The sequence below is a fragment of the Copidosoma floridanum genome, unplaced genomic scaffold (assembly GCF_036245765.1).
Source record: "Copidosoma floridanum isolate Cflo_tuat_1 unplaced genomic scaffold, Cflo_Japanese_pri ptg000004l, whole genome shotgun sequence".
In the NCBI taxonomy this organism is placed as follows: domain Eukaryota; kingdom Metazoa; phylum Arthropoda; class Insecta; order Hymenoptera; family Encyrtidae; genus Copidosoma; species Copidosoma floridanum.
The window spans coordinates 41,088,146-41,160,234 of record NW_028321881.1 but is presented as its reverse complement, the minus strand read 5'-3'; the positions used below and the strand labels follow the sequence as shown (position 1 = coordinate 41,160,234).

Sequence of the window (72,089 nt, the reverse complement as noted above, 5' to 3'; positions counted from 1 at the left end):
CTTATTGAATTCTTAGAGTCGAAAGGGTAATATAGGGTCATCGGTCACCGGGTTTTCCAGCCTTGCGAAGAACAACTCCGCAGGTGACGTCTGCTAGTGAATGGCTGACTTGGTTTAATAGTGCCCGTCTTTAGTTAATATAGTCTTTTAATTGACGAATCGCTTTCGGAAATGGTAATAAAAATGTATTTGTTGGCAAGGTAGTTTACACTTAGGTGGATGCTAAAAAGAACCGATGAAATTGATGGTTAAGTAGGGAACGTAAATACTTATAATGGCCCTAAAAAGCGCCAGTGGTGAAACTTCCAGGCTATTTTTTATTATTATTCCTGATGATGAAGAGCTGGCTACGATTGCTTGATTCTTACCCTGGGAGTCTCGATATACGGAGACTGTGATAGAGGGAGGTACGCTGCTGACCAAAGAATATCTCGTCTCGGGTCGTTCCCCGGATAATCAACCACTCATCGTTAGACGGGAACATATGGGTAAGCGCATTGGGGACGGAACGACCAAGAAGGTAGCCGTTGTGGCTGCCCATGCCCCTCAGAGCTCAGAGCTGTTTTTATCCCTTGCTGACATTTGTAGCCACAAATTCTCTAACTGCACCAGGTGGGATGGTGGGACTACTCTCTCACAACTCTGATGAGTTGAACCAGATTGTGCTCTGGCTAGATATGTCTCCTGGTATTGTGGCAGAGATGGCATCGGTTGAAATTATTTTTTTTTTTTTTGATCGCACTCGTCGAGATTCAGGGTAAATGAACACTTAGGTCCCTTTCCCCTTAGAGAAGAGTGTCGTCCGTAACTGGGATACCCTGCAAGACTCTTATCAGCATTCTCAATACAGCTCGTTGAGTGGCCGAAGCTCGACTACAACACTATGGAGACACTCCAGCCTATTCTAACCACATTTATTTAATTATGTTGCAGGTAGCTTCGATTTTATGTTGACGCCACCTAGCGGATTTTACTGAACTAAAGTGAAAATCTAGCATATTTTTACAAAACTTTGAGCTCATTTATTGCTATTGTTATTAAATTTTTTAAGATAAAAACAATACTAAAACCATCTAGGAAGTATCATGAATCGGTGTGCAAAATTTCAGCAAAATCGGTTCAGTAGTTTTCGCGGTTAGCGATTACAACGGTTTTAGCACTTCTGCTTTATATATTAGTAAGATGGCTAGATTTCGGAAAATTAATTATTAAAAATTTAGATAAAGTTCTAACAGGAAAATTTCTTTTGTGTAATTTTATCAACCCACGTATTATGCTCTGGCTAATGTAGAATGATCAACTTCAGAGGATAAACTATTTTGCATTTTTTGTAATTCAAAAAATCCCCATCTTTCCCATTCACTAACTTATTCCTCACCCATTTTTAAAAACATGGTAATGGATCACGTTTAAAAGATTGGTGATAAATAGGGTCATACACCACATTCTCAACCTTTTTGTGGTATTGAGATGCAGGGATGACAATTACAGAAAAGCCCTTATCTGACTAACAAGCCATTAACTTATTGTAACTTAAAAAAAATAGTGTTTTGACACCTAGATCCATCTTATTTTTTTGTTAATATGACTAAGTTTTGTCGTAATTTAAGTGTATGTATAACAAAGTCAGATAAGAGTATACCTGAAAGATTCTTCATAACAGTATCATTTGAAGCTGAAATAAATATATTAAGACATTTATTTTCGTTATTTGTTATCCATGTGAATCTATTGTTAGTTTTATACTTATTTGTTGCAATCGAGTTTTTAGTAAAAAAGTTAATCTTATCAAATTCTTTTCCAACCTAATTCGATTCTTAAAATAAAACTGTTTTAATTGTCTGTAGGTATAGATTATAAATTTATCAGTTAAATTTTTGGATACAAACAAATTTGTGAAATATTTGTTAAAAAACTTATAATCATTGCGTAACGGACAGGTTTAAGTTTGCACGCCTTTGATTATTTAAGAATTAGCAAATAAAACTTTTACATTTAACTAACACACATCCGTACAAATACATGTTTCTTGAGAAACAAGTTTTTCACCAATACATTATTTTCTGGTACTTTCACATTTTTTTCTACCTGTTATATGGTTATCAATTGCTTTTTGTGTCAACGAATTAGCTGTAAATAGAGGATGAAAAATCTTGAGTAAAGTAATAACTATGTGGAATGAAGTGGCAATATTATTTTAGTTAAAGAAGCCAAGTCAAGTATTTTAAATTTCAAATACACTTTTTAAAATCATGGGGCTATGTAGTGTTGGCACCATTGCTCTAATGTTAAAAGAGTGATTTTTTGACGAGGATATTTCAGTAATGACGTGGTGAATAGGTCTAAAATTTTTTACACATATTTTTCGACGCGTATATTAGTTTTTCTGAAAATTCCGTACCCTATTAGATACTTTTTATTTAGAAAACAACTACCGTAAGTGGTAAAAACAAATTAAAAAAAAAAAAAATCAACATGCGTAAAGAAAGAAAAAACGCACAATTGACGTAAAAAACATTATTATTTTTTTTTTTACTTTTCCTACGTAATGACAACAAATTGGTTTCTACTCATTAAAATTTATATGTTATGTAATTATTAACGCTAAGTCGTGAAGTCGTGACTTGCGGTTTATTTAGACCACATTTATAAGTTTTCAAAATAATTTCTGGAATCTAAATAAAACACAAAATCCTGAGTTCGAAGCAAGAGACGATCGTCGTCATCATTGTTTTCCTAATAATCATCCATATGACATATTACTAATTCCTTTAGCATACAATCGTATCGGTATATTATTTATTTTTTACATAATACGAGATTTCTAACAACAATTTCATACAAATTTAAATAATGCCACAGCAGATCAATGAATAAATAAACAGCAAAGAAATGATGATGCATTGCTGAATAATCAGCTGCCATTATGACAAGACTTCTTGATTAGCCTAATCTGATGAGAAAGAAGTGGACAAACCACGAAGAGTAGGAAGACAACGAAACAATTGAAATAGAGGTCAAGTGATTGCAGCAGCTCCAATCAATGGACATCTTGAATAAATCCAGAGAATGTAGATGCACCAGTTCCATCCATAGCACCTGTTGTTCATATACAAAACAATGTACAAGTTCCTGCGGCTCCTGATGGTATACAAAGAGTGGAAGCAAACATACCCTGACAAGAGCAACGTGAGCCTGGTCATAACAGTTATATATTTCTCTTAATTCTATACCAAGTAATAACTAAATACGAACTTAATATTTACAGCATCTGCATACGGATCTTCTTCTTACAGTTATCAACAGATCGAGATTTATCATTTGTCATTTGTTCTGCCATATATATATATATACTCTATGGTAGCATTTTTAGACCCTTTAATCACGTACGCTGCTATCAGCCTTGTACCAAAGAAGCATTTAAAGAAAGTGACCACACATGCTTATAATTGTAGTGGTCAGACTGTATTTTATTTGCAGAATTTATTTTTAATATCAAAAAATTGACTAGTATTACTAGTATTTTAAAATACAAATACGCGTATTAAATGATTGGCTGTATTTGTTGTGTAAATTATCTCTCCGTTTTACAAATAAGTAATAGTAATGTTGTATAAATTATTATATTATTTACGTATATTATACATTTTAACAGTTACCTGTGTTCCTTCAATAATATTATCATCTAAAATCAATGTGGACCTAAATTTCCGATACCTGTGCCTCCTCGATCATCATTTAAATTACTTTAAAACGTTACTTTAGAAAATTATTAATAATAAACAATGAACAGATCCATCTAACACTTTTTTCCTGCATCGAGTACTGAATCATTAATATTTTCGCTTCGCTTTAATTTTACAGCATTTGTTTAAAACGTCGTTATGATGAACAATTAATCTAGTGAGTGCTGTATTAGATGGTCGATAATATATATAACGCCTGCTCAAAGACGCGATGTACCTTATTATGAGGGTTGAGCTAAGGGATATTTTTTACATAATCGTAAAAATAAACAGGAGAAAAGTTTTTATGTATAAAGAATCAGTGCCTACTGGATTTTTTCTTTTGAGTGTAACGATATGCTTAAGTTCAATAATACTAAATTTTGTTTAATAATACACATAACGATGTCTCAGTACGATACATAAGGAACTGCATTTTTTAAACTAGGTATTTGAATCTCGATAAAAATTATCAGACATCGCCCTCACTTTTTTTTTATTTACATTAAAACTGTAGAGAAGATTTTATATAGAGAACTGTATGAGCTTCGTAAGTGTTCTTAGTTATAAGGTTCGTCAACTAACAAGTATACTTATGAGAGTCCGTTTGATAAAAAGGACTTGTATGAGTTTGATCTACACTTATTTTTGCATATGTAAATATCTATTACATAAAAACTAATTATGGTCCAAACAAGGTAGATATTAATATAATGAATACTTTAAAAATAATGAATGATAATTGAGTATTAAGAAGTGAATCCATCTACTCATGTTGTGAGTCTAATAAATTTAATCTATAGTTATTTTTACAAAAAAAAAAAATTTAAGTGTTTTTAAAACGAAATCTACTGATCGTCAAGTTTCTTTAAATCAATTCAAAATGCAAGGTGACTGTATAATTTTTGCACGTGACAGTTAAATATAGAAATATATCTTATACTTAAAAACTAAATTTAAAATTAAAAAAAATAATTCCCTTTTATCCATAGTATTTTTTTTTACACCTGATAATCCTGTTTATCTGCTTATACAATACTTATGCTCGCCGACTCCTGTAAAAATGAAGTAATACACCGTTTATTAGATTTGTCAGAAATATTTACACTTGTTCGATCAACTTCATGTTACAAAATTTTAAAACCTAATCAAACTAAGTGGAAAAGTATTATTTGTAAATAGTAAAATATCTTTGCTATCTGATTTACATGAAAAAAAATTGTATTGATCTAATATATATAAATGTATAAACCATTTATACAACTGTACGTGTAATGTACAAAAAAATTAAATTTTTCAACCTATTTTAAATTTTAACGTCACAAATTTTTTTTGTAGAACTCTGACTATATACAAAGCAACGCTTTCATAGGATCATTCATAGTAATTCTTTTTTCATGATTATTAATAATGTTTAAAAAAATAAGCGTTTCACAAGGAATAAAAAAGCTATAGTAAGAACGATTTTAACTTCTGCTTATCGGACTCCACTATTCTTATTTACTGACTTACACGAAACTGAATAATATACACCTGATAACAGAACCAAAAGCTAATATATTTTTCGAAACATAATTATTATAATTACTTTGTTTATGTATGCTATTGCGACATAGCACATTGTAGCCAACGGTTTTTCTCTTTTGCCTCAAGAAAAAGTAATATCTAATATGTTATCACACGTACCCCCCAAAAGTTGCTTAATGCAATTGAAGATTTACGTTATTTCAAGGTTTATCTGTAAGTAAAGTAAAGAAAATCTGATTTAACATGCATGGCTGAACAACACAAAAACATATTACATTATACACCGTAGCTTCATTTACTGCAAATCCGATAGTTATTCATAACTTAACGTAAAAATTAGCTTTATATGGTAACAAACGCAAAAAAACTAGCCGACGGTACAAAACATGAATGGACAGTTTATTAATTTTACTAGATATAAACAAAGTGCACAAGATATTTTTACACAAGATTCTAATGCTTGAGATTAAAACTACTACAGTATTTGAAATCATTAGCCTCAGTCTCAAACGCAAGCACCTCGTACAATTAAAGGATGCAATACTTATGCACTTCGTTTATACTATTTGGTACAACTGACGTATTGCACATACTATATATATGGATTAACTGATGTTTTTTTATTAACAGTTTGTTTCCTATCTTGGCTTTGATAAAGTGCCAAAGACCAAGTTAGGATGTGGGAATCTGTATAAAAGTCGCCGGAAGACTCGTACAACTTAAAGTACTTTATATTTCCAAAGCCTTTTTAAAAATGACATGTTAAGTGACACACAGCCTCATTTACATCATAGCTTACATGGTATCAATGACCGTAAGTTGACAAACTGTTCCAACAATTATAAAGTATCATAAGTGTACATCGTATAGACGAATAAGCATAAATTATTTGTGTTGAACTGCAAAAGTTTATTTGACTTTAGTATTTATTACTTGTGTTACTTATACATTGATAATAATTGTAAAGTATTATCATCATCATTTTGATAACTTTTGTAATTATTGTCATTATTATAATTATTATAATCGACACTATAATTAGTCACTCTACTCATCCCTCCCAAGTCTCCTAGTGAGTACGTTTTCATGTGTCGTGCGCAGAGCCAATCGTACAATCAGTAATTAGTACATTTCTCCGAAACCATATTACTAAACTCACGGTATAATGAGCCCACACTATCTTTTTCCAAATTTCTAAATACAAAAGAGTAGCTACTTTTGTGCGCTTTCTCGCACTCGTACACATTCTTGCTCGCTCTTCTTCATAGTCGTGTTATCCACAGTCCAAGAGCCACGCGCTACCGGATCATTTATTTTCTAGCTCACCAGTCACTGTTCCTCCAACCGCATATGATTAGACTTTACACTTGTGTTCAATAAGTTTTAAGTCATTATTGACAAGTCACTCGTTCTAGCGTACCTGTATCGGTTATCAGTGCTAAGGAGTCTGTATTAGTGTATCACTCATTTAGATTGATCCATCGCAGGCATACCAGGTCTGATTTTACCATCGCAGCATCACCAGGACACGAGGAGCATTACCAAAAAATCTAATTCAGAATATCATTGGTTATACAGTCCTCTCTACGGCCATTACATCCTCTTTTACTTTTATTTCTACTCTCGATCATTAGACAGTAGAGCCGTTATCAGTAAGTTTGTAGTTTGTTTATTTAATACAAATATAACATTTATCGTAGCACAGGTTTTACATTTTTTAAGAGATTTAAATCAATATTCTGAAAATTGTCGTATGTGTCCTATTTAAAATTTTCAAACTCGTCATTGTACGAACTTACACAATACGTATTCTATAGTGAATATGAAATATTCCATAATCAGGTTTTTTTTATGTTTAATTTCAAGTTAAAATATCCTTTCTACGTATTATTGCAAATTATTCACACATTCACAGTGAAATATATTTTTGTTAAATGATTTTATATAAACTATTTCCATGAGTTGTAGTACACAAAATAGAAGTTGCAATTTTCTAGTCTATTAAGACGCCCTTCAAATAAAATTGCTTTGAAAAAATTCTGTAACCAACTTAAAGTAGAACCTTCTGCTGAAATAATAATAGGAATAATTTTTTGTAAGCGGTAGTAAAACAAAATTACTCAAGCAGTACTCCTCATTACTATTCACTACTTATATTTTATTGCTTGTTATGTAATAGTTTATTTAATATTGTGAATAAGGTGTCTATAAAAGTACAATTTACTAATTTGCAGGAACAATCTGTAATTTATTTACTATAGGGACTTTTTTTGCTTGTATTTTTAATATGATTAGTTATTCTGTTAGATTTTTTGTGGGAGTTTATAAAGATTTATATTTTTTCAAGTTCTGGTGTCGTAAGTCTAGTTGTTATGATCTGATATTACAATTTTTCTCTGATTTCTTACATCACACCATTTTTGTTGATTTTTATAATTACATTACGCAGAAGTCTAAAAACTTTAAAAAAAACGGTGGCTAATAAACTAATTTTAACACCAAAGACACTTTTGTATATTCTCTAATAATTGAGTAAACTATGCAGTCTTTCTTTGACTAAGAGAATGTATTTATTTAAATTATGTAGAGAAGTAGCACACGTTTCTTGATACGTATTTCTATTTCGAATAAAAACCAAAAACTGTATAACTACTAGGACTTTAACTTAGCCATTTACGCACCTGTGTAAAGAATAAGCATAGCTTTAGGAGAAAAGTTGTACATATTTATCCCATTCAGGCATTTCTATCAATCTTCATAAAGATTAAGGAAGTTGCCTAGTATTTGAAAAAATAAGAGTAGTTGATAAACATTGGGGTTGTCAACGCTTAGACTGTCTTGAATCGATACTAACTAATCCAATAGTTATATAAATTGATAGAAAAATCAAACAAATCTAATTATTCTGAGTGTTAAACGCCGATTTTGGAAACGTACATATTGAAAAAATTGATATCAGGCTGGTCAAATAAACATATAGTACCAAAAACTAGTGCATATGATATCTGATTATACCTACAGCGTATTTGTTTACGTTTTGCATAAATAACACGACGTTGCTGACTTTCAAATTGGTATCGGTAATAAAAAATTTTGTACAATCTTGTGTCCATTTCTATAAAAAAAAAAATTTTTTTAAATTAAAAATAAAAAAATTGATTAACTAGATAACTGTAGCTGTGTTTCGTTTTTGTAAAAGCTTACTCTCCTTGTTTAGGAAATATGTTGATGAATAGTGCTGATATTTAAATTTGAATCACAATGGTGAACCTTTATTAGGTATGCACTATTGGAAATATTTAACATAATACATAATTTTTTGAAAAAACCTGTTTTATAGATGTTGCTGTTCAATTATTTACTAGTTTTTGATTTTTACTATTTACACAATATACAACATGAGTTACATAATCTAACACTTATACAAATTTTTTCTACGCACATTTTGATAGTACAATAAAATACTGGTGCATTTGTTGATGATACCAAAATCTGCACAGTTTTGGAAACATATGTACTTTAATAGTCTTGTTCTTTCCAAACGTAAAGTAGTTGGCCTTTATACATTATCATTACTCACCAATTAATAAGTATGTTATTTTTCCTAAAACTTTTGTATACTTTAGTATTTTTATCTAATTTTTTTATTTTTTATTTTTTTGGAGCTGAGGGGCATTTTCAAACTTTGCAATAAATTTGTTAAAATAAATACATATTTCTATTAATAAAAGGGAGTTCATGTGAAAAAATTTTTATCATTTAAGGATATCTCAAAGTGTTGTGGGCATACAAATAATGACAATTGTTGAAACTCAAAACATCAATTTGCAAGCAAATTTTTTTTCGTTTTTGGTGATTTAACTATGTTTCCACAATGTACAAATATAAGAACACAATGGTGTGTAGAGTTGTCGCGAGTAAGCTTCGATCCTTTCTCGATTTTGTTGAGGAGTTTAATAATCATACTTATTAACGAACCACAATCAATAGTCACTATTATTCTACAGAACTAAAACTAGTGGACAGTGGGTGCTTCGGTACCCAAGTAAGAAGTTACACTTCTATAAAATTAGATGGCTGATAATAAAACTATAAATATATCTGCCATAAAACGATACTGTGTACAAAGGTGGTGCAATTATCGTTAGAATAAGTATACCTACGTTAGTTGGGTTATTGGGTTATTCTTTTACATGTTTAATTTTAAAAATTTAACATGTATCCTTACGGAAAAATCAATTAAAATTGCATTTATAAGGTCTATATAAACCTCCCAATTTTTTTGCATGAAAGATTACTGTTCCATAAACCTGTTTCATTTTCAAATAGATCTGTAAATTGTTTGATGTTAAATACTTCTGTATACCCATTCTGCCCCACAGAGTAAATGAACGATTCCAGATTGGTGACCTTGAGAAAAAGTGTAACAGAAATGATTTTTGCTTACTTTACTTTATTTGGTTTGATTACACATTAAATAAATAGATAATTTAATTCATAAAATATATTTTTTAGGCACATGTTTCAAAAATTTCGAAATTAGTATAAACCATTAAAATACTTTTTAACAAAATAAAAAGGTTAGGTAAGTTTGATGTGTTGTTGAGTTAGTATGTCAATGAAAGGAATTGCTGAAGCCTTAATACGCTGGCAATGAATAGTATTTTTCATAGTCAATTTGTCACCTTAAAAAGTTCTGAAATCTAAGATTAAAAACGGTAGAGCTTTTTTTCGCGCAACATAAATTTTGTATAATACTCGTATTATAATACTGTTTAGTACTCGTACTTTAACACAATCAAACTAAATAATATTGACTTTTCACTGGTTCTTCATGCAAATGTTACATTAAATACAATAATGCCTTGCTATGTCGAAAGAAAATGAAAACATATAGGGCATAATTTTCATCCACGTTAAAGAGGTTTATATATACAGTACTAAGCAATAGTCAGTATTATTTAGTTTGATTTTGTTTAAGTACGAGTACTCAACAGTATTATAATACAAGTGTTATACAAAATGTATCTTGGGTGATAAAAAACTCTACCGTTTTTATGTTAAGATTTCAGAGTTTTTCAAGGCTACAAATTCATTATGAAGAATACTATTTATTGCTAGCGTATTGAGGCTTCAACGATTCCTTACATTAAAATGTTAACTCAACAACACATCAAACTAACCTTACCTTTTATTTTGTTAAAAGATATTTTTATGAAGATATCATAACTTTTCAGGAAAGTAATATTTTTAATGTTTGAATGAAAACTTAATTACATTAGATATCGTTCATACTAGGAAGTACTGGCTAGAAACAAAGTCTGTACAACAAAGCTTCGGCGATCTACAATGGTCTTACTAAATCTCTACTTAAAGTAGCTTATATAAAGATGTTTTCAATATATGAATGAATGCAAATCTGTACAAATAATTTATGAATTTACTAAACGAAAAAAAAAAGAATTCTTAAAAATACTGTCTTAGAATTTTTACCTCTAACGTTTTTTCCTTTTTCTATCTGTTATTTAACTACTTTATCATATGAATAGCGGCCCCCCGTCTTGGCTTCGCCCGAGACTGACAAAATGGAACACCGTAATGTGTTGACTTGTGATGGAGAACGTTTTCAGTTAGAAATTTTATATATATTCCTGACACTTCTCAGAACAAAAATCTTCTTATTTAAAACATATTTGTTCGGAATCCATACAGTTTATTTGGTCAAATAATAAACTGTGAAAATTAAAAAAATATAATTTTGCTGAAAAGTACGGTGCGTTTCTTACGCCATAAAATAATCGTTGGCCATACGGGGCGGTTGATTTGCAGTTTCTCCCGTATAGTTTACGAAAAGGGCTATTTTTAAAGCTGTTAAGATTAAAACTTCCAAAAAAAATGTACTAAAAAAAATTCTCTTACCTCACAACTTTATTACCAGAGCAACAGAGTCTTGAAACCTAATCTCTACATTTTTAATCTTCACAAAAATACAAATACATTTTCTACTTATTTAATAATCTGAAAGATTTAAGCGATTACTGTGAGGGTACAATGAAAAGCTGATCTAACTTGTGGTTGATTCTTTATTTGTTGATTTTAACGCTGCTGTTCCAATCTCGATAAATTTTCTGCGTCAGTTTCTTGATGCTTAAAATTGTATTCATTAGATACATTTTTTTTTTTTTTTTACATTATAGTGCTTTGCGTCCAGCTCCTATAAAGGACACTACACAGGGCACTTAGCACTTGGGAGAAGGACAAGGAAAGGGATGGAAGGCCTCCCATTACTGGGAGGGGGGTAAGGGGAATTAGGCAATTTTGCTGCGAGAAGGTCGCCTAAAACCCTCCGTGGGGAGCATTGCGTGGTGAAAAAGTACTTGTAAAAATACACAGAGGTACTTGCCCAAAAATGTCGCACTGGCCGGGAATCGAACCACGGTCTCCCGCGTGCCAATCCACGACCTAGCCGACTTAGCCACCGCGCGCTCATTAGAAATATTTAGAGATTCCGTTCCAATTAACCCTCTTGCAACTTTTGATATGGTTAAGACTTTTTTGACCCATAAGAGCTGTTTCTTGTCAACTTTGTTGAGTTCTAATATATTTTTTGGCAAGGTAGTTTAACGTCCGACAGCTCTAAAAAAGACCGGTGATTTTCTCAAGTGATCTCTGTCTTCACTGAAATTTACAGCATGCGTGACTGCCTGGATACTTCAGGGTGATCGTCTCTGGCCTGCAGTGAAAGTCCCAGACTGATTGGGAGAAAAATAACAAAGTCTAAAGCTTAGGAGCTAGTTGTAGAGATCTTTCCCAACGTCTCCTGGTATAACGTCAAAGACGTTCATGTCTAAAGCACCTTCTTTTTTTGCAGACTCAGTTGTTTTGGTTATCTAAGATAGGAAGATTGGTTTGTGTTGCTTGCCTGTTGGAGACTTCCGTTGGCTCAAGTTTATTTTTCCTTCATGTTCATCATTCCTGTTGGGTTCGCCCAGAGCAGACCTTAGAGAGGATCGATGATTCCTGGTTGAATGCTGAGAGTCGAGAGGGTAATATAGGGTCGTCGGTCTTTAGTTAACATAGTCTTTTAGTCGACGAATCGCGTCCGGAAATAGTAGTCAAAATGTATTAGTTAGCAAGGTAATTTAAACTTAGGTGGCCTTTAAAAGAATCGATAAGATTGATGGTTAAGTACGAAATGTAAATACTTATAATGGCCCTTAAAAGGGCCAGTGGTGATACTTCCAGCTCTTTTTTATTAATATTCTTGATGATGAAGAGAAGGCTGCAGGTTGCTTGACTCTTACCCTCGAAGTCTTTGTGTACGGAGACCGTGATGAAAAAAGGTACGATGCTGACTAAAGAATATCTCGTCTTTGGGTCGTTCTCCGGATGACCAACTGCTCATTGTCAGTCGGGAAAGTGAGTGTAGAGAATACCTTCTCTACGTGGGTATGCCATTGGAACGACCATTGAGAAGAAGGCCGTTGTGGCTGCCCGTACCCTTCAGGACTATCTTCCCTGGCTTGCATTTGTAGTAAAAAATTCTCTGACAGACCAGACTGGTGATGAAATGGCCACATAACTCTGAAGTGTTGGAGAAGTTTGTGCTTTGGCTAGACACGTCTCCTGATATGCCGCTGGAGATGTTATCGGTTTAAATAACTTTTTATTCGTGGCACTCGTCAATCCTGGAGGTTCAGGGTGGGAGTAGACCAAGGTCACTTGCCCATTGAAAAAGCGTGTCTTTGGTAACCGGGGAACCCAGCTGCACGACTATCAGCTGCATTTACGATGCAGCTCAATGTACGGCCGGTGGACGACTGCAGAAATCTTCAAATTATTGAGACGCTTCAGCCTATTATAACCACATTCATTTAATTATGTTGCAGGTAGCTTCGATTTTACGTCGATGCCACCTAGTGGATCCTACTGAACTGAAGTAAAAACTAATGTATCTTTGCAAAACTTTGAGCTTCTTTATTGCTATTGTTACTAAATTTTTCAAGATAAAAATTATACTAAAAACATGTAGGAAGTGTCAAGAATCGGTATGCAAAATTTCAGCAAAATCGGTTTAGTAGTTTTCGGGGTTAGCGATTACAACGGTTTTAGAGACTTTGATTTATATATTAGTAAGATAAGATTCTCAGCATTTTTTTTCAAGCTAATTACCTACGATTAATTACTCTCTATCGATAAAATATTTAAGTAACGATACGCTTCAAAAATTCCAAATGTGCCATTTATTCAACTAGCTTTCATTTTTATATCTTTTTTAAGTATTGATGGAATCTAAGCTTACCAAACTACAGTTATTCAATAAATAAGTAATTTTCACAATAAATACTTATTTATTACGAAAATACGTACGAAAACCGTAAAAGCGATGTACAAGTTACTTTAACAACTTCTTTTAGTAAACGATTTTTTATTTCACTTCTACTCGAAAAATTGATTATTAGTGTAAAATTATTAACTACCTAAATCGCTGAATTAAATGAGGCTTAGGTTTACAGCTTCTCATTTGAAGCACTTTGAAAATTAACATAAATTTCCTGTTATCGATTATTTTGATACTACTACAGCTGTGTTGCAAGATTTGTTGTAAGTAGATGTTTTATTAAACTATACGGAGATTAGTTGATTTCTTGATTGCATCTTTGACTCATGAGACATGGTTAAGAAAATAAAAAATAAGGTTATGTTTTAATTGTCTATCATGCTATTTTTCTTCTAGATCTCCAAATTATGTCCCCAAATGTGGGCTTGTTTAATTATGAGGAACGGTAGAGTAAAGTGGCAATGCTTTTTTTTAAAAATAAATTAGTAGTTTTTTAAGTACATTTTGTTAATTAAGTAGTTACTTGAAAGGATCTTATTATTGAAGTAAATAATCTTAATTTTCTTTTGACTATCCATTATTTATTGCTTATAATTTATATTTATCATAAAAATCACACTCTTTCTACGTTTAATTCGGCTACGAAAATCGTAAAAACTGTACAAGTAAGAATTTATTACTATTACTAAAAAATTATAAAATTTATTGCTAATTATTTATTTGTTTATAAAGTATTTTTAATCAGATACTAAAATTAAGGTTTTCATGTTTAAAACGCACGAAATTCAGGGTTAGAGCAATTGTACATTGATGTATTCGAGAAATTTAAATTTTGTGAACGCATGCGTATTCAAAATTTGCCACCGAGTAAGGGTGCCTGTACATAGGCGTCTTACAGTCTTAAGCCTGTAAGCCACATCTATGGTGGTTGATTTAATTTAAACTGATGTTAACTGAATACCGATATAAAATGATTTAAACAAAGAAATAGACACTTTATTCATAATAAAACTATGTAACGTGATTACATTATAAGGTTAGAACGTCTGTAAGGCATCCAATGAAAAATTTCTACAATTCATGTTAATACAATAATTTTGTCAACATAATCTGTCTTTTTAACGACTCAGCGTTAGCAAAATTTTTTTTAGTTTTTGTGGCTAAATATCTTCCCAATATTATAATGCAATCACGTAACATAGTTTTGTTACGAACAGGACGCCTATTATCTTGTTTAAAACAATTTATATCAATATTCAGTTAACGTCAGTTCGAATTGAATCACCCGCCATAGGTTTTGCTTACAGTTTTAAGACATTCAGACACTCATGTACAGGCTCCCTAAATTCGCCTGAATTCTTCCTCGAGGAGCGTTGCGTGGTAAAAAAGCACATACACATATCATTCATATAAACGACTTCGATTCGCCACATATGCATTTGCTTTGATTCAAAAAGCTGTATGAAGAAAAAACTGATAATTTACCCCCCACGCCCAAAAAGTTGCTGCTGTAACATTCATAAATCGATGTTTTGCATCGAAAATCTGCTTCAGTAGGTTCTTAGGGTCACGAATCATAAATCCGACGTCCAAGTAAAACAAAATTGATAATTTACCTCCCCCCCTCTAAAGTACCCCAAAAAGTGGCTGATGTAAAATTGAATGAATCGATTTTTTTTTAACGAAAATCTGCTACAGTAGGCTTTTTGGTTGCTAAATATGAATCTGGCGTTCAAATAAAGGAAAACCTGATAATTTGACGCCCTCCCCGACGCATCAAAGCATCGCAAAAGTTTTCTTCGTCATAAAATTGTAAAAATCGACGTTTTGTCACGAAAATCTGCTCTAGTAGATTGTTTGGATCGCTAATTACGAATCCGACATCCAAATAAAGAAAAAACTAATAACTTTACCCTCTTCTAACCCCTTAAAGCATCCCAAAAAGTTGCTGTTATAAAATTTTATAAATTGATATTTTGCCTTCAAAATGTGCTCTAGTAGGTAAAAAAAATAAAGACCTTCATACAACGTTCAATGCGATAGAAATAGGGGTATTGAAAAAAATTATATCTCTTAATGATTACATTTTATTTTTATCACATGATTACATTTATTTTTATTGCTTATAATCTAAATCATTTTCCAGAATTGGTACACTAAACATATATTTCTTATTATGTTGTTTCTCTGAGTCACTACTCTTTTCTTCTTCATCCACTACATCAATGAGGTCCATCGATTTATTGCCCGTTACTTCAATAGCAGCTTCGCTATTCCTGCAGGTTACTCCATGAAAAAGTTTATAGTATCGAGTCATGCAAAAAAAAATTGGGTGAGTTGTACAGACCATTTTCTTATAAGGTCGATTTTTAAATGAATGTGATCTGAAAGGTTGCACGACACAGTCTACAGTCCCAATCAATGTTTATTTAAAATCATAGCAAAACTGTCAATTATTCAAGTTGTCATGAACGTTCTCAAATGACCTTTCAAAATACGCCATACTTACATTCTTTTTAATAATGCCATCAAAAGTGTTTTTTCATTACTGTGACTAAAAATACTAAAAAATCTAAAGTTTTTTTACCTACTTAAAAGGACTGTCTCCAATAGATTAACTGTTTGCAAAATAATCAAGAGATTTTTAAACTCTATAACGCAGTACTAAATAATTATTTTAAATTCAACAATCACATATTCGTCCATATAAATATATGTATAATGTACGATCACAGTGAAATAAACAAGTTTGTTACAAATAAATCACTGAAGACGAGAATTCGAGTACGAAGAACGCAACATATAGGCTTGCAGGTTAAACTACGTTCGAGTGCTTGTGAATCAAGACATAAGAAGAAGGAACAACGAAGGAGAGTACACGTGGGAAAAAAGACAAAGGGTGCATGTCCCCAGAGTGTTAGGAGTCAGGCAACTGAACATGAGTGGAAGAATTTTGAATGTGGATTCAACTCTATGTACAAACTCACTGTAATGAACTTAGCACAAATCATAGGAAATTTCAAAACTTCCGGTGAACAACAAGTTGTTTTTAGAACGAAGTCCTTTATGTCACGTACTGAGGGGGGGGGGGCTGGAATTTAAAAACCGACAGATTTCATGAAACGAAAGTGGCTTACCAGATTTCTCTTCCTCCTAAGGTCCCCCCCCCCCTTACCCCGTCGCCCTCACCATCAGTCCCTTACACACTTCCCTTCACCCCACATTATAGCTTCTAACCATGCTGTGCTACTCTTCTGCACACCTTTGCCCACCATTCCCCTCCACACTCACAAGCAATTAATATTTAGACGAATTTTAATTTTTTTTTCCCACAGTAGTTTTTATTTGACTTTGAATTTTTTTCTTTTACAATTCTTAAAAAAAAAAAAAAGACTTTCCATGAAAGAAATTTGAACCCTTGTCCTTCCGCGCACAAAGCGAGTACCTTACCCACTCTGCTACGAGCGCTGCCGTTCGAGAAATTCGGTTTTTAGTACTTATCGTGTGGTTCGTAACTATAATACTTTATTTTCATATGCATTCACCGATGATACATTCAACTTATGATAAATTGTTCACTTAATTATTTTTTATGTCACGTGCTTACGGGATTATTTTAAAAACGACAGATTTAATTTTTTTTCTATCGTATTTTTTGCAATTGTATAGCCAATCAATACAATTTTTGTTTTATTTTTATATAATTACTTAATGACGTTTTGCCGTTATTTGTTTATCAAATTCAAAATAAGCGCCCTTAAAAACCATTAAAATGACATGTAACTCGAAATATACATATATAATGATCTTACATAATTTATTTATTATTGATTTAATAATTTACCATATTTATATAATAACGTGACATTGTAACATAATTTTTTTGTCGAATTTGAAATAAGCACCTTTAAAAACCATTGATACGTTCTTCAACTCTATTGTATATCTTTATTTCAATATTTTATTTACTTATTATATAATTTATTTATAACAGTAATTATTAGCATTATTTTCATGCCAAAAAAACATCAGGTTAAAAAAAAATCGGTTGGTATTCTATGCATCGAATGCATAAAATACTAATATTTAATGCGTAATAACGCGCCTTTTTCGATTTAACCAACATCGTCATATTTATGCTATTTAAATTTTTTGTTTTTTTTTAAATTTATTATTATAAAAAAAAGTTTTTTTTAGAATCAAGAGACTTCTAGTAAGCGACTTCCGTTTTATGGAAATCTGTCATTTTTAAAATAAGCCTCTAAGCATGCGACATAAAAAATAATCAAGTAAAAAATTTATCATTAGTTGAGTGTATTATCGGTGAATGCATATAAAAATAAAGTATTATAGTTACGAACCACACGATAAGTACTAGAAACCGAATTCTTATATTTGGCAGCGCTCGTAGTTTTCTACACAAAGGCGCAATTTCTACAATTGACAATGATAAACATTGATTAATAAGATTTTACAACAGCAAATTTTCGAGGTGTTTTTGGTGATGAGGGGGGGGGGATGTCAATTTTTTTCTTTAATCTGGACGTCGAATTTATGATTAGTGACCCTAAGAACCTAGTATAGCAGATTTTCGAGGCAAAACATAGATTTGTAAAATTTTTAGACAACAGCAAATTTTTGGGGTGTTTTGGGGAAGGAGGGGGGGGGGTTAATTATAAGTTTTTTCTTTATTCAGACGTTTTGCGATGCTTTCCGGGGGGGGGGTAGATTATCAGTTTTTTCTTTGTGCGGACGTCAGTTTTATTATCAGCAACCCAAAAAATCTACTAGAGCAGATTTTCGTTGCAAAATATACAGTTATTCAGTTTTAACGCAACAGCCACTTACGGGGGTGCTTGGGGTATTAAAAATCCCCGCATTAATTTATTTTTCTTGTGAGACAAAGGTTAGTGGGGATGAATGTTTCAGGGGGTCTAAGAAATACACTGGCCACGGTTTAACTCGTGCACCGCGAAATTCAAACTTTTAATCGACCTTTTCATTGAAATTTGAGAACCACTGTACAGCGTCCGACTATCGATAAGGCAGATTTTTTCTTTAGTGAAAAATTGGTGATGATAATCATATTACTTACGTCACAGTTGGCATTACTATTTATAGTAATAATAATCGTAATACGACGTAATTTACTGGATTTTCTACTGATTTATAGAAATAATTCAATGAAAAAAAAATTATATTGTAAGTAAGGTCTCTGATATGGCAAAGAAATTAATAAAAAATGTCATTGTTCCTAGGAGTAAGTAATTTACGGAACCATGTGCCATCATACAATTTTTTTTGAATCCTATGGTACTGTTTTCGCAGTTTCAAATAAATTGTTTTTGTGTTCCCTCTTTCAACTAAAACAGAAAAAAAAAATTTGAATCAGCATAATTCAATAGTGAGGTATAAGGGTCTACAATTTTTTTTTAATTATTGATGCAAATTTAACTGTAGCACAAATATTGCTATGTAAAGGTTTTTATTTTAATTTTAAGCACATTTACCTTAGTACTTCGTGTAACTACCTTTGGCTTGTATGACGCATTGCAGTCTTGTAGGCATAGAGTGACTTAAACTCAGAAAATAGTCTCTACGATTTGCCAGTGACATCCAGGAGTTGGTAATATTTTCAATTAATTGACGATTGTTTACAGCCATTGCTGGGTGCCACTCTTTGACCATTGTTGACCAGACATGTTCAATTATATTAAGATCCGGTGACTTAGGTGGGTGAGGAAGTCTCACAAGGTTCGGATGTTGGGTCCACCACTCTTTAACAATATGGGCTGTGTGCACAGGACTATTATCCTGAACAACGTAAACAGTCTCTTCATTTGGATATCTGACGTTAATACTGGGGAGTAGATATTGGTCCAAAAGATGAACGTAGTATTGAGCATTCAGATTTCTGTTTATCATTACCAGGTCGCCTGGACCATCTCCTGATACCCAGCCCCAGGCACTTTGCGTGCGTCGACCACTGTGTAGACTGGGTATCACATTCTCAGTAGCATAACGCGTATTTGGAAGTCTCCAAAGTCCAAGCCTACCTACATTTTTTTAATAATCATCATTATTTTTATAAGAATTTCAAAATTTTAGAAATAAATGTTGAAGACAATTTCGTGAAAAATACCATCCTTAGAGGAAGAAGACACTTTCTCATCTAAAAAGACAGTCTTTTGCCACTGCTCAACTGTCCTATTTTGCAACTGCATAGCGTAAATTAAACGCAAGTTACATTGAACAAGGTTTAAGGCAGGCTTTATTGCAGGTTTCCGAAACCTCAACTCTGTTCTTTTCACCAAAGACTTTTTGATGGTTTCTTCATGGACATCCAGCTCCATTTCTGCGGGTAACCGACAAACAGCAGTGAATGGATTATCCTAAATTATACCAACAATTTGCTCTAAATCGGCATCAGGTATTTTCCATGGCCGATGATTGAAATGACGCAGATCACGTGCAAGAATGCCTAGTTCCCTTTCAGCTTCAAACCGACGCCTCCACTTTCTGACACAATTTTCAGAGCACTCAAAATAATTACAAATCTGTGTGTTTGTTTGCCCTACTCTAATTAGAACTCTCATTTGGTCTAGATCGTTGTCAGTTGGTCTAAATGCCATTGGTAAAAAAACTTTTAAATCTTTTATACACTTAATTAATATGGTATAAAAAAGTGATACATTTTTTTGCAACTTTTTTTAAAAACTCAAAACATGGTTTCCAACTTTGATCTTACAAAAAAAAAAAAAAAAACAACATTTGAAAAGCGCTGGCTATAACTTACAATTTAAGAGTATAAGTTAATGAAATTTTTTTTAAAAGTTGGTATTAAAAACAGTTGAAGTATGAGAAACAAAACAAAAACGCAACGGTCACTTAGTTCAGGCATATAGCTATAGCTACAATGTAGCATTTTGTCAGTGGCAAAGAATAGTGTTAGTTTGAGTATACAGTTGTAAAAGTATTAAAATGAATCCTCAAGAAATGGAAATCGTGCTTCAAGTAAGCCGAAGGCCTCTACTTTATAATCCAGGGGCTCCTTTGTACAGATGCCAAGAGTCAAGGGATGCTGCATGGAGAGAAATTGAGGCTGAACTTAATCATGTTCTACCTGACGACAGGCAAAGTAAGAGTTTATATGTGTATAGTTTTACATAAGTTAACGTAATTTAAAAACATTTTTAATACCTCACTATTGAATCATGCTGATTCAAATTTTTTTTTTGTTTTAGTTAAAAGAGGGAACGCAAAAACAATTTATTTGAAACTGCAAAAACAGTAACATAGGATTCAAAAAAAATTGCATGATGGCACATGGTTCCGCGAATTACTCACTTCTAGGAACAATGACATTTTGTATCATCTTGATTTTTTGAGGCATTTTGTTCAACACGCATATGGGTGGCCGAGTTCTCCATGAGTCCTATAAAAATATGTGTACTTAATACTTATGTATATAACTTGCTGGTGCCCTTTGTCATTTTTATCATTTTTAACCAATGTTTTGGCTTTTTATATATTTTTCATTATATTTTTAAAAGGTGTGCGCACCGTTTTGTACATTTTTGTGGGAACAATAATAATGATAATAAAAAAATAATTAAAAGAGAAAAGAAATTTTTATTAATTTTTTCATGTGTAACAAATGCATCACACTTAAATCGTATGGTATTGCATTTTAATTTCTAGGACTCTTCAGACTTTGCCATATCAGAGACCTTACTTACAATATAATTCTTTTTTCATTTAATTAGCTCTATAAATCAGTAGAAAATCCAGTAAATTACGTCTTATTACGATTATTATTACTATGAAAAGTACTGACAACTGTGACGTAAATAATATAATTATCATCACCAATTTGTCACTAAAGAAAAAATCTGCCTTATTGATAGTCGGAGGCTGTACAGTGGTTCTCAAATTTCAATGAAAAAGTCGATTAAAAGTTTGAATTTCGCGGTGCACGAATTAAACCGTGGCCAGTGAACTTACCAAGCATGCCACTGTAAATAGGCATTATATTACCAATTGCGTACTATTATGATACCCTTATGATTAGGTTAAATAACAAAACACCACAACGTTATCTGGAAAGGAGTGACAAAGTGGAGTCTCAAACCAGAACCGTTCAGGAGAAAAGCGACCACTCTTCCATCTTGGCCACTAAGAACTCCCATTGCTGCGTGCTATCTATCTTATCTTACTAATATATAAAGCCATCCCATGTCCGATTGAAAGGTACATTTTCATGAATAACTCACTTCCAAAGCTGTGAACAGTCTTAAAATTTTAATGAGAGCTTTGTCTTGCCATTATTTACCTACATTTCAAATATCATAAAAATTTTGACATTGTCTTACTAATATATAAAGCAAAGTCGCTAAAACCGTTGTAATCACTAAGCGTAAAAACTACTGAACCGATTTTGCTGAAAAACACCGATTCTTGACACTTCCTAGATGGTATTAGTATGGTTTTTATTTTGAAAAATTTAATAACAATAGCAATAAATAAGCTCAAAGTTTTGCAAAAACACGCCAGCTTTTCACTTTAGTTCAGTAGGATCTGCTAGGTGGCGTTGACATAAAATCAAAGCTACCTGCAACAGAATCGAATAAGTGCGGTTATAATAGGCCGGAGCGTCTCGGATATTTCTGCCATCATAACCTGACAAGTCACTGAAGTGCATCGAGAGTGAAATTGATAGTCGTGTAGCTGGGTATTCTGGTAACCAACGACGCTCTTCTTCAATTGACAAGCGACCTAGATTTACTTACACTCAGAACCTCCAGGATTAATGAGTACCACCAATAAAAAAGTTATTCTAACCGATAACGTCTCTGGTGGAATATCAGGATACGTGTTTAGCCAGACCACAACCTGCTCCAACACTTCAGAGTTATGTGGCCGTACCACAATCTGGCCTGGTGCCATCAGAGAATTTGTAACTACAAATGTAAGCCAGGAAAGATAGCCCTGAAGGGTACGGACAGCCACAATGGTCAACTCCTTAGTGGTCGTTCTAGCGGTATACCTATAGAGAAGATATTCTCTTGGCCCATTTTCCTGAATATTGATGAGCGGTTGGTTATCCGGAAAACGTTCTAAAGACGAGACATTCTTTGGTCAGTGGCGTATCTCTCTCATGTACGGTCTCCATACACAGAAACTCTGAGGGTACGCGTCAAGCTACCTGCAACAAGCTTTTTATCATCAAGAATAATAATAAGGAATCACTGGAAAATTAACCAGTGGCCCTTTTGAGGGCCAATGTAAGTATTAACGTTCCCTACTTAACGATTAACCTCATCGGTTCTTTTAAGGGCCACCTAAGTATAAACTACTTTGCCAACAAATGCATTTTTACTACCGTTTCCGGAAACATTGTTCGTCGACCAAAAGACTATGTGAAGCCGGCCACTATTAAATAAATTCAGTCATTCACTGGTAGACTTTACGAGCGGAGTTGTTTGTCGCAAGGATGGGAACCCCGGTCACCAACGACCCTATATTACCCTCTTGAATCTAAGCATTCAACCAGGAATCACCGATCCTCTCCAAAGTCTGCGCTGGGAAAGCCTAACAGCTATGAAGGAAAAAAAAACTTGAGCCAACGGGAGTCTCCAACGGGCAAGCATGACGAACCAATCTCTACTTATCTCTCCACCTTAGATCATCAAAACAACTGAGTCTGCAAAAAAAGGTGCCTTATACACCAACGTCTTCGACATTATATCAGGAGATGTTGGAAAAGAGCCCTACAACCAGTCCCAAAGCTTCGGACTCTGTAATTTTTCTCCCAATCAGTCTGGGGCTTCAACAGCAGGCCAGAGGAGATCACCCTGAGGTTATCCAGGCAGTCACAATTGCTGTTAACTTCAGTCAAGAGAGAGTTTACTTAAGAAGCTCACCGGTCTTTTTTAGGGCCATCGGACGTTGAACTATCTTGCCAACAAATATATTAGAACTTAATAAAGTTGACAGAAAACAGCTTTTAGGGGTCACGAAAGTCGTAAGCATGCCAATAGTCGCAAAAGGGTATATTGGAAAGAAGACGTCAAATGTATCTAATTAATACAATTTTAGGCGTCATGAAACTGACGCAGAAAATGTATCAAGATTGTAACAGCCAAAATCGATAAATAAAGAATTTATTACGTGAGAGATCATTTTAAGCTTTTCATTTTACCTTCACAGTAATCTCTTAAATCTTTAAAGATCTAAATTCAAATTTTTAAATAAGTAGAAAATATTTTTGTATTTTTGTGACAATAAAAAACGTAGAGATTAAGCTCCAGGACTTTGTTGCTCTTTCAATAAAGTTGTGAGATAAGAGAGAAAAAATTTTTTTTAATATATAATTTTTGGGAGGTTAATTTCAAGAGCTTTAAAAAATAGCCCTTTTCGTAAACAATACAGAAGAAACTGCAAATCAACCGCTCCTTATGGCCAACGATTATTTTATGGCATAAGGAACACACGGTACTTTTCAGCATCATTATAATTTTTCAATTTTTACAGCTTATTATTTGATTAAGTAAACTGTATGGATTCCGAACAAATATGTTTTAAATAAGAAGATTTTTGTTCTGAGAAGTGTCAGGAATAAATGCAAAATTTCTAACCGAAAACATTTTACATTACATGTCAACATACTACGGAGTTCCATTGAGTAAGTTTTGAGCAAAGCCGAGACGGGGGGCCGTTAGTACTATCATAGTATAGGAAATACCTGTAGCGAATACCAAACTGTTGGTAGCTCTGCTTGATGCTACGGACACGCCTACACCAATTATACACCGGAAAAATTAGGCTTGCAGCCCACTTCACGGTAAAAATATTTTTAGGCTGAAACTGGAACTAATAAAATTTCAATCTTAATTTGAGAATTTTGAGATACGCATGCCTCGTTTTCATTGTTACAACGACTTTCTGACGTAAATTTTTCTGTACAGCTGCGGAGTAGGATCAAACCGACTCAATTAAACCAAAATACATCAGGCATACCTGAAAAAATACCTTATCTCCTATATTTGAAAATTTAAGTATGCAAATCTGAAGTAAATAGTAGTGCAGTCGCCGAGGCTTCGTCTGCTTTTTCAAATTTACCTCGTCGTGCTTCCGCGCTACTTAATAAGCATAGCAGCTTTCATATTATCTAAAATACTTTACTTTTACATATACTTCACCCCTTCTTTCTTGAGTTATATGAAAAAAAATCATAGATCTATTTGAAAATGAAACTGGTTAATCTAATAGGAATCTTCCATAGAAACAAGAAGTGGGAGGTTCATACAGATCTTATAAATGATATTTAAAGTGATTTTTCCATAAAATTACATGTTAAATTGCAAATTTTTTCAATTAAACATGTAAAAAGGGTATAGTTGAACGATCGGCTGTTTTTTTAGGGTATTTCTTATCTCCTTAGGAAGCTGTTTTGAAACCACCGGAAGATTTGATAAAAGTGCACAGTCGTGTACTAGCCAGCCTCTATATTGCTAAAATTGTATTGTGCCATAATATATTGTTCTTAATTATTCATTTATTCAATATTAAAATATTGATTAATACTACACCCAACTAACGTAGGTATGCTCATTCCAACGATAATTGCACCACCTTTGTACACAATATCGTTTCATAGGAGGTATATTTCTAATTTTAATTATATCATGTGCCATACAATTTTATAGAAATATAAGTTTTTACTTGGGTACCCAAGCACCCACTGTTTTTTTTTCAATAACACAAAAAAGAAGGAGTTATGTACGCGTAAGAGCATCTATGTAAGTTCGTCCATATGAGAAAAATAATTGCCAGCGTTGCTGCATATATTTGCACTCTCCCCACCTCTCTGGATTTTGAGCTGAACTTTTCCCTGCTAACTATGTGATAAAGTCCTTAAGCAAAAAAAATACCTCAGTCACTAAGGAAAAATTTGAACAGAAGAAAACGCAATAAAAATTAACTATTGTACTTAAACAATCGTTTATTTTTTATAAAGTAACAAATTAATGTTGCGTAAGCTGCTCTGCTAGAATACTAATTTCCAAATTTTTGAAAAAAACATGTACCAAAAAAGTATACTTTATTAAATAAACTATTTATTTATTTAATGCATAATTAATACAAATGAATCAATACATAATGAATGAAAATTTACATAAAAAATAAGCTACGAACTGTAAGATAACATAAAGTAATTGCTTTCGTCTTCTTATCCCTCCTCATAGCAGAGTGGGTAAGGGCTACGGCCAGAATGCAGGAGGTAGGTGGTTCTAAGTTCCGAGAAAAGTTTTTTTTTTTTTTTTTAGGCTATTGGTCAAAAGAAAAAAAAGTACAATTTAAAATGTATGTAGAGATGATCTGATGTGTGTTGTAGTGAGGATGATATTGTGTGGTATGGTGGCATTGTGAGGTGTAGAGGGACCAAAAGTATGTCAAGAGGGGCGGGGCAAAGGAGAAGAATTAAACATAATCCACTTTTGTTACACTTCTTCTCAAGGTCACTAATCTAAAATTGTTGATTTACTCTGAAGGGCAGAACGCAGCTATGTAAGTAAAACTTAAAGAAAAACTTTTTTAGAACGAAGTTCTTTATGTCGCGTTACTCGGGGGGCTGGAATTTTAAAACCGACAGATTTTTTTTTTTTCGGAAACGAAAGTAGTTTTACCCAAAGTCTCTGCCTTTCAAGTTTCCCCCCTTACCCCGTTCCCCTCACCTACTGTTCTCTACACACTTCCCCTCTCCCCGCTATATATGTATATCTGTCAACCGTGCCGTGTTACTCTTCTGCACACCTTCACCCACCATTCCCCCTCACACTCCCAAGCAATTAATTTTCAAACCAATTACAATTTTATTTTCCCACAATAACTCTTATTTCATTTTGAATTTTCTTCTTTTACAATTCTAAAAAAAAAAAAAAAAAAAAAAAAAAAATCAATAAAGAGATTTGAACCATCGACCTCCTGCACGTGAATTCAGTACCTTACCCACTCTTCTACAAGCGCTATTGACTGTAGAAGATCGGTTTCTTGTACTCATCGTGCGGTTCGTAACTATAATATTCCATTTTTATTTGCATTCACTGATACTACATTTCATTCATGATAAATTGTGTATTTGTGTTCAAAAAAAAAAAAAATGCATTTGATGCATAAAATACCGACCGATTTTTATTAAACCTGAGGTTTTTTTTGGCATTACAGAAATACTAATAATTACTGTTATAAATAAATTATTTTATAAATAAATTATTAAAATAACCATGTACGATAGAGTTGCACAACGTATCAATGGTTTTTAAGATTTTGAATTCGACTAACTAATTGTGTTACAATGTCATATTATTATATAAATTGAAAAAAAAAAAAAAAAAAAGGAATGAAATAAAAAGATTAAATATGAAAATGAGAAAGAAACTAAATAAAGGAAATACAAAAAAAATAAAAAAAAATTTTTAAAAAAAACAAAAAATAAAACAAGAAATTAAAAAAAAAAAAAAAAAAAAAAAAAAAAAAAAAAAAAAAAAAAAAAAACCAGGGGGGATAAATGGGTCATGGGACCCACGGTAAGAACGAAGTTCTTTAAACATGAGATGAGTATAGACACAATTTCTCAGGTAACAAGGGGGTCGCCAGACCCACAGGAAGAACGAAGCTCTGTAAATGTTAGTACTGCATTCATGTTGCTTACTAAAACAAACACTTGAAAAACGAATAAAAAAAAAAAAAAAAAAAAAATTGTTTACTACTCACAATGCTTTAACTTTGTGAGTACTGTATTTATGTACGACGTTCTCACGAAGTTCAACCATCGTGAGTGGTAATTTTTTTTTTTTTTTTTTTTTTTATTCGTTTTTCAAGTGTTTGTTTTAGTAAACAACATGAATGCAGTACTAACATTTACAGAGCTTCGTTCTTCCTGTGGGTCTGGCGACCCCCTTGTTACCTGAGAAATTGTGTCTATACTCATCTCATGTTTAAAGAACTTCGTTCTTACCGTGGGTCCCATGACCCATTTATCCCCCCTGGTTTGTTGTTTTTTTTTATTCTACTTTTTTTTTTTTTCTTTATTTCTTGTTTTATTTTGTTGTAAGACCATCCGATGCAAAATTGTTTTTCATTTTGAACGAAAATTCTCAATGTGACTGTAATAACTATAGACCTCTAAAACTTGAACATGTTACTTTAAAACACTTACTGTGTATAAAAAAATATTGGTAGTTGTAAACTTTACCCTATTGATGGCTGCAATCCCCTTAAAATGAATTATTTTTGATGTTGTTCATTGGCTGCTTACTTGAATGCAATATGGCCGACTGGTCGCACTTGACTGGGCGCTTTAATACTCCAACACTTCTTTAACGTTATAATAATGTGTTACGAGGGGCCTTTTGGGGGTAGGCGACTATGAACAGCGTGGGAAGGTTGAGGGTGGTAAGAGTTGTCCACGAGGATATCGATCAGCCACCGAGATCGAGCAGCAATAAGCACCCCGTGCCGAAGACTCTATGCGTGCAGAAGTGGTGCACATCGCCCAACGTTTAATTGCTATAAGCTGCCTTTTAGGGGTAGACGACTTAGAATAGCAAAGGAGAGTCAGAGCGGGTGAGAATTTTCTCCGGGGGTATCGAAAAGGCCGTAGAGATGAATCAACGATGAGCATCCTGGATTAGAGATTCTAGGCGTATTGAAGCAGTGCTTCTGCTGAATTCCGATGCTATCGCTGGAGCTGGTATTGCTGATAAGTGGTTTGGCAATCAGGATAGAGCAGTGTAAATACCCGGTGCTAGAGATTCTGGACGTGGAGATGTTGGCCAGTTTCGGTGGAATCCTTTTTCACCACTGCCACCACTGGAGCTGTTGCCACTTGGGGGCGGTAGGGTAGTGACCAGCAGCAGTCAATAAATGGCAGTTGTCAGTATATTGGTTAGATTCTAACAGTAGGTGGACAACAATACCCCGTAATGCAGACAAGGGTTGGTAAAATTGAAGTCGACACATAGAGCCTTTTGTATAGTTTAATACATAAGTGTTTATTATAATAAATTATGGCTCTAGCCACTGCCCTAGCACAGGTCTCGTCAAGTAAGAACCTGGCATGGGCTTGGATCGTTTGATCCGGGCGGATCCTTGCTGCTCGCAAGACGTCGTGCAGCCCGTCCTATATACTATAAACTAACTTTTTACTTGCGATGTTTGGTAGAAACTAGTAGTTGCCACTCAGTGGGTGGTAGGTGGTACTATCAGGTCCAAAGTTTTGAAATCAGAGCTACGCACGATATTTAAAAATCAAATTTATGTAAAATGATTGAATTTAAAGAATAATAACTATTTTAATAATTAATAATTAATCAAATAATACTCTGAGTGGTAACAAATATCAGCAAATATATAGTATCAACTTTGCATTAAATTTGGTATATTAACAGTACGTTACATCACTAGGGCACAAAAAACAAACATGAGCTTTCGGATCAGTCGGTTGTTGTATGTTGGTGCCCGAGTCGCGTGTAACGTTTTTCTCACCAAGGGTACAAAATGCAACTTGAGGGATTGATGTATCACATTGTACTATCGAGGCATTTTGGAAACGTAAGTTTATACTCCTAATGCATTAATATTGGCTGCAGTGATATCAACAAAAACTTGACTTTAGTTTTCCTGCGAAATAACGACAATTTTCTCTAGACCAAGAGTTAAAGTTATCTATTTAACAGTGTAAGGATTGTGATTATGTATAGATATATCTATTATATAAGAAGGTATACTATTACAATAGAGTTCTTTTATGTGACGTCATATATTCATGTATAATACGTATTTATGAATTGGAACGTTTAAGAGGGATAGGAGATAATGGGGACTTGTAGGTACGAAGTTGAGTTTGTATTGCCTCTAATCCGTAACAACAGATTAATAAAAGAAAAATCATACCAATTCTTAATCAACGCCCTCTGGAAACACTTTTTTTTTACTTACCGTGGGCCCAAAGTGCAACTGACGCTTTGCGCCCTTAGAATCACTTTGAGCCAACGGGCAAAAAAGTTTTTTGCTCCCTCCGGGTCCAAAGTAGTTTTCTTCCCTAGGACCCAAAATGATTTACCGGACGCAAAGTATGCCAACGGTCACAAAATTTTCCTTTGCACCCTCAATAAGAAGAACATTATTCGCGTCTCAGGTACCAACAGACAACAATCGCGCCCTTCGGGCGCTCATGTTTATACTTTATGCCTTAGTGACGTAATGTACCATTATCTTTTGTCAAGGACTTTCAAAGTTTATGTATGTTGCTGTGTATTTTTTTACTCCAAAAAAAACTAGTATGCTGCAGTTAAGATAAATTTTAAAGCTTTAACCGGTATCTCTCTCTCTTGAAACCATCGATTACGCAACTGATTTTAAAGTGCTCAATACTTTTGAAGAAGTATTATTGACTCCAACAATTAGTGCGTTAGTTGGCTCCAATTAGTCTTCGAATCGTTCCGCTTACTTGGGTTTGATAATCCAAGACTAAGCTGCGGTATTTGTAAGTGCACCGTACTCTTGCCCTCCTAACATGACTAAAAGATGAGATTGACTCTAGCTATTTGCACTCAAAATATTCTTGTACCTGTCTTCTACTATGAGCTCTTCTTTGTTCGTTACTTTATCTCCTGAACTTTTTACGCCTTTGAAGTCGAACAAACTAGAAGCTCCTAATTTAATGCTGTCTGAAACTTTCTTAGTTTTTTAAAAAGCCGCACTTCAATTACGTTTTTCAGAAATTTCCTTATCTTTATCTCCGAAAGACATGTCAAAAAAATTCTGAAGGTCCTTTACGTCAATTAACTGTGACTTATTCTCATTTATAGAAGTCGAAACTCTCTCTGCTTTCTCTTGTCGCTTGATTTCCAATATGTCGCCGTCCTTGGAGTTCGACTTGAAGATTTTTTCATTATAACGAGTCTTATCCGACTTGGAGTATCGTTCCCACCCAAAACTGTCCACTTGAACGTCGAAGTCTTTATGTACACCTACTACTATTTTGGTGTACCAGACTGACTCATTTTTCTCACTGATTCTTCGTAGCTCTTGAAGAGTCTCCCTAGGGATCAAAACCAATTGTCCATCTACTCCAAAGATCCACGTTTCCTTGCTATCCGTTCTCTGCCCTTCACTTTCCTTTAATGTTATCGAATCTCTAAACTTACTCTTAATCTCATTCCTCAGTCTTATCTCGATCTTATTTTTCTCTTGTTTTAGTCGTGGATGAAACGAGGGGTTTGCAGAAGTTAACTCGTTGAGTTCTGGCCCTAACATGCCTCATTTTCTATCGTCCGTCAGAACACATACTCGGCACAGAACGAGAATATGACTATCTATTTACCCTTGCTATTTCCGTTACTTTGTTTGTTCCCTCCCTGACCTTTTTTCCTGCGCTTATTTTCCGCCTTCTTGTTTGACTCATTTTCCTCTTTTGACATTTTTTCCTTACTCGCGTCGGCCACGCTCACGATCTTGGCCTTGATAACTGGAGCTCTGGAGTATCTTGCATCAGGCACGTGCGTCTTGTCCGCTGGTAGTAGTGAAATATAGCAGCTGTCTAGCTCCTTCCGTCTCTCCCACAACAAATCTTAAGTCTCAATATCATCACGACTCATGACCAGTTTGTCAGATATTGCCCGATGATACTCGGACAGTAAGTTCCGTTGAATCAGTTCACTATAACTCTCATTTTTCCCAATTTGCTCCCACTTATTCAGAAATCCTCTTCTTAAATCTTTTTTTCTGTATTTATTCTCTAACTCTATTCTAATCCTCGAATACTTTAACCTATTCTCTTCTTTAGCACGACGGCCCCATTCACTGGCCCTCTTATCGCTGTCATACCCGTTCTCTTCTGAATCCGAATCAACTACGTTCGCGTCTTGTTTGGGAGTGAAATATTCATTTTGATTATATATTTTTAATAAGAGTAGTGCGATTCAAAAATACATAAAGATTATACACAAATTTTTTTGCAATAAAAATTGAATTATCAGTCTATTATTGGAAAAAACACTAATTTCTTGTATATCAGCTTCAGAATAAGGTAGAGTATTCTTTTCATAAAAAATCTATGTTTTTTTTATTAAAAATGCAATAACGTTTAATGAGAAAAAAGCATGCAAAATTGACTAAGATATTTCCAATTGTTTGAGTTGCAAAATAAAATTTTTATCGGAAAACATCAAAATTCGTAAAAATCAATTTGTTTTATTTGTTATAACTACTGAAATTAATTACAATATGTTTCTCCAACTCGTTGATGTCCCGACTGCCTGACTGCCCGACTGCCGAGTCCCGAGAGAGCCGCGACTAGAGTCCCCTCGGATTAGAGGCTCGCTGGGCCTTATATAACCTCGTCCTCCTCCTGTCGATGGTCTCTTGCTGAGATCGCCTTGCTGTTGTCAAAGGAGAGCCAGTGTGATATGCCTTGCATATCGTACGTAACAGTCCATCAATCGACTGTGAAGTTTGTTATAACACTTTATAGTTTTAAATTAAAAAATCGAGTAACAAAAACATAACCATTATTTTTAAATTATACAAGTAGTGTTTATTATGTAACCTTACAATTATTTTTCACTGTTATGTCTAAATTAACGTGATATTTTTTTATACGTCACTCAAAGATTTTTAGGTCTAAAAAATGTTTTTTTGGAACTTCGTGTTACTAACGTGTCATTGCAAATATATAATCAATTTGCGAAATTTTCTGATTATTATCAAAATTATGAAATGAAGAGATTCGTGATTAAACATATGCTGTACGACTGACAAAAGCGAAGATTTAAGCAAAAAATTAAATAAAACAGTGTCATTTTTTTATAAATTATCAACTGAATTAACGAAGCAGACTTTTTATGTGGAAAAAATTGCTTCCTCCATTTCCCTGGAAAAATTTTAAAGAAAAATGATCAATTTTTTCTCGACTGTAAAATATAAGATTAAATGGATTATTAATTAATCAAAATATGTTGCGACTGTTTTCTCAGCCTCTTTTTTGATTTTGACCCGTTCATATTGTTGGTCTAAAGAACTCATTGAATATCTTAACGATTCTAGATAAAGAATCAATCGTTACTATTAATAACTCCACAAGGATAAATAAAATTGGTGCTCAAAATTCTATTAAAAAAAACTTGAGTAACGTTCGTCATAGGGTATCTTACTAATATATAAAGCAAATTCGCTTAAACCGTTGTAATCTCTAGCCACGAAAACTACGGAATCGATTTTAGTGAAATTTTGCACACTGATTCATAATACTTCCTAGATGGTTTTAGTATAGTTTTTATCTTAAAAAATAAAATAACATTAGCAATAAATTAGCTCAAAGTTTTGCAAAAATACGCCAACTTTTCACTTTAGTTCAGTAAAATCCGCTAGGTGGCGTTGACATAAAATCGAAGCTACCTGCAACATAATTCAATAAGTGTGGTTATAGTAGGTCGGAGCGTCTCGATAGTGATGATGTCGAGCTTTGGTAGTTCAACGAGCTGAATCGAGAATGCTGATGACAGTCTTGCAGCTTGGTATCCTGGTTACGGACGACACTCTTCTTTAAGGAGGAAGGGACGTGGGTGTCCATTCACCCTGAATCTCCACAAATGCTATCAAAAAAACAAAATTACTTCCAACCGATGCCGTCTCGGCCACAATATCAGAAGACATATCTAGCCAGAGCACAATCTGCACCAACTCTTCAGGATTGTGTGGCAGTCCCACCATCACAGCTGGTGCAGTTAGAGAATTTGTGGCTACAAATATAAGCAAGAGAAAACAGCTCTAAGGGGCACTTGTATCCACAACGGCTACCTTCTTGGTCGTCGCGTCCCCAACGCGCTTACCCACATGTTCCCGTCTAACGATGAGCGGTTGGTTATCCGGGGAAGGACCCGAGACAAGATATTCTTAGGTCAGCGGCGTACCTTCCTCCATCACAGTCTCCGTACATCGAGATTCCCAGGGTAAGAATCACGCAACCCGTAGCCAGCTCTTTATCATCATGAATAATAATAAAGAATAGCCTGGATGGCTTACCACTGGCTCTTTTTAGGGCCATTATAAGTATTTACGTTCCCTACTTAACCATCAATTTCATTTGTTTCTTTTTGTTCTTTTTAGGGGCCACCTAAGTGTAAACTACCTTGCCAACAAATACATTTTTATTACCATTTCCGGAAGCGATTCGTCGACTAAAATACTATATCAACTAAAGACGGGCACTATTAAACCAAGTCAGCTATTCACTAGCAGACGTCACCTAAGGAGTTGTTCTTCGCAAGGCTGGAAACCCCGGTGACCGACGACCCTATACTACCCTCTTGACTGTAAGCATTCAACTAGGAATCACTGATCCTCTCCAAGGTCTGCGTTAGGCAAACCTACAACAGCTATAAAGGAAAAAAAAACTTGAGCCAACGGGACAGCCTCCACTGGACAAGTATCACTAACCAATCTCCCCATCTGAAATCACTAAAACAACTGAATCTGCAAATAAAAAAGGTTATTTAGACACCAACGTCTTTGACGTTATACCGGGAGACGTTGGGAAAGAGCACTACAACTAGCCCCAAAGCTTTGGACTTTGTAATTTTTCTCCCAATCAGTCTGTGTCTTCAACAGCAAGCCAGAAAAAATCACCCTGAGGTATCCAGACAGTCACAATTGCTGTTAACTGCAGTCAAGAAAGAGTTAACTTAAGAAGCTCACCGGTCTTTTTTAGGGCCATCGGACGTCGAACTACCTAGCCATTAAATATATTAAAATTAACAAAGTTGACTGAAAATAGCTTTTAGGGGTCATAAAGGTCGTAAGCATGCCAATAGTCGCAAAAGGGTATATTGGAAAGAAAACTTCAAATGTATCTTATGAATACAATTTGAGGCGTCAAGAAACTGACGCAGAAAATTTATCTAGATTGAAACAGCAGCGTTAAAATCGACAACTAAAGAGTCTATTACGTGAGAGATCAGCTTTTCATTGTACCCTCACAACAATTTCTGTAATCTTCAAAGATCCTTCTTCAGATTTTTTAATGAGTAGAAAATATAGTTGTGTTTTTGTGGCAATTAAAATGTAGGGTTTAAGGTCCAGGACTTTGTTGCTCTGGTAATAAAGTTGTGAGATATGAGAGATAAAATATTAACAGCTTTAAAAAATAGCCGTTTTCGTGAATTACACGGGAGAAACTGTATATTAACGGCTTCTTATGGTCACCGATTATCTTATGGCATACGGAACGCACGGTTCTTTTTAGCATAATTATTTTTTTTGAATTCTTACACCTTATTGTGTGACCAAATAAACTATATGGATACCGAAAAAATATGTTTTTAATAAGAAGATTTCCGTTCTGAGATGTGTCAGGAATATGTATAAAATTTCTAACTGAAAATGTTTCACATTACATGTCAACATACTACGGTGTTTTATTTCGTAAGTCTCGGGCAGAGCCGAGACGGGAGGCTGCTAGTTCTATATAACGTGAATGAGATAACGAATCTTGAAATCCAAAGTTCCACTGATTCTCATAACTTGAAAAATTTTTATGTTACAATAAATTTTTTTTCACTTTTTACTGTGAGACGACATAGTTCGATCACATAACTTTTATTTATGTTGAGTTAGTACGCAGAGACTTTCAGAGATTCTTTCACAGGGAAAGAAGTAGATCTGTTGAATCTTACCTATATCTTGTAATGTCTTTTTTTTTTTCGGAAGCAAATCCAACTCTGCTGTCCATGCTATTAATTAACAATAAACGCCCAAGTTGAGATTAACCATTTTGCAGTAGTTGCCAAGAATATAATACATTATTACATAGATAAAAATTTTAAAGGCACGAATTATATTTAAGAGGTCATTAAACGTATAAAAGAAGTGATGATAATTAAGAGTTGGGAAATATATGGCTGGATGTGCAACCAGCTGCCAGTTTGTTCTTCCATGTACGAAATACAGCAGGTTATTTCGAAAAAACTTTTAAGCCTAACATGCTGAATATCAATTGCTAAATGTTCCCGTTGAAATCTGGTCATTGGGTACTACTCTAAAATAGTATTTACTATTACTGGCCATAAAAAATCGATCAATTTTTTTACTCAGGCAGTGTGGTATTTCATTATTTATGCAAGGACAGACGGCAATATTCTGCTATCTCTTCAATGCTTGAATTAATAATCACTTTACTTAGAGCAGTACTCCTTATCTTAGTTTTTTTCATTTATTAGTTATCATTATACTTTTTACTGTAACTTTTATTACGATAGAAAATTTGTTGTTTAGTTAAGTAAAATTATATGTATACGTTAGTTTTTTTTCGTAAGTTTCGTCTTTTTAGTCAAAGTTCACCGGTTGATAATTTTTTTTTTTACATTCTTGTTCATTTAATAATTGTTAAGTTAACCTGTATCAATCTTATTTTGTTAAACAGTGCCGCTAATCGCTAAGTTCACGAACAAACGGAAAGCTCAAGGTTTGATGAGCCATCCAGACATGCCTGCCAAACGGGCCAATAATTCCAAAATAGCTCCGGAATTTCCGCGAAGTGATGGTAAGTAGCAAGTTTTATTAGGCAGTTTGTCAGTGTATTTTTTAAATTCTATCAAATTTGCGATAAATCGCTCTAAAACTCTATCAAGTAAAAAACATATTTAAACTCCACATTATAAGAATATCCCTACAGGCATGCTTGTAGTTTTTACTTTTTTTCGCATTAAAAGCTTTAGGTAATTTTAGTGAAGCGCTCATTCTTTTATTGGCAGCGATTCCACTGAAAAATAATAAAAATCGTTTTTTCTCCACAGCTCCACTAAAAAACATAAACCAGGCACCAATAGCGCCAGTCAAGCAGGAGTCGGCTCTACAATACACGTGTAGACGAAAACTGGATTTTTCGGAACCAGAAGGTATGTTTTTCTATTTTTTTTTTTTTAACAGACTTTTCAGCCGACATTGAAAATTATTATAACACATATAGAATATGTAATAGTTTTCGCAGTTGTTACAATAGTATGATTAAAATAATTCAATAAGAGCCTATACATTTTGTAGAACATAAGTACTCTGTTCATCACCTACTACTCCAAACTAGTAAAATTAACCAGTAATTAATTTTTTTTTACAGCTCCACTTGAAAAAAGCCTCGATATCGTCACAGCAGCTGTGATAACACATAATCATCGTCATTTGGCCTCAGAATTGACTTGCAGACGCAAGTTAGATTTTTCAGATGATGAAGGTAAGTAATTTTTTTGTGAAAAAAACTTTTCAGCAGGTATCGAAAACTACTCAACCAATTTTGCTGAAATTTTGCATACCGATTTTTGACCTTTCTTGGATGGCTTACGAATATTTTTGTTCTTTAAAAAATTAATGACTAGAGCAAGAAATAAGCTCAAAGTTTTTCAAAATCACGATAGATTTGCGCTTGAGTTGATGCGTTCAGCTGAATTCGCTAGGCGGCGTTGACGTAACATTAAAACCATCTGCAATTGAATTCAATAAGTGTGATTATAATAGGCCCGAGCAAAGTAGTTAACACATAGTCGCTTAACGACAGTGCATAAAGCCTAGGGCTATAATATGGACAAGCGACTTACACCAAACTCCATCCTGCATCATCATGATTGACGAGTAGCTACCAATAATAAGACGATCTGAATGATAACGTCTCCGGCAAAATAGCAGGATACGTCTATCCAGAATACACTCTGCTTTAGCTGTTTAGGGTGTTGTGGCCATTATTCTAACTTACCTGGTGCTGCTACTAGAGCAGATTATATTACAAAAGTAAGGCAGAGAGAACTACCTTGAGTTTGGGAAGCCACTCCAGCCTCCTCAGTGGTTTGTATGTAACAGTGCACTTTCAGCCCAAATCGACGTGTTCACGTCGACGAGAGCCTATCTTGATACAACGCACTAAAATCACCTTCAGACACCTACAATCCCTCAAACGCTAAAACACAACTTTCGATACCACTGCTTGGCTCAGCTCCACTCTTCCAATGTAACTCTTCACCTAGAGGAGGCCCTGCTGCGGACTGTCCGTCGCGAAGCAGACAGTTCCCAAGGGCAATGACCAGGATATCACTGCTATCCACTTATACAAATGAATACACTAACATAAATTTCACCTTTGGACTACTCTTTATTTCATAAATAGATAATTAATAATACAAGTTAATATTCTGTATATTCAATAATGCGCAACGTTTTGGTAGCCGATTGCTACCTTTATCAGGTGCCTGAAATAGTTTATTAAAATAATGATACATACAGCAAAGTTTACAAAAAGGTCCTTATTATGAAACATTTAATATAAACAGTTACCTTAACAACTATAAGTGTGTTAAACATTTCACATAGTGTTCGTCAACGATTTCAATACGCTATCCATAAACACTCTAAAAAATAATTAACAACGAAGGAACTGTTTCAAAAATTAGAGGCTATACAAACATGGTTATGAGAGTATCAACAAGAAAAAGAAATTAGGTACCTTGTTTTCTTGATACAAAAGTATAAATATGTGAAAATTTTAACAACAACATAAAAGAACAAATTGTAGTTGTATGGTATAAACATTGTTCAAATAATAAACAGGTTCAACTAAAAATATCTCAGTAATATACGATGACTAGAGCATAACATAAGAACGACAAATATAGTAAGTAGAGGCACAGTGTCAATACATACATACGCAATAATACTTCCGTTCACAATGACCCAAAGAGAGATACAGCCGCAAAATATGAATGTCACCCAAAGGAGTAAAAAAAAAGAAGACAAGATTGTAGAAGACGTAATAGTAAAAAAACTTAATGGTCTTAGTAAAAAATAATTTTAACAGAAACAGATAAATTTAAAATAAAATAAGAAGATGAAGAAAACAAAAATTGAATTGTTATAGTACTGGAAAGTTAATTTTCAAAATTTGTATAATCGAGTTGTATACACTCTTCAAGCTCATTGTGTCTTCTTTTCTGTTTACGGTTGCGCTCTGTGAATTAGTATGAATCATCTCTAATATAGTCCTTTTCCTCCAGTTACTCTCTTTTTCTAAAATTCTAAAATTTTTGAAGCCAAAAATATGGGTATAGTTACACATGTGATCAGTAATGACAAAATTTTTATCTAATTTTTTAGCATTTTTTTCATGTTCAGCAACTCTAACAGAAACATTAAGTTTAGTTTCACCCACATATGAGGCGTCACAGTCAAGGCAATTAATCCTATATACTACATTAGTTCGATCTGTACCTCTTTTTGTAATTTTTTAAAGTGAGTTGGTGATTCTAGGGACGGTTACAATATTAAACTTACAAAGATTCTTAGAGATATTCTCGATAACAAAATCAATGTATGCGATAGAAATAACTTTTTTACTACTTAAATCAGAGTGGGAAGAAGGGTTCCCTCTGGATGAGTGTTTTTTGTTAATAAAATTAATTTACTTATTAACATACGTGTGGATTAAAGTTTCCGGATAGTAATTGATGGTTAGATTTTTTTTTATTAGTGTAATGTTTTTTTTTATAAAATGACTTATCAGCAAGTAAAATAGCTTTATCAACTGATGTGTATACCATCCTGATTTTCTGATTACGGGGATTGTTAGAGCAAAAATTGAGGAACCTGCCTGAGAAAGTTGACTTCTTGTACAAATCTGTGATTAATTTGCTATGAATTCTTAAAAATTAAAACTTCGAGAAAATTTATAGTGTTATTGGATTCACATTCATAGTAAAATTTTAATCTATTGCGATAACCATTATATACCGTAATGATTTCTTCAACTTTTTCTGAAGGGATTATATTGAGTATATCATCAACATATCTGCCATAATAAACTGGAGTGGGAGAAATTTTTCTCAGACATTCCTCCTCAAGGTCAGTCATGACTATAATCAGCAAATGTAGGCAAAACTGGGCTGTTTATTGATAAAAACTCTCTTTACTTACTTTTTATTTATTTACAATAGATGAACACATCAAGAGAATAACATTACTTATTTCCGGCGCTGATTTGCAAGTCACAGATTTATACACACGCCTCTGTACTCATACACCCACACCCGCATACCTATATACATGCACACGCACACCCAAAGTTCCCTACACGCGACCTAGAGAATGGCTAACTCCAAGGTTACGACGACCACGCGAACACTTGACCACGACAAAACGCCTTCAAACACGAGCTACCTCACGTATCAACTCGATGACGAAAACACACACTACCCATCCTCTCTTTGTCCACAGGGTGTTCCACCGTTGGCCTCACCCACCGGTTTACCGAGTCTCAGACGATGCTGCGAACTTGCTTACACATACACACACTCTACGACATCCTACCGTAACGGTCAGCTGGCCCCTCGCTGGCTGCCGAGACTCAGTCACCGCTTCGCTTTGAATACACACACACACACACACACACAAAAACACACTCGATACACCTCTTTAATGCGCAGTGCTACAGTTCGTCACCCCGAATGCATCGGTTCACACCCGCCAAGATTCAACGATCACGCCCACCAAGCTTCCCGACCCGAACGTCTTCCCCTCGAACAAACTAACTCTCGCCTTCTCACTCTTATAGCAACCTCGTCTCCCCCCCCTCCTTGTGTACACTTCTTAATCTTCTCCTCAATTATGAAGAAAGCCACAGTACTAGCAACCACACACGCTCATCTACACGCCCGCTTTTAACTCTTATCCTCGACACATCTTACTATCACACAACCTCACCTCGGAGCCACATACTATGTTCCTCTCTCTCACTTTCCCACTGGTCGCTAACCTTACCACGCATAACGCGAATCACCTCCAGACCCTCATCTCCAGGGTATAGATGCGGGCGTCGTGTCCTCATGATGTCGCCCACTGCTATCCAGCCTCTCGTAATTGCGTAGTCTCAAGCCAGGCTGCAGATGAGGTCTTCCGTAGGTCACCATGAGCTGGTGAACGGACGGAGGTTGGCCGACGTCCCGATGGCGAACGTGGTCTACATTCTTTCCTCTCGAAGGAGTCCTTTCGGTCTCCCTGCTTGCGTCGTACTGCCTCAAAATCTCTTCTTTCTCTTTCTTTCCCCTACTTCGCTTATACGACCTAGCTCGCACACGTCTCGTTTTTCCCATTAACTACACGTTTATACACATACACTCCCTATTCCCGGCGCATTACAATTTCACAAAAGACACGGTAAAAATACAATCAATAATTACAATAACCGCTACAAATCTGCATCCCATCTACTTTTCTACTAACCTAAGGATTCACACTAAAATGTACATATATATATATATACAAATATGTATACATATATATATATATATATATGTATACATATATATATATATATATATATATATATATATATATATAAAGATCCGCGCACACATTATTAACGTTAACATCACTTTGTGTCCTTTAATTACACATTTCTTCTTACTACTCTCGCTTTTCCCGCTCACACTTCTCTTGGCTTGTCTCACCGGCTATATTTCTCCGTCAACAGCTCCTCTTTCCTCACATGAAACATAAAGAAAAACAAACACACCTACGGAGGGCATTAAAATGAGCCTTAATCGTTAAATTTTACATTGAGTCAAGTTTTGATGTTTTTCGGATTAATATAAAAAATGACTCCGTCATACGTAGGAACGGCATGTCCATAGAGGTTTTCTACAGGCCGACTTTTTAGACACGATTGCATGATAACTTAAAGCACGCTTAACGGTCTTAAAATTTAAATAAATCATTTTAAGGAAATTAGAATACTTTAAGTATTTACCAAAAAAGTATTTCAATATTTTTCATCGCACGTTTAGCCCAGTTATATGAAGCGAAACCATCCAACAAATTTTAGCTTTGCAAGAAGGTTTGGGAGTATCATTCAGAGAGTCGAGGAACGGGGAGTCCCCCCTGCCTGCACATTTAGACACCCTTTACCGCGCACCCCATGTTGCACTCAACAAACTTGAAACTGTACGTCTGTAACTGCTTATATTTTTGAAAAATGCCTGGCAAGGCTTGATTTTTTTTTGTCGACCATCTTACTTTTGTACTGATCTAGTGTATCTATAGAAACATTTTTTTTTATTCCAACACATTTAGCATATACCTTAATTAAAATTCAAATGGTAAACCTAACCTTGCTCTCTCATAAGAGACCGTGTAAAACTGTCAATATTTTATAATTTTTTTTTTGTCGAAAAGTTCCCCTGGTAAAAAATACCATCCCCTGGCTACAAATGTAGTAGTGCCTTAACAAGAATTCTAAATAAAAGTTCTCGAATAATTTTTTGGCAAGTTCTATTACTTAACTGTGAGCTAAGATATAGCCAAAAGAGCAAGTTGTAAAATTCATAGGAAAAGACCTATTTTTCAGTTTTTGCTCATACCCGATTTTCTTGCTGTAACGTTTTCCAAGGCCAAAAAAATGGGCGAGGTACGGGCCCAACAAAATGTTTACATCAAAACGAACAGATTGACATCTTAAGGTTCTATATTTATTATGCTCATTGATAGTGTGATCTAAGTAAATATCTCTTGATAGCTTTTATTAAAATATCAACATGTATTCACCTTTCAAAGACTTTTTTTTTTACTATCAATCTTGAATCTTCCCCTACTTTTTATGATTGTTTTTAATGTAAAATTAGACGCTCTTTATCAAAATAAAACCTAATTGATCAAAAATTTGGGGAACGCACTGAAAAATGCATTTCTTATTTTCAAGTCAATTTTTTATAGTCACATTAGAGAAAGATAAAAATAAATGTAAAAATTGAAAACAGCGTGGAATTTTACAAAAAAACATCTTTTTTTAGAGTTTTCTGGAAAAAAGATGTTTTTTATAAATCTACTGTAAATTTGCTGCTGGCCATGAATAGTTGAATGTATATTTTGTTTCCATGAGGAATATTTTTATCAAAAAAATTTTATTTTGATAAGAGTTAAAATGTTGCGTCAATTTTACTTTACTTTAATCGAGTAATCTTAACTCATTTTTTTTTTAATTCACATAGTCAGCATTTTTAATTCTTATAAAATATGCTTATTCTAGGGTACGCCTTTACTTTAGCATCGTATAACTTTTAAAGTGACAAAATTAATGTATTATTTTTTTTTTCTGCCCGACAGCGCTGCCTGAAGTGAAACTCGAAAAAAAATCAGCTTTGAAACGGAAAGCCTTAGAATCCGTCAATTATCAAGACATGCCTGCTAAAAGAACGAAGACTTATGGCCAGACACTGGAATTGCTGCAAAATCATGGTGCGTATATTATTTTACACAGACTTTATGTAATTCATAAAAAAATATATTTAGTCTTCGGTGAAACCTATATTGAAATGATATAATGAAGTTTGAAAACGTGTATCTAGTTTATGATAAAATCATCATACTTTCCAACCATAAGGCATAAAATGTATCTCTACAACTTATACTCAACTTGCTTAAATAAGCAAACAAACAATTCTTGTCATGACTGCACCATTTACAAGTTACACTGTTTTTAATTATATAATATTATTTTTAGTTCCATTTCACTAAATATCAAAATAAGCAAATTTTTTTCGATAAGATTATTTATCATGCGGAGAATAAGTCACTTTACTGAAAAAGATATGGAATATAACTTTACTGGGGCATAAAGTACAAACATGAACTTCCAAAGGGTGGAATCGTTGTATGTTTTTGTGCCCAAGTTACATACTTACGTCGTTTTCCGTTTCAAGAATGCAAACTGCAATTGTAGGCACACTTTAAGTCTAGTAAATCACTTTCGGCTCAAGGGCAGAACTTTGGATTTGAAGAGTGCCAAGTGAGATCATGGGCACAAAATGCCACTTTGCACTCTCGGAAAGAAAAATGACTTTGCACCTTGATCTCAAACATACAATAACTTCACCTTTCATGCAATATAATTTAACTTTGCACCTTTGGTGCATAAGCTGCTTTTTTACTACTTATAATGTATATAAACATGTTGCAAAGTATTTCAACATTGTTCTTACACTTTGCTTCGTGTAGTGTTAAATGCATTAATGAATTTTTAAAAATAATCAACTACAAAAACGACCTTTTTATTTGAATCTTGAAAATAAAACTTTACAAGGCAAAATGTTAAGATATTACATTAGGATAGTCTACTTTTTAAGAAAAAAATCCTCAACACTAACTAGATATAATTTTATAAATTTGTGTTATATAAATGTCAATTTTCCGGAAATTTACATTTGTATGGTCTACATGTGACTCTTATTCGGTTTAATTTTATTTTTTATAGATCAAATGCTACATATACGTGCAACCTCAGAATTAAAAAATGTAAAGCGACAAACTAACTAAAAATATTATCTTTCTCTTTCTTGCGAGACAATGAGGACTAAAAATACGAGCGTAGTATAGAAAAAAAATTCAAGTTAGAGTAATATATTAAATAACCATTCAACACTTACAGCATGTTGAAAAAATGTTTTTCCTACTTTAAGCATTTTTGAGGGGTTGGTTGGCTTTTGGTAGAAAAAGCAGTGTTCGGCATACAAGTGACATGCGTCTAGGGCTACTTAATGGTTCCTTAGACCGCAAAATGGCCACAAAAGCGGTGTCACTTTTGGGACGAAAACTACCACTTTTTCCGAAGAACTTTTTACGATCCAAAATAAAAAAAAGTATTTGTAGAAGATTAAGGATAACACATTTCCTGTTAGAAAATTAATCATGAGTAAAGTGATACAATATTAACAATATGTTAAAACCTTCTGATCACTTCAGCTCCAGGTACGCACGATCATCTGGATTGGGCTAAACTATGGAATAAACCTTGTGGACGAAAACTGGAACTTCCAGGTCCGTAATCTGTTCAACAAAACCAATTTAATTATAATTTTTTTGTTATAGTTTTTTAAAGAGAATGGAAGTTACATATTTTTTCTCGATTTTTGCCCTATAGTGCAGTCTGAAAACAAATCACTGAATCAACGCAAACCTCCAGGTTTCGTAAGCCATCAAGATTTATTAACCAAACTTCGGAGAATTTCCAGATGGACTCCAGAGTTTGTTAAAAATGAAGGTACGTAAATTGTCATTATGTTAGAAAGTAATATGTAAATTTTTTACTTCAATTCGAATATTTGAAAGATATTCTTACTTTTTTACCTTATCCTTGTCAGCTATAGGTGACTCCGAGATGATTGTATCATCAAATTTTTTGTTAACATCAGTTTAACTTCCTTTTTTTCATTTTGATAGTTATTGACTTGAAACACTCGTACATTTCGTGGCAACACTCGAATAAAAAAATTGCTTTTGTCTTTTGCTGAAAACTTTTAGTTTTTCAGGCACTTTCCTTATTTGAGTTTTATCGAGCTCAACTATGTTTTTGTCATTTCTGCTCCACAGAGACGATAGAAGATTTTTATGCAGCAGCACGTGAACGGACATTTTATGCGCAAGAATATCTACGAATGGTTATAAGATGTTGTGAAGAGCGTAGACGAAAAATGCTGCAATTTGATGGTAAGTGGATTTAATTAATTATTACGAGTAAATTTATTACTTTTTTTTTCATTCATTGTTTTCATACTTTGAAATGGACAAGTTAATTTGAGTAGTTTGTTTCACGCAGTTTATTGAAAGCTGTGCAAAAATTTTTTGTTCATAATATTATCCAAAACTATTCTATAAAATCTTTTTTTCTGCACATATAAATCTAATGCAGATAGTAGAATATAAGACACCTAGCAAAATCATACAAAAATATATAAGTTCTCAGATAATCCGTTTATATTTTCCAGATCTAAAAGTAACAAATATTGATTGTAAAGTTAAGAGGAGCAGTTTTATGCAAACGCACAGCCTATTAGATACCACGCAGCGGTGTTCTGGAGGTTTCATGCAACGTGTTGCACAGGTATCTGAGTATCCTAAGACTTCCATGAGTAATTCTTTGTTCAGCGTTACTGAAGTTTTTAAGTTAGTAGTTTACGGCATAATTTTTTACATATTATTACGTATTTCTTAAAATTTTGTACATGGCTTGATCAAGCACTTTCTGTAAATATACTTCATAGAATTCAGGAATTGTTAATAGTGGACAATTTACCAGATATTAGTACATAAAGAATTTTATTTCTGTGTTAAGATACTAATTTCCGTTAACAAAAGATACTTGTGACCGATACGAAATAGCTAAAAAATAGTAAAAAATAATACATACTGCATCTCAAACTGTATTTGTTGAGTATTAAACTAAATAAAACCTCTTTATATTTGAAAGTCAATAGCCTAGTATAACAGCAAAATCGTAAAAGTGATGTCATACAATACCAAATTCTACATTAAGAGCACTTCAGGAGTCTCTTGCGTGGTTCTTACACAACTAAAAAGTAATATTTTTGGTTAAAAAAAAGAATTGTTAAGAAGGTTACGGCATAAACATTTTTGTTTGTTATCGTAACAAATTTCAAGATGTTCGATGCCCGAGTTGATTGAACATAGAATTACTCTTATAGACCCGTGCTTTAAAATATTATATATTTGCTGTAATCTAATTGTAACCGCACGTTCTGTTTAAAAATAAGATGAGTATTTTAAAGAACAACTCTTTCTCTCACAGATTTTTTCAAGTAAAATGTAGGTTATCTTAAAAAAAATCTTGGTATTTGTGTTAGAAATAAGTTGCTGTAAAAGTCCTTACGGTAAATGGATGTACACAAAAACGTGCCCTCTTCTGATGACTTCAACTTTTTAAACCGATATTCTTAGAATAGATATGGGCAAGTCGCAGAAGCCTTCTGGAAACTGAGACAAGTAACCTATTCATTCTAGTATTAAAAAGAAAAGGATTTTTATCACTACCACATTAATATTTGCAGGCTCATAAAAAATTTCTAATCTCTCTATAACAGTAATAACAATTGAGCAATGCATAAAATGTACCAACCGTATTTCGTACCATGATAACTTAATTTTGAGCTGTATTTATGTGAAAAGTACAATTGTTACAATCTTCTTGATTTGCACTAAGAAATGATAGAATACTCTTGTTGGATCTAAAAAATTTAAATCATTATGAACACTGAGTATAGTTTTTCTTAAACTTTTATGATTTCTTGAGATCTTTATTACAAAATAAGCATCAGCTTTCAGTGTTATAAACAAATGGACTTGTTTTTAAATAGCCTCTATGCTGATGATGTCTTTGGAAGGAGTATGAAATAGAAGTAGAATTATTTAACTCAATAAATATTGCTTGCTTTTAATATTTACTTTGTTAATTCATTAAAATAAAAGTAACACTAATGTTTTTGAAATATGCCTTGAACCATAACAAGCCTATTATATGTTAACTTTATTTACGTGATTAATCCTCTTATTTACTCAAAACTTAAAAAATCACAATATCTTATGTATGTGTATGTATATATACACACATTGTAATTTCTTGTACGGAGATTATCGTAATTTAAGATTGTCAATAAATAATTTGAGTAGAAAACTTCGAGATGTAGTTGTCTGTTAGAGTTTTTTGACCTAATAATGGTATGTGAAAAGCTGGTTTTTTAGTTGGGAAATTTTTAGATAATTTTTTTCCTTGTGTTTTTATTCTGTATTTCGATTATTCTATAATATTTAAACTTAATATCTTCTGCCAGTAAATGAAACATGAAAAGCTTTCACTTTAACCGAATCTTATGTTGTAAGAAATCAAAAATGGTAAATTTATTCCTAGTAACTTCACGAATTTTTTGTGAAAAGAGAAATAAATTTAACAAATCTCCTCTACGTCTATCTTTTTGTTGACATTGTCACAAAAAATCAAGTGAAAAATTTTATTTGTGAAAGAAACGAAAATTTTTAATTTGTTAACAAAATTTATTAATAACGTAAAGTTAAACACTCGGACAACAGCCCACTAAAAATTGTGTTGAGTGTGCTAAAATACGTTGAAAAACTTTGATGGGCTTATCCTTACTAAATAAGTCACTGGATTCTATTTGATCCCTAGACTACAAGGGTTTGGAATATTTACTAGTAAAGTTATACTGGAAAAAGATTTAACAGTATTGGCTGTATTTGGCGTGATTTAGCATTCAGAAAAGTGAAGTTATATAGCCCTTTCACCTTGATTCTCATTCACAATACTAAGACTTTATCTTCCGTGCTTTTCTTGATTGTATCACGTTTTGGCCATTTTGAGTCAATACTTAAGAAATTTTAGTTATTAGATCGCAGAATTTCTGTCTACGTTTTTATTAACTATTATAACTTAGTGCCAAATACCAGATAAGAACAATATGAAAGTTCCATTCTAATAATCCAGAAAAATTGATCATATCGATTTGACTGCATTTATCCTAACCAAATATTGTATTATAGGACAGAAGCTTTGTCATAATGTCAGCGACCTGCTCCTAGGACTCGATCGATTTAACTTTAAAAAGATCTGTATCTACACATTCTCTTAAACAATGTTCTACTTGTTCTTAACTTGTTACTGTTACCAACTTGACTACTAGCTCCAGAAACTCTATAATTGCACCGCAATGACATAGTCAGGAATATGTTGGTCCGAACTGGTGACAGTAAGTTCTTAAGAGATCTTGTCTTTTGACATGCATCGCTTATAACTACTTACTCATCCTGACACGCTGATAAAAGTGTGTTCGACTGTTTTCTGGTCCTCCAAGTAACAGCATCATCAGTTAGTTCTATTACAAAGCCGCTCGTTGTCAGTGAGCCTTTGCAGTCTGTAGAGCCTTTGCAGATTATCTAGCTTTCCTTCAAACTGGATTACCAATTTTCATGTATGCTTTAGATATCTGCAGATTAGTTTTTTAATTTTTTACTCATTCACAGTGGGACTGACTTGATGTTTTTTTAAGACATTTGCAGAGTATACTTTATCTAGGCAAACTGTGTTTGTTAAGTATAAAAGGGATCTAACTAACTCTCTGACCAAGGGTTTTTTCTGGAGATGCATCTTACTATTTCCAAAGCGCTTATTTTATTAATGTATTCTTATAAAGTACTATTATGTGATATCATTTGTCTCGCTTCATCTTTGTTTCTAGAAATGTTCTTGGCTCTTTCATGTCAGTCATGTCAAATTGGCACACTGACTTCTTCTTTATTTTTTTTAACTTTTAAATATTTCTACTAGCAATTAATATGCCATTCGCATAAAGTAGAAGCATTAGAGACCTGTCCTTCTCTCTCCAGGTTAACAGACATAGTTCCAGATCGTAGGCCAAATTTCATTACTAGTTGTATACATTTCTTATTACATCTTTTCGAGCTTATCTTTAAGCTATATACAATTTAAATTAATATTGGTAGAATTCCCGTTAACTGTGTTTCAGTTACTAACTTATTCATATTGGTGAATGAAAATTCATTGATTTATATAAGTCCCATTGTCCGTTTACATTGTCTTTTTTCTATTATTTTAGGTGGTTATTTTTTGGAAATAATTATTTTAATTATTTGACTTGATTTAATAAAACAGCACTGCAGTATTGCCTTAATTATCCATAAAAAAAAACGCAATTTTTTAAAAATCATTCCATGTTTAACAATAACTTTTTATAGTTATTTTTTCAAAGAGTCTTTCATTATTTCTCAAGTACTTATAAAAATTACGGCTAACTTAATGATGTTTCAATGTACATATTAGAATTTACAAACCATAGCATTAATTCAACTTGCAGCTTTTCGTGTGGCATCTGACACAAGTTATTGGAGTTTGAAACTTACTAAAGTGCCAATAAGGTGATAGCTTTGAAAGCTGACAGAAAATACTTTTTTAAGATTTTCCAACATTAGTGCCATTCATATCCCTTATCCTCATTCCTTGTGGTGAACATACAAGGCTCTCAAGTATACTAAATCCTAATAAAGATTTAACAGAAGTAGAATTTGGTATTGATGATACGATTTGATTACGATAGTTTTCGTAGATCTTGATTATTTACGGGCACATAAAAGCACATCTACTCAGTATTCAGCAGGAAACTGTTTGAAATTTTAACGGAAACTAGTAGATTATCGATGTAAATATGTAGATTACTCTTTAAGTATAGCTAAATTAAGGGCTACAGATAAAAAAAAGAATAAAAGCTACTAAGAAAAAGTGACGTTGTAAATTAAAAAGTGTTTGTTTAAAATTATTGTAAATATTGTAAAGTTTATTTTTGTAGGAACGTTAAAGTAACTAATTCATCTATGTATATAAGTGCGTGCGTATGTGAAAGGGTGAAATAGAACTGTGTAAAAATGTTATTACTTAAATAAGAATAAATGTTTGTCTGATCCATGTACGATACCTCTTTTACTACCTTTACGATACCTCATTTTTTATTTTTGGCAAGCAAAGATGGCTAGGTAATTATTTATAGTAATATTCATCAACAATTTAATATATAATGCACATATGTTAATGTCATAGTGCTGTTGTAATGACATGTTCTGAGCTCTAAAAGTTTAATTCAGTTTCTCCTGGAAATTCAGTCTTAGCCTTATTAAAGAAATGCATATTACTATAACAAATGAGTAATAGCTTTTCAATAAATAATGAATAAAATATCTTTGTAGTTTGCATAACTCATTTTATATTATTTAATATCACAACTTTTTTCATCGCTGTAATATGCCAACGAAGTTTTTGTGTGTGTGTTAGACTTTCAATATTTGATATAAATTATTTTGGACAAAGTACTACAATTTTTAAATACTTTAAACCACTTAAGGAGACTTGGGCGTTTGGTGCCCCTTTGACACAAAATAATTCTTTGTATTATTTTTTTTACAATCACATTGATTATACACATGTGTCAACGAAATAACAATAATATACGGATAAACCATTGGGAAATTGATATTAAAAAATGTATTCGTTTTCCCGAGGTACCATATAAAAAGTTGACGGCCCTGTCATTATAAAACTGACAACACCGCACCTTATTTTTTCTGCAGTTATAGACCTATACACTTGTGCTGGACTAGAATCAGTCGATTAAGCCAACGACTTTTCAGATAAAAGTGATGTTATCAACGCACATAACGCGTGAAATGTTTCACAAAAACTTATTCATAAGATTTGTGTTAACACATCTAAAATTATGAAAAATACAAAAAGTATTGAATTTATATTAAATACAAAAGCTACATTATATAAAATCAAAGAGAATAATAACTCACTAACAGATTTAACGAACACAAAACCAGCTATTAAAACAAAAATTTCTGAGGCTAGTATTAATCAAACAATGCTTCCCAAAGCAATTAAAACTGGAGGATTAGACGGTTTGACATTCCTATTAGGGAAAAATGTGAGCAATAAACCACGAGTTACCATCCATAAAAGAATCATCTAAGATATTTTTGATTAGCTAGATAAAAAAAAATTGTGTATATATTGTTCGTTATAAATTCTGTAAAACAGTAAATAAATGCTTTTAACTAAGTTAATCATATTCGATTAGTTGTTACTTAACAACTACATCATTTTATTTTCAGTTTGTTAAAATTTTTTTCAAATAAGAGTATACAGAATATACCATTATTTGTATTTACTTGTGCTGTCTATTAAAATAGCACACCACCTTATTGATGCACAGTTGCAACTTGTATGGCACATGCGCACTCCCAGTCACAGACTCACAGTACCTGAACAAAACAATTCTCACGTTCGACGTTTTCCTCGCTATTTTCTCAAAATTTAACGTGTTGATCCTACCTTTTATTTAAAGTAATAGATTTTTTATGATTAAAAATATATGTACCAATTTGATTTCTAGACCCACAGCTTTTTATTGCAGTATAGTAGTCAACTGAATTTCAGATTTCGTAAGGTTACGCGTTAAAATGATGAACTTTCACTAGCGATTTTCTCGAAAATAAATGTGTTGACCTACTTATTTATTGTTTTTTTTTTTTTTTTTCATAAAAAAATATAGCATAATTTATTTACATAACCTCTAAATTTTAGAGCTAGCCAGCATTTTATTTAAGAACGCCTAAGCCTCCTTAACCTCGTTTCCTATACAACTGTCTTTTTATCCTTAAATTAAAAGTGTTTGTTATCAATATAATTAAACTTTCTTTTAAATGACAGTTCCAGTAGACACTTACATTATCCATTTTAAAGTTAAAAAACATTGTTTAGAATTACATTATTAGGCTCTCATTTATTCTATCTTGAATCTTCATCAAATGTCGATCTATACTATAAAACATAATGCTGTTAAGTTTTCGACAGATTATTTACAATGATTTTATATATCAGCAGTGGGAATGAAATGATATCTTTTTCGATAAAATGTGAAATAATAATAAGCTCAAGAAATTTTGCGATACCAAAGTTAAACTTGTGGTTGGAAAGTGTCAGTCCAAATGCTCATAAGCATTCCTGAGACAATTATCAAGCAAAAGTGGAAAAAATAGGAATGTTAATGTCTTATTTTATCTGGTTTTTCATCTTTCCAGATATTTTGCCCTAAAAATCGACATTTATAGATCTCTTGAGATTTTTCTATAAATAGATTTCGTACCACTCCACTCTCTCTGAAAATATGAAATCAACTGTTAGGTGTACAGAAAAAATTTACAAAATCCTGTAAACTCAGATGTATATCCTAGTGCAGCAAACGGTGTCTTATAAAAAAAGCTTTGGACTTGCTATACTTTGTGTTAAAGATTGTTAGCGAAGAAAGTTAATTACCACTAATTCAAAACTTTTTTCTTTTTTTTTAAGTTTTCAGGAATATTTGGGTTGATTGTCAAAAAATACGTATCGCCGTAATGAGAAGAATCAGCAGTTATTTGAAAAAAATTGGTTAACTAAAAGACAATTCTATAAAATTTTCTCTGCCAGAATAAGACGAAAAGGTTACAAGTTTACTGCAAGTAAATGTGAGTACGTCAAAATGGACAAATTAAAAAAAAAATATAATGAAGTAAAGGATCACAACGCAAAGTCAAGTAATAATAAAAAAACTTGTGCATTTTATGAGGTAATGTTGATTGCTATAGCGTATATGTAATTTTGAACTATTAGTAATTGAGGAAATACCTAATAGATTCTGAGGTTAAAATAAAGCGCGTCGACATGTTTTTTCCAAACGTAATATCTACTTTGTGAACGAGTTCCCTAATAAATACAATGACATTACATCTATGACCTTATGTAATTATTATCCTACGAATAGACTCATTTAAGGTTTTAATTAGTGTATTTGCTGTCAATATCATCAATGGGTTTTTATTATGACATCTTATTACTAAAAATGTAAGAATGGAATAATTATTAAAGCCCATACAGAGATGCCAACCAGGAATGTTTCTTTATTTCTTTCCAATTTAGTTCAAACGAAAAGGCGTAAGTCACCTGTCAAGTTTAAACTTTTGTCTTTACTTTGGTCTAATTCTTTGCTAAATCGTGTATTTTATAATTCGATGTGGTAAACAATGAATAAAAAATTTGAATTCTAAATTCGAAGAAGTAAATCACATTGCACAGATTGAAAAGTGTTATAATACACATATGAAGTTTAAAATGCTTGCAATCAGTAAGGAAGACTTAGTTGACGAAGTTGTTATGGGATATAAAATAACCTTGTCGATTATCTATTCATGGCTTATACAGCCAGAAGTGTACAAATTAAGTAGATTCAAATTGACGAATATGAAAAACCCAAATACATCTTAGATACCAAGTGAATATAGGATTTCTGAAGATTTCCTTAGAATGTCTTAGCGTGATTAATAATAATTAATATTGAAGAAATTGTGAACATTTTGCTAAATCTTTAGCAGGGTCTGATAAATACTTAGAGTTGGTTTCAAATTTTTTCAAAAATGATGATTGCAACAGCCTTATGACAGTAAGAACTGAAATCGATAGAAACAATTTGAGAATTATGAATTTACGTTATTTCGCTATACTATGGAAATTAAGAAGTAAAACACTATATAGACTTCTTCATACACGGAGCATGGGTAGTATGTTTAAATAATTAGCGTGTTTTATGACCCTCCAGGAGATGATTAATAAGGATACACAATGCCCCTGACTCGTGATACACAACGTCCCAAGATTATTGATATTATTATGTATTAATTTACCTACTCTCTCATGATACCTTAAGGTTCGGTAATTAACCAATGCCCCGGGATCACTTCAGTTCGTACTGCCCTAAAAATCCGCTGATTCACCAGCTACCTCACCTAGAGGATAACACCGGTTCGCACTGCCCCGGAGATTCGCTCATTGCCCGAGTAACACCAGAGAGAAGTTACTGGTGAACGGGGAAAACTAGGAGAGTGCAGTAGTCTCTTCATCACCCGTTTAGTCAGAGTAGGTAGTATGTAATATCAAAGTTGTAACATAAAAAGTAATAATAAAATGCGTAGATACAACTTTGCTATTTGTTGCGCTATCATAAAATGTACAGCAGCGCTTTAAAGAGCAGAGCTCTCTAGCCAACGTGCCAGATTCATTGCTGAAGGCAAAAAGTGATTAACGTGGGCTGGCATGGGCCTTTTATACCCTCCAGAAAAAAAGCGGTGTCGGTGGCTTTGATAAGGTGGCTTAGATAATTTGCAGACTTTGGTGCACTATACAATTAATAAGTGTTGTGATATACGTAGAACTTGGCAAGGTAGTTATGTTTCAGGCGCAATTTGGTCTAATACCCACGTTACATACATTCTAGTAAACCAAACAGCTTGTTTTAAGGAGTGTCAGCTTGAACTCAAATTGAGTTATATGCATATCTATTTTCGTTTTCTTTTGTTCCTCACAAGGCACTCTCAGAACGTTGGAAACTTTAAAGGCAGAAAATATATAGGTATAAACGTATGTACATATACGTATATTTATGTATACTACAACTGTAAATTTAACATGCTTGGGTAATTTGTATTAGAATGATGAGAACCTCTGAAATTTAGATATAATTGTATTTTATTATATTAAGATTCTAACATGTATAAACGTATGTATGTTTATGTATACTACAGCTCCAAATTCAAAAAGGCTTGGGTGATTTGTATTAAAATGATAAAAACCTCCGAAATTCTGATATTATTGTATTATATCATATTAAGATTCTAACATTTTTTACGTATCCTATGCTCCCAATCTGTACCATCCTTGTTCTTTTTTCATGATTACCACTTCTTGTTTCCCCAAGTATGCGAGTTTTTCATGCGGGCCCGTTGCAAAGCTCCTCTCAGATGACTTGGTTACCCATTCTACTGGGTACTATTTACAAGGCGCAGCGCTGATTTTAAGTACACTCCAGCTATTATCAAGTTTAATGAAAAGATATTTTCCAATGAACCATTTAACTCACTGTACCGACCTTTTTTAAACAAACAGTGACTTTTACCCGATGAGCTGGCCAGGTGTTGGCTTTCCTTTGAATAGGAAGCCCCAGGAGGTCCAGACATGTTCAGAAAAACCGACTATTTGTTTCGAAATTCCGATGAATGGTATTGTACTCATCTCATTGCAATACCTCGCGAAAAAATCTTGATAATTTTTTATGGGATTCGAACCCACGACTCCTCGAGTATCTGCAGCAATAGGAGGCTAGCATGCTCACTACTAAGCCATTGAAACTCTCGGAATTCATATGTTATGTTAATAAAGTATGCTGAATTTATTAGTGATAAAAAATCAAACATGTAGTTTTATGGGAGTCATCACACAAAACCGACTATAACTTCAGACGTAAATGATAAACCTCAGAAATTAAAAATTATAGTGATGTATTTATTTATGAATAATTTGTTGAGTTCTAAAAAATTCAAGGTTGACTACTTTAATTGAAAGAAGAATGAAAGGAAAGCAGCAAATATTAATAATTTCTTTTTTCTGCTTGCACTATTTTAAATAAAAATATGAATATTAAATAGTCTATTTTATCTATTTCTGTAAATGCGGATGCATCGGTAACACTGGTAAAAATGTTCGCTGATTTTTCTGCTGAATAATCAGCTGATTTCTGCAAATCGTCAGCTGTTTTTTTGCACTTAAAAATTTTTTCTATTTAAAAAAAATAGTAATTCCATGTCTCAGTAACTTGCAGTAGGGCATCAAATTATTCAAATTTAAAAACTTTTTTGCACACTAACTTTTTGTATGCAATTTTTTTTTTAATTTTAATATTTGCTGCAATTCGTTGTCATCAAACATTTTAGTTGCAGTAACGTGTGGAGCCAACGTGTTAATTTTATAATTTCGTTATTTTGCAGTATCGAAATACATAGATATGATAGGCCTTTTTGTACTTTTGAAAGGGAGATAAATGTTTTTGACCGAGCATTATGATGTTTTTGCACTAGACCATTCTAAATTCTGCTGACATCAATTCAATAGTATCATTTTTTTCAACTTCAAATTTCTACACTGTAAGAATTTCTGATTATTTCTGGAAACTTAAAAATACAAATGCACATTTATGGTCGCAATGAAGTATCTATAAAAGCACCTGCAATCCAATGATCTGTCACCAAAGGTTTGTTTAAGTGCAGAAAAATCGTCGCGTGCCGAGGATAACAAAAGATAAAATCTAATGACTCATTATTAACGCTCATAGGAAACTGAGAGCAGAAACATAGGACGTGACACGCACACGAGCCACAAGTGTTTAGTGGGGCATAGCTTTAAGCTAATGCTTTATTCTGCGTAGCGCAATCGTAACGCAAAGTGGACACCACTGTTTTTAATCGAAACGACAACTAAAGTTACCAAGTTACATAACAAACGTTTCAATTGTCGTAAAGGCATAACAAACGTTTTAATCGTCGTCTTATTTCAAATGAAAGAGTCGGACGTGGGTTGCTCAAAGTTAAGGTTATCCGTGAAAAAAATTTTATAGGCATTACAGGTACACAAGTTCGTATGAAAGGGAAGGCAGACAACAAGTGACAAAAAACATGAGATTAACGTTAATAGTTTTTCTCGTGATGAACAGTTGTTTATTAGGTACATATACGTTAGTGTCATGTGAATTGATTAGGATTATTTGTTACATTGTATTTTCAATGAAAGTGTTTCATGTATTCACAATCCCTTAGATCACGCCAAGCCAGGGTCATATTTCGATTACTCTCAGTCAGGTGATTTTTATGGTTATTTCATATTGGTTTGGATGAAAGAATTAATATTATGATAAAAATGAAAGGGTTTTAACATTTTAAGTGACTTTTAGGTCAGGATCGCTGGGTCAGAAATCACCCGCTATGCGCAGGGGGCTTACAATCACCGATACCAATAGCTGCGAGTCGGTCTGTAGCCTTGCCACTTCCAGCTCTGGAGATGATTGGTTACCATGATTATCTACAACCCCCATTTACACTGAGGAATAATGGACACACGGGTAAGTAATTAACTAATTGACTTTGCTTTCTCACCCTCAGTTTGATGAGATGATAATACTTATGGTTATCAAATCTTTTTTTTTTTATTTTAATCAAAATTTTCTTATCTATTATAGTCGTATTAAAAAATTAAGGATGAATCGATAAGAAAACGTACACCGTACATTTTTGGTGCTTTGCTGAAGGAAAATGACAAGTTCGAGCTGGAGAGTTTGCATTTTCACTGGGGCCTAAAAAACGGCAGAGGTTCGGAACACGTGTTACATGGGACAAGGTAGGTAAACATAAGTTTTTTTAAAAATTTTCTTACAACAGCCAAACTTAAGTTTGTTATTAACATCAGCAATTTTGCATCGTGATTTATTTAACCTCGTAAAATAGGTTTTGGTTTTTTTCTTTTTTTTCAAGTGAAAAATTATGTTTATCGTATTAAATGTGATAAATTTCTTATTCTTATAAGAATTTAAGACGAAACAAGTTGAAATAAAATCTTTTATTAAAAAAAAAAAAAAAAAAAAAAAAAATTAAAATCACACAATACTACATGTAACTGCCAGTAAAAACTATATTTCAAAAAAATTCAAATTAATTTTGTCATCGAACCGTAGTGAAAAGTCATGTTTGTATTAAATTTATTTGTTATTTTAAAAATATGACTCTACAAAACGTACTGATTTAGTATTTTCCGAAAAATTCTTCTCATTATTATTAGATAGCTTGAAATGTTAAAATCTCTTTCCTAGACAGTTTTTAAAAACATGGTAATGGATCACGTTTAAAAGATTGGTAATAAATAGGGTCATACACCACATTCTCAACCTTTTTGTGGTATTGAGATGCAGGGATGACAATTACAGAAAAGCCGTTATTTGACTAACAAGCAATTAACTTATTGTAACTTTTAAAAAATAGTGTTTTGACACCTAGATCCATCTTATTTTTTTGTCAATATGACTAAGTTTTGTCGTAATTTAAGTGTATGCATAACAAAGTCAGATAAGAGTATACCTGAAAGACTCTTCATAACAGTATCATTCAAAGCTGAAATAAATGTATTAAGACATTTATTTTCGTTATTTCTTATCCATATGAGTCTATTGTTAGTTTTATACTCATTTATTGCAATCGAGTTCTTAGTAAAAAAGTTAATCTTATCAAATTCTTTTCCAACCTAATTCGATTCTTAAAATAAAACTGTTTTAATTGTCTGTAGGTATAGATTATAAATTTATCAATTAAATTTTTGGATACAAACAAATTTGTGAAATATTTGTTAAAAAACTTATAATCATTGTGTAACGGACAGGTTTAAGTTTGCACGCCTTTTATTATTCAATAATTAGCAAATAAAACTTTTACATTTAACTAACACACATCCGTACAAATACATGTTTCTTGAGAAACAAGTTTTTCACCAATACATCATTTTCTGGTACTTTCACATTTTTTTCTACCTGTTATATGGTTATAAATTGCTTTTTGTGTCAACGAATTAGCTGTAAATGGAGGATAAAAAATCTTGAGTAAAGTAATAACTATGTGGAATGAAGTGGCAATATTGTTTTAGTTAAAGAAGCCAAGTCAAGTATTTTAAATTTCAAATACACTTTTTAAAATCATGGGGCTATGAAGTGTTGGCACCATTGCTCTAATGTTAAAAGAGTGATTTTTTGACGAGGATATTTCAGTAATGACGTGGTAAATAGGTCTAAAATTTTTTACACATATTTCTCGACGCGTATATTAGTTTTTCTGAAAATTTCGTACCCTTTTAGATACTTTTTATTTAGGAAACAACTACCTTAAGTGATAAAAACAAATTTAAAAAAAAAAAAAAACATGCGTAAAGAAAGAAAAAACGCACAATTGACGTAAAAAACATTATTAATTTTTTTTTTTTACTTTTCCTACGTAATGACAACAAATTGGTTCCTACTCATTAAAATTTATATGTTATGTAATTATTAACGCTAAGTCGTGACTTGCGGTTTATTTAGACCACATTTATACGTTTTCAAAATAATTTCTAGAATCTAAATAAAACACAAAATCCTGAGTTCGAAGCAAGAGACGATCGTCGTCATCATTATTTTCCTAATAATCATCCATATGACATATTACTTATCCCTTTAGCATACAATCGTATCGGTATATTATTTATTTTTTACATAATACGAGATTTCTAACAATAATTTCATACAAATTCAGATAATGCCACAGCAGAGCAATAAATAAATGAACAGCAAAGAAATGATGATGCATTGCTGAATAATCAGCTGCCATTATGACAAGACGTCTTGATTAGCCTAATCTGATGAGAAAGAAGTGGACAAACCACGAAGAGTAGGAAGACAACGAAACAATTGAAATAGAGGTCAAGTAATTGCAGCAGCTCCAATCAATGGACATCTTGAATAAATCCAGAGAATGTGGATGCACAAGTTCCATCCATAGCACCTGTTGTTCATGTACAAAACAATGTACAAGTTCCTGCGGCTCCTGATGGTATACAAAAAGTGGAAGCAAACATACCCTGACAAGAGCAACGTGAGCCTGGTCATAACAGTTACATATTTCTCTTAATTCTATACCAAGTAATAACTAAATACGAACTTAATATTCACAGCATCTGCATACGGATCTTCTTCTTACAGTTATCAACAGATCGAGATTTATCATTTGTCATTTGTTCCGCCATATAAATATATACTCTATGGTAGCATTTTTAGACCCTTTGATAACGTACGCTGCTATCAGCCTTGTACCAAAGAAGCATTTAAAGAAAGCGACCACACATGCTTATAATTGTAGTGGTCAGACTGTATTTTATTTGCAGAATTTATTTTTCATATCAAAAAATTGACTAGTATTACTAGTATTTTAAAATACAAATACGTGTATTAAATGATTGGCTGTACTTGTTGTGTAAATTATCTCTCCGTTTTACAAATGAGTAATAGTTATGATGTATAAATTATTATATTATTCACGTATATTATACATTTTAATAGTTACCAGTGTTCCTTCAATAATATTATCATCTAAAATCAATGTAGACCTAAATTTCTAATACCTGTGCCTCCTCGATTATCATTTAAATTACTTTAAAACGTTACTTTAGAAAATTATAAATAATAAACAATGAATTGATCCATTTAATACTTTTTTCTTGCATCGAGTACTGAATCATTGATATTTTCGCTTCGCTTTAATTTTACAGCATTTGTTTAAAACGTCGTTATAATGAACAATCAATCTAGTGAGTGCTGTATTAGATGGTTGATAATATATATAACGCCTGCTCAAAGCCGCGGTGTACCTTATTATGAGGGTTTTGCTAAGTGATATTTTTTACATAATCGTAAAAATAAACAGGAGAAAAGTTTTCATGTATAAGGAATCAGTGCTCACTGAATTTTCTCTTTTGAGTGTAACGATATGCTTAAGTTCAATAATACTAAATTTTGTTAAATAATACACATAACGATGTCTTAGTACGATACATAAGAAACTGCATTTTATAAACTAGGTATTTGAATCTCGATAAAAATTATCAGACAATTCCCTCACTTTTTTTTTATTTACATTAAAACTGTAGAGAAGATTTTATATAGAGAACTGTATGAGCTTCGTAAGTGTACTTAGTTATAAGGTTCGTCAACTAACAAGTATACTTATGAGAGTCCGTTTGATAAAAAGGACTTGTATGAGTTTGATCTACACTTATTTTTGCATATGTAAATATCTATTACATAAAAACTAATTATGGTCCAAACAAGGTAGATATTAATATAATGAATACTTTAAAAATAATGAATGATAATTGAGTATTAAGAAGTGAATCCATTTACTCATGTTGTGAGTCTAATAAATTTAATCTATAGTTATTTTTACAAAAAAAAAAAATTTAAGTGTTTTTAAAACGAAATCTACTGATCGTCAAGTTTCTTTAAATCAATTCAAAATGCAAGGTGACTGTATAATTTTTGCACGTGACAGTTAAATATAGAAATATATCTTATACTTAAAAACTAAATTTAAAATTAAAAAAAAAAATTCCCTTTTATGCATCGTATATTTTTTTACACCTGATAATCCTGTTTATCTGCTTATATAATATTCATGCTCGCCGACTCCTGTAAAAATGAAGTAATACACCGTTCATTAGATTTGTCAGAAATATTTACACCTGTTCGATCAACTTCATGTTACAAAATTTTAAAACCTAATCAAACTAAGTGGAAAAGTATTATTTGTAAATAGTAAAATATCTTTGCTATCTGATTTACATGAAAAAAAGTTGTATTGATCTAATATATATAAATGTATAAACCATTTATACAACTGTACGTGTAATGTACAAAAAAATTAAATTTTTCAACCTATTTTAAATTTTAACGTCACAAATTTTTTTTGTAGAACTCTGACTATATACAAAGCAACGCTTTCATAGGATCATTCATAGTAATTCTTTTTTCATGATTATTAACAATGTTTAAAAAAATAAGCGTTTCACAAGGAATAAAAAAGCTATAGTAAGAACAATTTTAACTTCTGCTTATCGGACTCTACTATTCTTATTTACTGACTTACACGAAACTCAATAATATACACCTGATAACAAAACCAATAGCTAATATATTCTCCGAAACATAATTATTCTAATTACTTTGTTTGTGTATGGTATTGCGACATAGCACATTGTAGCCAACGGTTTTTCTCTTTTGCCTCAGGAAAAAGTAATATCTAATATGTTATCACACGTACCCCCCAAAAGTTGCATGATGCAATTGAAGACTTACGTTATTTTAAGGTTTATCTGTAAGTAAAGTAAAGAAAATCTGATTTAACATGCATGGCTGAACAACACAAAAACATATTACATTATACACCGTAGCTTCATTTACTGCAAATCCGATAGTTATTCATAACTTAACGTTAACATTAGCTTTATATGGTGACAAATGCAAAAAAACCAGCCGACGGTACAAAACATGAATGAACGGTTTATTAATTTTACTAGATATTAACAAAAGAGCACAAGATTTTTTTACACAAGATTCTAATGCTTGAGATTAAAACTACTACAGTATTTGAAATCATTAGCCTCAGTCTCAAACGCAAGCACCTCGTACAATTAAAGGATGTAATATTTATGCACTTCTTTCATACTATTTGGTACAACTGACGTATTGCCCATACTATATTTATGGATTAACTGATGTTTTTCTATCAACAGTTCGTTCCCTATCTTGGCTTTGATGAAGTGCCAAAGCCCAAGTTAGGATGTGGGAATCTGTATATAAGTCACCGGAAGACTCGTACAACTTAAAGTACTTCATATTTCCAAAGCCTTTTTAAACATGACATGTTAAGTGACACACAGCCTCATTTACATCATAGCTTACATGGTATCAATGACCGTACGTTGACAAACTGTTCCAACAAATATAAAGTATCGTAAGTGTACATCGTATAGACGAATAAGCATAAATTATTTGTGTTGAACTGCAAAAGTTTGTTTGACTTTAGTATTTATTACTTGTGTTACTTATTCATCAATAATAATTGTAAAGTATTATTATTATCATTTTAATAACTTTTGTAATTATTGTCATTATTAAAATTATTGTAATCGACACTATAATTAGTTACTCTACTCATCTCATCCAAGTCTCCCAGTGAGTACGTTTTCATGTGTCGTGCGCAGAGCCAATCGTACAATTAGTAATTAGTACGGTTCTCCGAAACCATTTCACTAAACTCACGGTATAATGAGCCCACACTATCTTTTTCCAAATTTCTAAATACAAAAGAGTAGCTACTTTTGTGCGCTTTCTCGCACTCGTACACATTCTGGCTCGCTCTTCTTCATAGTCGTGTTATCCACAGTCCAAGAGCCACGCGCTACCGGATTATTTATTTTCTAGCTCACCAGTCACTGTTCCTTCAACCGCATATGATTAGACTTTACACTTGTGTTCAATAAGTTTTAAGTCATTATTGACAAGTCACTCGTTCTAGCGTACCTGTATCGGTTATCAGTGCTAAGGAGTCTGTATTAGTGTATCACTCATTTAGATTGATCCATCGCAGGCATACCAGGTCCGATTTTACCATCGCAGCATCACCAGGACACGAGGAGCATTACCAAAAAATCTAATTCAGAATATCATTGGTTATACAGTCCTCTCTACGGCCATTACATCCTCTTTTACGTGTATTTCTACTCTCGATCATTAGACAGTAGAGCCGTTATCAGTAAGTTTGTAGTTTGTTTATTTAATACAAATATAACATTTATCGTAGCACAGGTTTTACATTTTTTAAGAGATTTAAATCAATATTCTGAAAATTGTCGTATGTGTCCTATTTAAAATTTTCAAACTCGTCATTGTACGAACTTACACAATACGTATTCTATAGTGAATATGAAATATTCCATAATCAGGTTTTTTTTATGTTTAATTTCAAGTTAAAATATCCTTTCTACGTATTATTGCAAATTATTCACACATTCACAGTGAAATATATTTTTGTTAAATGATTTTATATAAACTATTTCCATGAGTTGTAGTACACAAAATAGAAGTTGCAATTTTCTAGTCTATTAAGACGCCCTTCAAATAAAATTGCTTTGAAAAAATTCTGTAACCAACTTAAAGTAGAACCTTCTGCTGAAATAATAATAGGAATAATTTTTTGTAAGCGGTAGTAAAACAAAATTACTCAAGCAGTACTCCTCATTACTATTCACTACTTATATTTTATTGCTTGTTATGTAATAGTTTATTTAATATTGTGAATAAGGTGTCTATAAAAGTACAATTTACTAATTTGCAGGAACAATCTGTAATTTATTTACTATAGGGACTTTTTTTGCTTGTATTTTTAATATGATTAGTTATTCTGTTAGATTTTTTGTGGGAGTTTATAAAGATTTATATTTTTTCAAGTTCTGGTGTCGTAAGTCTAGTTGTTATGATCTGATATTACAATTTTTCTCTGATTTCTTACATCACACCATTTTTGTTGATTTTTATAATTACATTACGCAGAAGTCTAAAAACTTTAAAAAAAACGGTGGCTAATAAACTAATTTTAACACCAAAGACACTTTTGTATATTCTCTAATAATTGAGTAAACTATGCAGTCTTTCTTTGACTAAGAGAATGTATTTATTTAAATTATGTAGAGAAGTAGCACACGTTTCTTGATACGTATTTCTATTTCGAATAAAAACCAAAAACTGTATAACTACTAGGACTTTAACTTAGCCATTTACGCACCTGTGTAAAGAATAAGCATAGCTTTAGGAGAAAAGTTGTACATATTTATCCCATTCAGGCATTTCTATCAATCTTCATAAAGATTAAGGAAGTTGCCTAGTATTTGAAAAAATAAGAGTAGTTGATAAACATTGGGGTTGTCAACGCTTAGACTGTCTTGAATCGATACTAACTAATCCAATAGTTATATAAATTGATAGAAAAATCAAACAAATCTAATTATTCTGAGTGTTAAACGCCGATTTTGGAAACGTACATATTGAAAAAATTGATATCAGGCTGGTCAAATAAACATATAGTACCAAAAACTAGTGCATATGATATCTGATTATACCTACAGCGTATTTGTTTACGTTTTGCATAAATAACACGACGTTGCTGACTTTCAAATTGGTATCGGTAATAAAAAATGTTGTACAATCTTGTGTCCATTTCTATAAAATAAAAAAATTTTTTTAAATTAAAAATAAAAAAATTGATTAACTAGATAACTGTAGCTGTGTTTCGTTTTTGTAAAAGCTTACTCTCCTTGTTTAGGAAATATGTTGATGAATAGTGCTGATATTTAAATTTGAATCACAATGGTGAACCTTTATTAGGTATGCACTATTGGAAATATTTAACATAATGCATAATATTTTGAAAAAACCTGTTTTATAGATGTTGCTGTTCAATTATTTACTAGTTTTTGATTTTTACTATTTACACAATACACAACATGAGTTACATAATCTAACACTTATACAAATTTTTTCTACGCATATTTTGATAGTACAATAAAATACTGGTGCATTTGTTGATGATACCAAAATCTGCACAGTTTTGGAAACATATGTACTTCAATAGTCTTGTTCTTTTCAAACGTTAAGAAGTTGGCCTTGATGCATTAACATAGGAAACTGTTTGTCTGAAGCAGCCCAACATTGTAAGAAACACTTCAGACATCCCAAAAAGGTATTGACTTGTGGTGTAAGTGATTTATTTTTTTTATTTAATACGAGGAAAATTAGTGATATAGCATTGTTTTTTCTTCTTTTTCAGAAAGAGTTTCTGAAAGCCAATAAGGGAAAATGCGTCATCAAATCAGTCATACCACCAAATTAATTATTTACTAACAAACAAAATAAATTTTTAATGACTAAAAACAGAAATATTTTCATTTAATGTTTATCTCATAGACATTTTTCTATTAAATATCGAGGTCATATAACAACGTGTCCGATTTCTCCCTATTCATTTAAAAAGTTACACTAAATACCAAATGTAATAAATAGTATGGTAGAATCAGTAAAAAATCATAACGAATCCCCAAAATTTTGATTATCTCGAAAAAAAAGTGTAGTTGTTTCAATGTATTACAACAAATTAAAACAGAATTTAACAAGTAGAAATGTCAGCAAGAGCCCCTAAAAAATGGCAAAAACGGTCAAAACATATTTTTCGCGTCTAGAAGAAAAAACCGATGAATCGTACATAAAAAAGTGTAGAAAGCGTAAAAAAGATATGGGATTTTAAGACGAACAAAATGAGTCGTGTTGTGTTCAGATTGGTTTAGCTGTTTTTTCATAAATCGCAAAAAACGGCCGTTTTGAGCCATTTTTTTTGATATTTAATAACTCGCATTATTTATAATATTTAGAGCTGAAATGTTAACACAAGACATATACCATTGTTCTTATCACACATCTAAATTTCAGCTTAATCAGATTTAAACTTATTGCGAACCGCAGCGAAACCAAAAAAAAGTCCTTCCGAAACATGTTCATAAAAAAGTTGTTAGTCAACATAGGTACATTTTTCAAGCGTCTTTCGCCTTGTCTATATTAACATTACAAGTATCTAAAATGCCATTTATTTTTGCTCATTAGAAGTATCTTACAGATTGGTTGCAAAAAAAGCACATTTCTTTTTGAACGTGCTTGAGGAGAACGTGTATGTAGAAAATGAGCGAGAGCTCCAGTGGCGGCTTTTCGAGCCGCCGATTCCACTGACTGGAGAACAAAAAGCCATTTTTTAAAATCAATTTTACGATACTTTTAACAAGTTAAAATAAATGACGTTTTAAGAAGTAGTAAAGTAAATATAGACAAAGCAAAAGACGTTTGAAAAGTGGACCTACGTTGACTAACAACTTTTAATGGCTATTTTTCGGAAGGACCTTTTTTTGGTTTTCACTGCGGTAACCTTTTTTTTTATTTTTTTTCGAGATAGTCAGAATTTTCTGGGCCGAAAAACTCATTCTACTATACTAAAATAATAAGACCTGGATAAAGTCTTATCCTTGGGCGTTAGATCATTGTTCCATAATTAAAAACGTGGTAAAATACAGGTAAGATTTTGAAAAAAGGAGTGAAAAAAAATTTGAGTCCAAGAAAAAATTGCTTCAAGCGAGAAAATCGTTAATTCTTTTATCGTAGGTATTTTAAATTATAAAATAACTTTAAGGTCATTAAATGGAAGAATCGTTATCTAAGTTTTTATGTATCAATGTCTTCAATAATTCAAAAAATAGGGGTAATACATTTAAGAGAATTAAGTAAAAATTTAGACATGATTTTCTTTTTTACCATTCCTAACTTAAATTTTTACATTTATTACATAAATATATCTGCTACAAAGAATAACACTTTTAACACCATAACTTATGGTTTTTAGAGTACTTTAGACTATAAATCAAAGTCTTTGCTTTGTTATGTGCACCACTAGTACATTACTAGAATTTATAATATATTAACGTTAGGAGAAAAATTTACATCTACATTCAACTAGATAATAAGAGACTGATTTGAATTCGCGAAAGATTTAGAAAACAGTTAATGAATGTCTAATAGTACAAATGATTAGTTAAGATTAAAAATCGTTAATCGTTTTTACTTTTACATTCGTAACAAGCTAACAAACACAACTTGAGTTGTGTGAAAAAAGTTTTTCAGTTATATGTTTGACAACGCAATTTCCAAAAAACATCCCTCAAAAAAACTATTAATAGATAAGTGAACAATCTTTTGCTGAAATTGACCGTATCTGCATTTAATTAAAATTTGAGGCTGCAAAAAAATTGACAGTGTTCTTGTACACTCTGGAATACTAAGCAATTAATTCCAAGTGTCTGAAAATCAATTTATTGGCCAAATTAAATCAGTTGTGGCGAAAAATTAGAAAGTGTCAAAAGTATAGTGTTACGTGGGATTCTATGGTCCTGGGTGCGCTCGAAGTAAATAGTCAAGGAACTAGTATCAACTTCTTTATTTATGCAAAACGAGAGAAGAGCGCGTCGCGTGTGTAAGACCTTCGTCCTTGCCGGTTCCAACTAAAGGGAGAGAGAGAGAGCTTCCTTCAGCATCGCATCTACTTATCCTTCTGCCTTCTCCCAGAACAATTTTCTTCTTAGTGGTTGCGGTGGCGTAACGGTATAGAGTTGTACTTCCGTCGATCTCCAAGGTTAAGGGGGGTCCTTCACGAAAGTCCCCAAACAGAGATATATTATTTCTTGTAAATAAAAGTCTACTGAATTTAATGGTGGTCTAAATTATATTTCGAATTGGTCAAAATTTAGAGAAATCCGAGCTCAAAGTTGTAACTATTAGCACGTGTTACTATGGGGCAGCGTGAAAAACAATTTGTTTTAGTTTATAATAAACCTAAATGAAATGTCCCAGCTGACTGAATATATACGTTTTGTAGATGAAGTCTTCCTCTGTAATATGCTGTATTAAAAATTGTGGATAAAGGACCATTTTAGCGAGATATTTGTGATGGAAATAAATAAATAGTGTCCAGGAGGTCAAGAGGTAACGTGGGTAGCAGACGTACTTGTTCACCTAATCGCGCGAGTTTTCAAAAAGTTCAACATAGCAGACATTAGAGTGCAAAATTTTTTCTTTTTGCTCTATTCATTGTAGGCACGTTAAATTAATGGTCTACAACCATATTATAACCAAAAAGCATATACATTCTATTCTGACGAGTCTGTTACAATTGTATCTGTTATGTCAGTCGGGTGAAGTACACCACGAAGTCAATATTTCAACATTGTCGATCTACACTGATTTTTGGATCAGTATAAAAAAATTCCAAAAAATTTTTTGTTCAAAAATATTGACTTACAATTTGTCATGAGTATTGGAAGTAAAGAACGAAAAGCTTATGGTAGTCCTTCTCACCTTTTTTTTTTTTAAAAAACTTTTAATTCTTTTAAATTTGGTTTTCAATTAGTCCTATAATGCAGTTTAACGATGAAATTTCTATTATTGTAAGCTTTTTATTTTGTACACCTTTGTTACAAATATTATTGTTCTTCCATGACGGATATGTGCTATTGTGGACTCTCTTTTGATAATACGTCAGTTAAATATGGTAAAGTACAGAAAAATCTTGTGGATAGCTGATTACTTCAACTCTAGCACGATCTTTTAAACAAAAATACAGTAAGACTTTTCTTAAAACTTGTTAGTTTCATATGATAAAAGAAGAATTTACACATTCTCTAATGATGTTGAAATGCTTGTTTACCACAGTAGTTGCCACGAAACTCATTAGTTATCTACATCTTTATCTATTGCAGATAAAGTTATTTTTCTTAAAGAACACAATTAAAACTATGCCTAGTGCGTATTAACGAATTTTAAAAACTTTTTACGAGATAATATTAACGTTTCGATTTGATTTTTATATCGGAGACAGTGTGGTATTCGTATACTATGATTTACACAATATTGAAACATGAATTTTATTATACTGTGAAATAAGTATTAAAAGCAATGAATCAAAATAAACATTTAAAAAACACGTAAAAGGGTAAACAGTGGGTTTCAAGTGTAAAAAAATCTTATGCGGAATTTGTGACGATAGGACAACTTGTGTTCTTGTATAAAAAGAAGCCAACAGCGACTGTGCTCGTAATGCGTTGGTGGAGAATAATGTAAAGTTTTTTGAAAACTTTAAATGATATTCTCATAAACTTTAGCATGTGTAAAGAAACTTATTTTCTTGTCTTAACCCTAAGGAAAGAATAAGTAATATGATACACGTTGTAGTGTTCGCCAACCTCGATATCACATTATGATTTAACTAAGAAAGTATTGTATTTCTATATGGATTTGCATTTGCCTACTACATTCGGTTTCATTATGTAAAAATTCATTAAAAAATTCATTCATTTCCAGATATATTTTAATTTAAAGAATGCTGCTTAATTCTTAGTGGATCTGTTTAGAGTTATCCATTTCACAATTGAAAATTTGTATTGTGTATGGGTGAAAACCTCACGATATTGATGTACAACATTTCCAATGTGAGTTAATTGAGTATGGTAGAGGAACATCATTTGTTTCAATTGACACAATGGTTTTTTACCAGTACATGGCTAAAGACTTGTAGTAAGACCTAGTTTCTGATTTGTTACAAGCTTCATCTTCCGACATTTTTTGAAGAGTTGTACTAAGATTTAGTTTTCTTTTACCTAGGGATATAGTTTCATACTTGATCAAATACTTAATTCAACGTTGGTATAGGCTTACTTACGTATTGTGCTTAAACTCGTTTAGAGACTGATTTTTTAAGTTTAATGTCTCTAATTTTCTTTTACATATTTTTGTTACTTTTTCTTACAAAAGCAAGTAATGTTTAAAACAGTATTTGGTATACCCTTCGTTTGTCTCTAACCATGCATATTTTCAATCAACAGTTAAGTACGTTCACAGGTATACGTATACTAGATAAGGAATTCCATTGCATTTTTATAGAAAATATTAGTTTCATTTTTTCTCTATATTCAGGTGATTATTCAACTATATGTAAAAAACAGGTTTTTTTAAAGGTTAATAAGTAAAATTGAAAATTCTTTTTCTTACGAATTTGAACGTTGTCTCATTATAAAAGATAAATTTAAATGAACTACAGCACCAATGCTACATATTACTTTTTTTTCTTATACCAAAAACCATAATGACTTTTCTGGCCAACGTTATCAACAAAAATGATTTCGAAACTGCCTTACTACATAGACGTCCTCAAGTCATTAGTATGCAATTAACATTCCTATTTTCGTCGTTGAAAGTTATAAAAATCACCTTGTCTATTGAAGTATCAGTTGCTTTTGAAACGTTACATTGAGAACCTCAATAGAATTTCGTATTTACAAGAATTTAATTTTTCAAGTGGTGTTAAGTTTTATGTTCTTCGTGCTTTTTGTTTTTGTTTCCAGGACATACACCAGAATAGTAAGTTACTATTTCAAAAATTAAAAAACTTGTTTTTACTGTACGAACTGTTGTATTAACTCTAAATAATGTACAGTTGTAATATTAGTTGTAAATTTTTAGTTTAATCAGTTACGTTTATTATCATTAAGTACAACTGCACAACCAGTTTAAAAAAAAATAATTTTGTCTAGTATACATACTTTAATACATGGGTTTTAAGCCATTAGTTGCCAACTTACATCTTTATTCAGTCAAAATTTGATATTCTTTTAAAAAACTGAGGTACGAGCACAAGTAGGTCGACATCTTGACCAACAATAATTTCTTGTTCATTACGAGATGAATTAATGACTGGTTTAAAAATAAAAGTACCCACATTTCCTTTGTAAATATTCGTTTATACAGATATACTTTACGTAACCCGAGATATTGAAATTTAATAAACTTTGATTTGTTCTTGTTAAAAAATTCATCCTGTGCAAAATAAATCTCAGTTTTCAAGTCAAACATTACTTTGCGGCCTATATTTTTTGTATGTACGACTATGTGATCTCAAAACGTAAGAGACGTAAGGTCAAACAAAGTTTCTTTTAGGTTTCTTTTGTATTGTATTAATGAGTATTTTAAATGTTAGTAATTCATAAATTGAAAACAAACAATATACTATAATAAAGCTAATTTTTTTATAATTGTGCATATGAAAAATTTATAATGTTTTTATTACAAAAACTTACAACAAAAAGGAGATATTGAAGAAAAACAAGCATAATTGAAAGAAAATTCATAGTTTAAGAGATATCATGACTTTGTTTCTGGACTTTATCGATACTGCCTTTCATACATTCTTTCTGGTTTTCTCCATGTTCAACAAAGCAGGCATCGAAGTACAAAGATTTTTTCTTCTACTAAGTCCATTGTAGCCACGTTTAATCAATTTTCTGCAACCATATTAAAAGCAAAAGTATAAAAAATTCATTCAGACATGCCTGTTACAACTATAGTTAAGGTATAAAATAACTAAAGTGTATAATACGGAGCCAATAACTTTTGGGTCAGTATAAAATCAAAATATCAAAATAAGATTGACTAAGAATTTGTCATAAGTATTTGAAGTTGCGAGCAAAAACTCTTATGACCTTTTTTTAGTTTCGTAAAAAGCTTTTAATCTTTGTTAATTCAGCGCCAACCCATGTACTACCCTGTAAAAGGCAGTAAAAACGTATTTCTATTAATAACTAATCTTTCTTGGTCATATTCAGACAAGCAGATGTCTAATATTTTATGGCTTCAGTTAAATTTCTCATTTTATCAAGTTAAACGCTTGCATTTCTAATATTTTAAGCCTTGTATTCTTCAATATCTATGTTACAAATATTGGTGCTTCTCCATGACTGATTATTTATGTGCTATTTTAGATTCTTTTTTAACAACATTTTTGTTGAATATAGCGAAATACAAAAAAATCTTGTCGATAGCTAATTTCTTAAACTCTGGCACTACCTTTTGAACTATGTTGCAATAAAACCTTTTTTAAACTTATTGATAGTTTCACAATAC

At 32.5% G+C, this 72,089-nt stretch overlaps 1 protein-coding gene across 1 annotated transcript; it reads left to right on the top strand.

The window, feature by feature from the left end:
• The first annotated feature begins 36,138 nt into the window (after positions 1-36,138).
• On the top strand, positions 36,139-44,507 carry LOC149375869 (uncharacterized). The gene is made up of 5 exons (XM_089597224.1): positions 36,139-36,196; positions 36,450-36,551; positions 36,770-36,883; positions 42,790-42,921; positions 44,425-44,507. Exons 1-5 carry the CDS (start codon positions 36,139-36,141, stop codon positions 44,505-44,507), a joined length of 489 nt encoding a protein of 162 aa, XP_089453350.1.
• Positions 44,508-72,089: the final 27,582 nt, after the last annotated feature.

Coding starts and splice junctions, on each gene's coding strand:
- LOC149375869 (XM_089597224.1), top strand. CDS start 36,139: ATGCCTGCCAAACGGGCCAATAATTCCAAAATAGCTCCGGAATTTCCG. Junction 36,197..36,449: donor GGAATTTCCGCGAAGTGATG/GTAAGTAGCAAG, acceptor TTTTCTCCACAG/CTCCACTAAAAAACATAAAC. Junction 36,552..36,769: donor GGATTTTTCGGAACCAGAAG/GTATGTTTTTCT, acceptor TTTTTTTTACAG/CTCCACTTGAAAAAAGCCTC.